Source organism: Tinamus guttatus, unplaced genomic scaffold, assembly GCF_059628265.1.
Source record: "Tinamus guttatus ecotype Peru unplaced genomic scaffold, ASM5962826v1 Tinamus_guttatus_pri_ptg000048l, whole genome shotgun sequence".
NCBI classification, from domain to species: domain Eukaryota; kingdom Metazoa; phylum Chordata; class Aves; order Tinamiformes; family Tinamidae; genus Tinamus; species Tinamus guttatus.
Genome location: NW_028288582.1, coordinates 13,606,492 through 13,667,439, shown reverse-complemented (window position 1 = coordinate 13,667,439; position 60,948 = coordinate 13,606,492). Strand labels below are relative to the sequence as shown.

The 60,948-nt window shown below is 41.1% G+C and overlaps 1 protein-coding gene across 2 annotated transcripts; it reads left to right on the top strand.

The window, feature by feature from the left end:
• The first annotated feature begins 1,055 nt into the window (after nt 1-1,055).
• KCNK13 (potassium two pore domain channel subfamily K member 13) lies at nt 1,056-46,199 on the top strand. Of its 2 annotated transcripts, XM_088539739.1 has the most exons (5): nt 1,056-1,401; nt 11,677-11,709; nt 15,740-15,747; nt 19,070-19,085; nt 45,303-46,199. In XM_088539739.1, exons 1-5 carry the CDS (start codon nt 1,056-1,058, stop codon nt 46,193-46,195), a joined length of 1,296 nt encoding a protein of 431 aa, XP_088395865.1. In that variant the 3' UTR covers nt 46,196-46,199. The 2 variants fall into 2 exon arrangements, with proteins under 2 accessions (XP_088395865.1, XP_010220815.2); XM_010222513.2 differs by lacking the exons at nt 11,677-11,709; nt 15,740-15,747; nt 19,070-19,085 and having other exon boundaries at nt 1,056-1,395.
• The last annotated feature ends 14,749 nt before the right edge of the window (nt 46,200-60,948 follow it).

The window sequence follows — 60,948 nt, the reverse complement described above, 5'->3', positions numbered from 1 at the left end:
CTCTGTGGGAATCCTCAGTCTGTGGCAAGGGCTTCAGCAGTATCCAACACACAAATACATTTTGGGTGCTGAGATGATGGATGAGTTTCATATCTAGTGTGTGATTATCTGCCACTAAGATTTGTAAATATTAGTTGCTACTGGGCTTTAAGTGCAACATAATTCATGCAAAATGAAAGCACTGGGTGTTGTAGTAAGGCTTGATTAAGCTACTCTTAAAGATAAAATTCATTTGATTTGCATTTCACTGAAAAAAAAAAAAAGCATTTATAAACTGACAGAGTTTACAGAGCTGAATTTAACCCTTAATGATTTTAAATCAGAATTCAACACTGTATGAAGTGCTGGATATTGCTGAGTTTTTGCTTTCTCTAGTAACTGTTATTTTTCTGGGAGGCTTGGAGCGAGCACGTTGCCACTGGAGATAATTGCGTGTAATCCTGCACTTGGAGAACCGCACCTGTCTCCCGACCCCCCTTTCCCTTTGATTGTTCGCCGCTGGAGAAGGGAAGATTGAACGACTTGTTGAGGAAACACTTTGCAGGGGGACCTGTAGCGAAGGGGGTGCCCTCTTTTGGCAAAAGCGCGAACACGTCGGCGCTTTGACTCACCCCCGGCTTCGCGGGGCGCCTCCGCCAGCGCCGGGGCGCGCAGGGGAGGCGCGGGCGGCGCAGGGCGCCCCTGGCCAGGGGGCGCCGGGGCGCGCAGGGGAGGCGCGGGCGGCGCAGGGAGCCCCTGGCAGGGGGCGCGGGGGAAGCCCCGAGGAGAGGGGCGCGGCGGGACGCGCGCAGGGAGCGCGGCGTGAGGCGCGGGCGGCGCCGGGGCCCGCGCGGCAGGTGCAGGCGCGGGGGCTGCCCCGGCCCGGAGCAGGCGGAGCGGGGGACTCCCCCGGACGGCGGCAGGGGCGGCCCCGGCGGGCGGCACCGACGCGGTTCTGCCGCCCGGGGCCGCCGTGCCCGGGGGCGCCGACCCCGCGGCCCCGCGCTCGCCGGGCGGCGGCGCCGTCGCGATGCCCGGTGCTGGCGGCGCCCCGACGTAGCGGCGCAGCGCGGAGGATGGCGCGTCGCGGCGGCGGCTGCTGCTCGAGCGCGGCGCCGCTGAACGCGGACAACGCGCGGTTCCTGCTGCTCGCGCTGCTCATCGCGCTCTACATGCTGTGCGGCGCCGCCGTCTTCTCGGCCATCGAGCTGCCCTCGGAGCGCGCGGCCAAGGCGCGCTGGGCGGAGCGGCTCGAGAGCTTCGCCCGCCGCCACAACGTGAGCCGCGCCGAGCTGCGCCGCTTCCTGCGCGCCTACGAGGAGGCCAGCGGCGCCGGCATCCGCGTCGACGACGTCCGCCCCCGCTGGGACTTCACGGGCGCCTTCTACTTCGTGGGCACCGTGGTGTCAACCATAGGTGAGTGCCCGCGGCAGGGGCGCCGCAGCCCCCGGGACCGGCTGGTGAGCACGGCCAGCTGTGGGATACCTGCGGGATGTAGTGGCCGCAGGCAGCACAGCCTGGGCACTCAGATCTCACAGGCTCCCCTGAGAGCGAGAAGTGGATGTTGGCAGGTTTCTCTGGTGTGAGTTCAGAGGGGAGCTTCCCGGTGATGCCATCCCAGCTTTTCCCCCACAGGGACTCCTAATGCAGACTTCTGTCATGTCTAGCTGCAAAATAGAGCATCTGAAATTGGCTTTGCACAGGTGGGTTTCAGGCCACTCAGCTCTTGGCTGCTCCCTGGTTTCTTAAGCAGAATCAACAAGTTGGCGGCATATTGCACATCCAGATAAACCAGGTGCACGCAGGTCAGAGGAGCCGCCGGGGAAGGTGATGCTGTGGAGGTGTCTGGAAGGGCAGAGCATAGGGCGTCGGGATGCGAGAGCAGCACCAGGCACTGACACGAGCGCCCAGGCAGCCCGTGGGTGCAGCAAGAAGGCCAGTGCTGCGGGTTACTGCCCACAGCCGAAAGCCCCGAAGGAGCCGAGCTGCTGCGGTCAAAGATGAGCAGTCTCGGGTGCATTTACCACTGGGACAAATGGGGCCACTAAGTCTTAGTAACGGTGTCTGCAGCTCAAGTTGGTTCTCTCTGCACGTGTAGAGGTGTGCAGTGGGTTGGCTGTTAAATTAATAACAGTAAACCTCCATTAACACTTCCTCCCTGAACGGCAGTTTTGAAGCATCTTGCTTTACACTGGGCGCTTGAGACTTTGCGCTGACCTTCTGTTTAAGGGTATTTGATGCTCTCAGGGGTTTTGCTGAATCTTTCTCTGGTTGAAAAATTGCTGTTGTTGTGCAAGGTGTAGGTGCAGGCTGGTTTTGGCATGCCCCAGAGCATCAGGGTTTGGGGGCTTGCATCCTTAGACTTTGAGTCGGTAGGACTGAAGAGCTGCTGTAAAATGTTCTGCCTAACTGGTGCTTTAAAATAATTTGTAGTATTGTTAAGCCCATTTTTGAGGACAGCTGCAGTTTGCAATCTGTTGTGACATCTCCTTTAAGGTGTGCATTTTTTGCATGACAAATACAGTGTTGATCCTAACCCTTCCTACTGCCGTGAAGTCATAGAAAACAGGGCTGGGAAAAGACTACAAAAGTTTCCTTGGTCCTGTGTGTTGCATGTTAGTATCAATTATATGCCTTTTTTTTCCTCCCCAAACCTGCACGGTTGGAGATTTCACAGATTCCACAAGAAATCCAGTCTTGTGCCTTATTATCCTCAGTGGTAAAAAAGGGGTTTTTCCTGATATCTGCCTGACTGCAATTCAGTTGCTGTCACTATTTTTGTCTTACTATCCTTCAGGCACAGAGAATAGTGGCTTTGCAACAGCCTCCAAGGTATTCAAAGACTATTATCATGTGTCTTCTTTGAGTTCAAAAAGCCTCATTACTGTAAACCCTCCTTGCAGTGTTAAAGTCACATTTTGCATGTAATAACTATTGGCAGCCATTCTCAGTGTTAATATTTATTTTATCTTATTCAAATGAGGTTGTTAAGGGAGAAGAGCAATTACATTATCAGCTGAGACTGCCTGCGAGCACAAACATCCACTCATCCGCTCGCACTTTCAGGTAATTTGCCTGGTCTACTGATTCCTGTAGATCAGAGCTCCATCAACGTTTCTGTAGAGAGCATCTCAATTTTAAGACAGTTATATACTTTCCTACAGCAAAGTAAAATGTGATATCTTCACTTAGATGGATTTCTCCAGGAATGGGTGCTTTTATTGCACACTGATGTTATCAGCTAACCTGCTGAGTTTGGCACTAAGTGCTGGTGTAGATGCTATTGATTTAGAAGGTGAATTATTATAGTGTCAGGTCTCTACTGTTTCTCTTTTAAACTCTATGTAGTGTTATGTTGTTCAGTTTTCTGTAGAACAAATTGTTTTGCTGCTCAAGTTAATGTATTTCTTCGGTAACAAATAAGGCAGACCTGGCCACTTCGATGTACTGCTGAAGCATTATCTGTAGCATCAGCTGCCTACCTGTGCTTTAGCTATGAAGAAATATTTTTGGCTTTGAGAAGAAAGAAGACAGTTTTGCAATATCTAGGAGACTGGGTATGTAAGAGTGGATGCACACTCTGGATCTGCGATAGACACCTGAGTGTCTGCTGCTCCAGCTGAAGTAGGTGCTGACACTGTCCTTGCGTGACGCGGAGGGTTGTCATGCATGTTTGCAGGGTCTAGATCCTCCTCTGCCCTTTGCTGCTGCTGAGGGGAAAAAAACAAACAGTTCCTGAATTCAGTTGTACTGAATGGAGGACTTATTTACATACAGCTCAGTTTCCCTTTGAATAATATTGCTTAGTTAAATGTGAAGGACTGTTTTCCTACAAACACACCCATCCCAGCCAGTATCTTGATCTTTTGATTACAAGGTGAAATTTTAACAGTAAATGATATAAAAATGTATCTTGCCCTAAAGGCTGTGAATATTTCCAAGGATGGAGACTCCAGCTGTAACCAAGACTCAGTAATCCCTGGTGGGAAGATTAACTAAACTCACAGGAGCTATCTTTTATATATATATATTTATTATCTTTTTTTTTTTTTTTTTGGATATAGATTCATTCGTTCAGTTTCTGGCATTTTCTAATCTCACATTCTGGTGGTCTCTTATTTCTTGGTGAGCTGCCCCTTTGGGAGAAGTTGGGCATTTGCAGGAAGCGTGTTCTACTGCTTAGAAAACCAAAGGAAGCCGGTGTTTGGAGTGTTGCTCCTACTTCTGATCCTTGTTCATTAATAAAACTCAAGCATCCTCCCTCTGCTTCACCCTGTCCAGCCTAGAAAAGAATAAAACTGCTCTTTGACTCCGAGAGAGGCTAAGCTGCATTTTATGCCCATAAACTGTGTTGTGGTTCTTCTTCCTGAATAACAGGTGTTCAATCATCAACTTTGGAAGGCATCATCAGACCTTGAATCCTGTCCTGAACACAAGACCCTACATATTTTCTTTTCAAGAGTTCAGCTGTGTTCGCTCTTTTTCTTAAAAAGTGCTTTTTGTCATCTTGCCCTACTCATCAGCAGAAGCCCAACAGATTGTGCCAGGCTGTTCAAGATTCTCTTTCAGTTAAAAAATTAGAAATTTAAATTATAGGCCAAACAAGCTCTGATAAAGGGCAGCATATTTAGGTTTTCCCTTCTTTCTTCTAATGTAGAGTGGCCTGAAGGATAGGAATATCCCAAATATCAGAGTAGGTCATGACTGCTTGAGTTACTGTGACACCCTCCTCTCCTTCCTTCTGAATCTACAGCATCCTGTATCATTGCACTTGTGCCCTGAAAAAGTGGGAGACAGCTTGCTGAATGCCAGGTCTGATTGCTCCTCTCCTCATGGCATGCTTTTCAAGTAGTAATTAGTTTTCAAGATACCCAAGTATGGTAGGTATTTGAAGATCTGATACTTTTAATACAGAAACCCAGGAATTCTGATTACTGGAAATAGTATAAAAGAAAGGGCTTCCCAAAAATGTCATTGCAGTAATTAGCACTGTGTCAGTAACTGTATGGTGATAATTTAGAAGTGAAAAGCGGGTCTGGTCAAGCAAACAAAATTGAGCAAGGAGCTGAAATTGAAAAGGGAACATTTTGCTTAGGAAATATTTTAGATATATGCAAGAAAGAAAAATGCAGAAACTTGCACTGATTGCTTTGCAGGCTGGTTTTTTTTAGAAGCTGTGGAGAAAATTCTGTTGACCTTTACGGTGTTAATAGAGCAGAACCTTTTTTTTTTTTTTTCTTTAAATAAGTTTCAATTACAGAAAAGACTTTAATTAAAGATAGAAAAAATCTTACTCAATATATGTATTAAAATTTGAGCTGCAAAAGAAAGAGGAACAACACAGCTTGCTCAGTGCCAACAAAAGGAAACAGCAGCCAGAAAACATGAAATCAGAAGCACAGGAAAACAAGCTTTATTTGACATGTAAGGAACTGGCAGAGAAAAAAAGGGGAAGAATCATTCCTCTTTCATTTTGATACTTTCCGAGAAGAAAGTTTTTTTTGGCATATCAAAAAATAATCACCTAGCTTTTGTCTTTTATTAACTACAGGTAGTCCTTAAAAATGGATTCTATTTGATAGTGCTGGGGGTTTTGGAGACCTACAGCCTCTGGAAAGGACTGAGGGACCCATCCCCTTGCACAGGGCTTGGAAGAGGAGTGGAAAAGGCACTTCCCATCCCCATCCATCCTCTCTTGATGTCCTGCATCACAAATAGGAGCACTTAGGCTGAGCCTTTGGGGACACTGCAGGTAGAGGCTAGCGAGGAATCATCAACTCAGCTCTAACTTTTAGTTATTACCAGCCTAGGAGTGCATCTGGTTATAAAGCTAGAGTATTTCCAATGTTGGAAGGATTTTTTTACCCAACTAAGTGAACAGTTCACTATATTTCTTACTGAAAGGCTCCGGGAATAACTGAGAGATTCGCATGAGGCAAAGATGATGAGAAAAAGGGGAGATGGAAAACATCAGTGACAGTGACAGAATGACCACTAGTCTCTGCTATATGCAGAACAAAGTAGAATTCTTCAAGCAAAGCGGACCTTATAATAGAAGTGAAATAGGAAATTAAATCAAACTTTTTTTTTTTTTTTTTGAGTGCTGTTTACAAGGAAAATCTCAAAAATGCAGGAATGATAGTCTGGCTTGTTTTTTCTTGGTCTGTGGTTGAATCATAAAGTTAAACCTCATGGTTGTAACCCACAAGGTAGGGGGAAAGATCAGGTCAGGTCATCCGGGTAAGCTTCATTACTTCAGTTATTGTCAGAGTCTTCAAGAGTCCTTCAAATAACGCACACTTAAACAAGATATCTAAAATAGGTCAAATGAATTAGCAGCTCCTGGTGTGTCTTTTTTTTCTTCCCCAATTAGAGAGAAAAAAGAAAAAAATAAAAATAAAAACAGCTGAATGCCAAGTGCAAATGCAGATATTTATACTTTTGGCATTGAAAGGTAGGTGAAATAAATCCCATTTTAGCAATCTCAACGTGGGCACCCAGGAAGAAGCAGACCAAAATAATATTCAGTGGAAACACTGAATATTTCTGTGCTCTTGCATGAGGTCAGTAAGTAGCTAAAAGTTCTGCTGAATAGGTAGAGGGAGTAGTTTTATCATTCATCCCCTCCTCAGAAGATTGGGATGAGACTTTTTGTGAACAACTGGCACAATCCTCCAGAGCGTAGGAGTTGACCATAACAGGAGATTTATCTACTTACAGGTTTATATACTTGGAGATGAATAGAGTGCAACTTCTCTGTCAAGCTTTTGAGACATAGAACTAATAAAGGGGAAACCCATCTAGATTTGATTCCAGGCCAACTGAAATGTAAAAACAGAAAGAAACTGCTGTGACCACAAAGTGGCTAAGTTCATTCTTCTTTGGAAGAGAAGGAGGAAGAAGAGAAAACCAGGAGGCTTCAAGAACACAACTTTTAATGAACTCTCAGAGACCTAGACTAAAGAAAAATAAAAAAAAAAGAGTTAAGGAGGGTTAGCAGTTTCTCAGGTGAAAGATGCAAATGATGCAAGCTCAAGGGATCCAAGTGTAGAGGGAGGACAGAAGACCAAGATGGCTGAATTTTAGGTTAGTTATTAAAGAAAGAGTATTGAATATGGGCAGAAGGTCAGATCAGGAAAGAAAAATAAAAGGAATAATATACAAATACAGAGACAGAATAGAAAATGCAGCTTTCAAAATGTGATGCCAATGGCAAGAGATATCAAGGGTGATGTGAAATCACTAATAAGTACAATACTGATCAGAAAGGCAGAGGAAAGAATTGCTCTGCTGCACAAAAAAAGGAGCAAGAGCTCTCAACCGAATCCAGGAGGTTGAAATGTTTCATGTCTTTTCTGCATCGCTCTACTAGAAAGTCAAATCTGAATAGGTGCATGGTACAATTAACAGTTATGCTGAGGGGAGAATAAAAGAATGGGTTGGACTACTTAAGTATGTCGGATGTTTTCAAATCAGCACAGCTTTATCCCAGAATGTTGGAGGAAGTTAATAAGCAATAGAGAACCCTTTGGGAACTTACATTAGAGGCTGCAAATCTGGACAGTTTATAATGGCAAACGATTTGCTGGTCTTTGAAGGGAGGATAGTGATGGGAAGGAATTATAATAATAAATTATAGTCCTTAAAGCTAATAAGGTTAACCTTAATTCACTTAAAAATATGGACAATCATATAAAGTATTTGTAAGCATCAATATGGAAACGAGGAGAAAAGCCGTGACCAGCATGAAATTGCCAAAAGTCAACCTTGCCAAATCTGTCTGCTCTGTTCTACGACAAGGGGAAGAGCCCTGTAAATTTGAAAGAGGCAGCTGATATTGACTGTCCTGACTTTTGACATTGTCTTATATTTTACAAGCAACCTAAGAAATGTGATCTTGAAAGTAACTATGGAACCCGTTGGAAATTGTGTTCCTTGAATAGTTATCATGGGTCATTGTCTGACTAGAAGGACAGAAAATGGGGCTCTACAGGAGTCTGCCTATGGTTATGTGTGTTTCATTTTGTTTTTAAGAAGAAAAGAAACAAAAGAAATGTTTCACTGAGATGTATAAGACAGATTATAGTCCAAGTGTAATATTTCTGCCATAGTCAGTATGGAAAAGCATTGTTGGGAATACAGTGTTCGGGTTTGGACTGCTGCACTTCTAGAAATAGGGAATCTAAGGAAGTAAATGTATGATTAGACATCTGGAAAACATAAATTATGCAAAAATTGGAAGAAGCCAAGGAACCTGCATAGTTGGTAGAAGGGAATGGTGAAGAAAGACATAATATACGAAAATCTAATACAAGGAGATGTTGTTATTCTCTGAGTGCATGGCAGATCGAAGGGAGGTTAATGGGCTGCAGCTGTAACAAAGAAGATTCAGGCTATGCAGTAGGAAAAGTCTCCTAACACTAAGTGAAGCCAAGAAGTTGTTTAATAACCTCCCTCCCTCAGATGCCTTGGAGACTCCACCATCACAGGTTTTTAAAAACAGGTTGACCAAAATCTCTCAAAAATGACTTTGAAGTCTTGAATTCTGTCATTGGCCTGGAGAATGGGTAAGGGGATCTTTTATGCCTCTTAAAAAGCTATTTCTCTCTGGTTGTATGGTAATACATCCTGTTATCTCCCAAAAATGAAGAGTTGGGTGCTCACTGCAGCACATACAGAATTTTGCTCTGTGAAAATTTTCACTTGTATTTTTAGAATGAAGCTAAGGCATTTTGCCACAAGTTTACAGGCAACTCACAGGCTTTGTGTTTTTATATATATATATATATAATTTTGTTTTAAGCTTTCTGGAAATCAAACCAACATTTTAACATTAGAATGAAGTAGGCTTTGACATGTGCAATTATGCTATCTTGCTAAGTGTACATCTCCAGTTAACTTTAGAATAGCGTAAAAATAGAATTGATCATGCACTGAGAAACCTTTAATTAGAGTGGTAAAATCAGATAATGCAATGTCTTTACTGCTGTTAGAATGAAAATAACTGAATTGAAAAAGATTAATCAAAACCACAAAATAATCAGATACTTACTTTGAATAACTTGTTCCTGTAAGTACTAAGCACTTTGCTGGAAATCTCTATTTTGGCAGCTGTTATTTATTGTACCTCCTTCTCTTTGTGTTGCATAGACTAATAGGACATAGAGATGAAGAGTGGGAGGAAGGTTCTGTTATTCGAGAGATGAAGAACTGAGACTGTGAAATTCCATTTAATCTGAGCAGTGGTTGTGCTCTGTTGTGCCCTTCAGAGACTTAATCTCTTTCAGAAGAGGGCACTTGGAGGAAAAACCTGTAGTTCACTTCTGGAAGTTGTGTTGGAGGCTTTTGCTGCAGAAAGACAGGCATGGTGGAAATGGGCAGAGGGCTGGGGGTGCCCTGGGCTTGTCTGCTGCTGGTGGTGGGACATGGTCCGTGTCACTCTTGAGACACCTCTCCCATCAGATACCCACAGGCAATAAATCTCAAACATTTGAAATTATAGGAAGGCCAGAAGGATTTGGCTGGCCACGTCACTTATTCAGAAGTGATTTAACACCATTGCACTTTCTGAAAGTCAGTGTACCTGACTCCCAAGCCAGAGCCCTTTTGCACAGCTGCTGCTGCTGATGGGACATATATAGCCTTCCCAGTGGCATGCAGCAGTGAGCTTGGTAGGAAGTCTGTTTGTCCAAGGAGAGTGTTGTGAACTCACTAGGGGTGAAAGCACCCCCAAATGTTTCTGTTTTAGCCCAAGATACCCAAGTTTAGCCCAAGTTAAAACTGAAAAAAAAAATCACTCCATATAGTAGCAGTATTCTTGGAACTATTATTGCATTATTTTAGATTGCCAGGAACATATTAGGGTTTTAAGGATGGGATTTTTACAGCGTTCAGGAGGCTGAGGTATCCCCCTGCTTTCACACTGCCATCTCTGATGGCAGATTAGAGCTGGTGAAAGTGTTTCAGCTTTCTTGGTTTGTGGAAAATTCTCTATATCAGAAGGTAATTTTGATGGCAAATATAGAGGAGGCTTCTTTCATACAAATTTTGAATTTGAGGCAGTTTTGTTCTCACCTCCAGGTTGTTAATTAGATCCTACATTGTTTCTATCTGCACAGAAGAAGTTATAAGTGTTTTGAGAGTGACAGTCCTGTTGAAAGTTCGTTAATCTTCAGTCATTAGAAAACTATGAAGTGGAAGGTACTTATTGTGCCTGTTTAAGATGGCAACATTGTCAAAAAAGAAAAAATGTCAAAGTATCAAGAGGTGGTAAAATTTAAATGTAATAAAGATGTAAACTAAAAAAGATTTTCTCTGTTAAGCCTGTATTTGTGTCCATTTTGCAGTAGTTACTCGGAACTTCACAGCAAGAGCTGTGATGCCTTCCTGCTAAAAAAGGTACATCTGCACCCCCCATAACATATACAGTGCATGTACAGCCCATGCACACACCTGAGCGTGGCGTGTGGCACATAGGCATGATAGCAAATTCCTCCTCGTTGAGCATATGTGTGTGGTTACTTATAGTTGTGTGCAAACCTCTCTTCTAGACAGGTCTTTTAAAGCCAGTTAATGTAGAGCCCTCATGCTCCACGAATTGCTTTGAAAATAAGGAAATTCTGTAATTCCATTAGAAGCAAAACCTGATTTTTAATTATTTTTTGAGATTCTCTCTATAAAAATATAAATGGGATAGAGCTGTTCGTGTAGAGCTTTCTCTTTAAATGCAGCTTTTATATTGCAAACTTAATTACATTTTCTTGATGCTTTACACTTTTTTGTTCCTTTCACATTCCTCCTACATCACATTCCTTTTCCATTCTGTACATGCTGTGCAGTGGTTCTGTGGTGCTGCTTATTCTCAGAAAAAATGCTCTGTAATGGCCAATTTTTCTCTTTTTAGAAGTAGGAGTTACTTTCATTACACAGGACACCCTTTCTTCTTTCATCATACAGGAATTTTCATCTGCCCATAGAGCTAGAGTCTCCGTTATCTGTCTCAGGCTGCATTATGCCAAACTAAGCAGGTATGAGGCTGGTGTATCATTCAAGGAGAAATCATTTTAGACCATCCAGTGTCCCTCACACTGAGCCATATTGGCTGTTTCTTCCTCTGAAATGCTATTTCACCCCAGATTTCAGCATAGCTGTGCTGCAGGAGGCATTGCCTTTCACAGGAGCTGCAGACCAAGCTCCCGTAACATCAAGACTTCTCCTGCCCTCTGGGTGAATGTAAGATTTTAGCCTTTCCCTTTTCTTTTAGCCTTTCTTATTGCATCCCAGCCTTTTCTTATGGCACTGCTGCTGTAGTGCTTTGCAGGTGACAAGACACTGGTATAAACTCTAAAGAACATTTTGGAAAGGAATGTGTTTCAGAATTTAGTAGTGTTACCAATATTGCAGAGAAATACAACACTACTGTTAAGGGTCAGGTTTTGATATCCTTAAATGTACTTTCAAGCATCCCTAGATTTGTTTCTTTTCACTTATTATTATGCCAAAAAAATCAGAAGAATAGGCAGTAGTATGTAATAGGTTCGTCAAAACTAGATATAATATATTTTGCAATTTCTGCGGTGAGAACTGGGTTATTGTTTTGCAAGTTGCCCTTTCAAAAAGGGAAATGCTCCTGTTCTCAGTGCTTTTTTTCTCTGCCAGTCCCTTCAAAAGAATTATCTGCTCTTCAGAGACCTGCAGGGAAAGGGGAGACAGTGGCTGGTATTTGCTTTGGTCTGAGGCACCGAGGTTGGTGTTCAAGCACACCCTGAAGCTGGATGAGGGCATGGCAGGGCAAGTGTGTTAAATGTCACTGATATCTGCATCCTTTGGGGGCATCCTTACTCAGGAGGTCTCTTGTGCAATAGTAGCTGAAAATCAAAAGTGCCTCAATCCAGCGGGATTGAGGATGCTCCCCCATCAGGAGAAACCTGCGTGGAGGCAGAGCCTCCCTCTGACCACCTGCTGCATCCTTTGCACCTGCTAGAACAAATCAAGTGCTGGCCAGAGTAAATAACCCAAAACAGTGCTTCCTCGTCTATGTTTTCTCTCGAGCAATGCATTATATCAGCAGCACATCATATTTTCCATGACAGAAGATGTTGCACAAGAAGGAAGTCATAGGGAGTCGCCCAAATCTAGCATGAAAACAACAGATCAGAAGCGTGTAAAAAGATTGGCTCTGCTTCTGCTCCATGTATTTGCTGCTAGAACTGTAAGTTACGACTGGCTCAGTCCCAGCTCCCCTCGGGTTAAGGGTAAAGCATCGGCCAGCACTTGCAGTCCTCAAAAATCCTTGAGGTTATGAGTAATAATGAAAAAAAATGGTGAGAAATCCATTTAAATGTGAGCTCGAGGTGTTTTAGGGTTGCTAGAGAAGCAGTGCCTGATTGGCGTGGTGAAAAATCAAAGCAAGGAGTTTGGGTCAGAGCAAGAAGCCCGGAGCACTGTGTCCTGCCGCGGGCGAGCGCCCGCCGTGCGGCGCTGAGGCGGGAGGCTGCGACGCAGCTGCCCTGCCCGCCTGTGCCCCTCGGACAGAGCGGGTGACAGAGCGGGAGGCCAACGCAGCTGGGGAAGAAAGGGATAAACGTGAAGGGATGTGAGTTTACAGGAAAACTAAAAAGTCACTCACAGTAGGGGGGACTCCATTGAGATGAAACATTAAAACCACATCAGTTATTTCCCTTTCAACTAAAATAGCATCTCATTTCCAAACACAGTGCCCTTTTTCTCCCCTAGCATTTTGACTGTCATCCTCTCAATCTCCAAGCCACAGAACCACAGAGGGTGGCGCCTGAGGCTGTGGGGAGGCAGGTGCTCCCAGCAAGGCCGCACATGGAAACCTGCTCCAGCTCAGTATCAGCTCCTGACCAGCCAGGATGACCATTCCTCTTTACCTGAGCTCTGGTAAATACAGACATTTGGTTGTAATCTCACCTGCCCGCTAGTGCTGATTGAGGCAGGTCATTGGCATCTGTGAGTCTGCAGTGCTGTTCTTCAGTGTTAGAGAATAATCTGGAATTATAGTTCCAAAACGAAAAGCATTTCTTAGCAGACCTGTTTACAAAGCAGATATTCTGCTTTACTAGAAAGGAGATGGTTAGTAAAAGGCAATAAGTCCTCTATCAGTTGATCGCAGGAACTGTCCCAGGACACAGCTTTAATGCTCAGCTGGATTTCCAGAGGACAGGATGCAATAAAAGAGAACCAAGAAGGCAGTTTAAAGGAGTTAAGGGAACCAGGTGAACTAGAACTGGTTCAGCCTTGGGATTTCCATTATTCCAAAACTTCCTGCAATTCACCTGCATTTTTTTTTTCTTCTGCAGAAGTATATCTTTTTTCTTCTTTTTGTCTTTGAAAATAACACAAAGCAGCCAGCTACGCAATGTCAGGGATTCTGCACACTGCCAAGTGCGACAGAGACTCCCCTTGCAGGATCTAAAGGGGAGACTCTGGTTTCTGGGAAGTCTGTGGCACTGGGGCAAGCAGAGCCCTCTCCCAGAGCAAGGGCAGTGCCAGTGGGGCACGAAGCTCTGCGGAGGGCCCGGGCAGGGCTGTCTGCAGCCACAGAGGTGAAAACTAGGGCTGTCTAGCAGACCTCGAAGCAGGCAGGGCAGCAGATGGCTTTGCAATTGTCACAATCCCATCTGTGTCTTGGGAAGAAAGTATGCCAAAACCAAATGTTCCTATGAAGTGCTTGGTTTGGATGTCTTGGCATTTCCCTGAGGAAAAAAAAAAAAGTGTTTTGTTAGAAAATTCCTAGTTAATTCTACTTCGTAGAAACAATTAGGATGTAAGTCATTTTCTTTGTTTGTTCCCTTATTGTTTGTTTTTTTTTTTCCTTAAGATATTCTATTTTTAAAATAAGAAATAAATCTGGCATCTGGCAACAAGAGCTTTTTTTCCTGTCAAGTAACTATTACAGGACTTGGGAAAGGTCAGCTTGTTCTGCCCCCTGAAGTTAAGCTATGGTGGCAGATAGGATTTTCCTTGAATCCAGAGAAAACAAACACACTCTTTTGTTCTACAGAGGGTGTTGGAAACCTCTGCCCTAGCCACAGGCCAAATCCAAATTCTCCATGACAAAAGACCCTTCGGTGCTGAAGTCTATGAAAGCAAATGGGCCCTTTCCCACCATTTCTGAGCCTTGTGTCCTTGCAGTGCTTGGGCTCAGTGAACAGGTAACTTAAGTCAGGATTTAGACTCAGTTTAATTAGCTCAGGAGGAATTGCCATTGGCATTTTCAGGAATTATATATATATATATATATGTGTGTGTGTATGTATATAAAATATATATATATAAATGTATTTTTCCCTAGATTATTTATCTGAAGCTGGTAGTTGGTATTTATCTGAAGCTAGGTATTTATCTAGAAGCAGGTTCAGATTATTTATCTGAACCTGTATGATTCCAGACAGGCGTACATACTTTGTACTTTGCCATGGCAATGGGTATGTCTAGGAGCCTGGTTTGATTTTTCATATTCTTTTTTACTCTACAGTGCTATGGTAGTAATGATGTGTTTGTAAATGCGAAGAAAAAAAAAAGTATGCTCATGCGTGTTCAATTATCCTCCTTGACTTGTTTTTATTTTGTGTTGTTGATGGCTACGCAAATCCCGGCTGTGGCTCCTGGGGCCAGCGTTCTGTGACTCAGGTGTGCAGGTAGCTCCCTTTCGTGGCCCTGCCTGGGCTCTGGCCGCAGCAAAGCAGCAGCACTGGAAGTGTTTTGTAGGCTGCCCTGGGAAGAAGCCCACCCTGTGAGATGAGAGTTGCGCAAACATTTCAGCTAATCCTATTTAACTGTCACTTTAATGAAATGTTAAAATGGAGTAAGTTTACTGATTAACTCACCATGCAGCAAAGAGTTTAAGATTACAGCATTGTTAATGGGCAAGACAAGAAAATTGAGTAGATATGAAAGCCTTTTATATGCTTTGTATTGGATGTAAATTAATTGGCTATCATTATTTCACTAATTGGGAGGTGATGAAAGGACCAATCGGTAGAAGCAAAAGCACCAATGACATCAAATACAACTTTTTATGTATAGAACATCAGCTATTTCAAAAGAAAGGGCAGAACTGTGCCATCTTCAAATGGGACCATTCATTTACCACTGAGGTCGTTGCCCTTTCATAATGGGTCCAAAGAAGTAACTCTGCAAGATCACACACAACTAAGCAATCTAAGGAAAAGAAGTACTCAGCAGAGCAGCTGCAAAGCTAAACATTGAAAAATTAATGCTATAGGATGAGTCATGTACTATCATGTACTGGTTTGGTTGATAAGCTACGGCTGATATCTGATGACCACAGTCCATCAGACACTGCTACAAATAGTTTAATTCATACTTTTTTCACTTTATAGAAAGCTGTTTTTGTCAACTATATACTTTCCACTGTGTGCGCTGTTCTCCTCTCACTCGCTACAGACTTTGTCAATTGTATCTTGTCCAATAATCAGAATCAGAGATTTTTAAAAATAGCTATTACACCTCTCTGAAGCTTCTCTGCCACTTCCTTAGCAAGGGGAATATCTCCTTGGTAGCTCTCCTTGTGCACGCACCTTCTCACTCTGTTATATCTTTGCTGCACGGTGGCCCAGGTTGTCTAAGGGGGCAAAGAAGGCTCTGTCACAGCCTTGTCTTCAGATGGGTGGTTTGGGTACCGTTCTGGGGAAGGGAAGCAATGTCTGAAGCCTCTCTGTGGCTGAGCATGATTTAGAATTGAAGTTTCTCACTTCCAGGTGGGTCCTTCAAGCACAGCCTGTTGTGTCCTGTGTTAAAAGGTGCCACCACAAATGAGGCTGAACACTGCTCACAGTTGCCAGTGCCTGGCAAGGTCAGAAAATATTTGTCAAAAAACTTAGAGTTTAGACATCTCTCTGCATGACTTTGATACATGGTAAAATTAACATTGTCAGGTTAAGCGACTGTTGAGTATGCGTCACCACTTGTGTGGGTGCTTAAGGCACTTTGTGAAGGAACAACAAGGCTTTGGGAATTTCAAAAATCAAGTATCTACAAAGTGGAAAGAGTCTGAATAGTGCTTTTGACTCTTCTGTGGCAAAAATGTGGCTAAAATAGGTGGTGCTCCAGGCAGGTGTCAGAGACAGTCCAGATGTTTGCAGATGCTTAACCTTACACATCCTCAGGAATCTCCCAGAGGTAGCAGAAACTACTCACTGTTTTATTCTGTCCAGCTAATATGTGTAAACATGTTTCTTATAAATGAGTTTTAAATTTACCTTCTGCAACTGCACATAAAACATCTAAATAATGTGTTTGATTTTTTTCTTGCCTTTTTTAGTTTAATTCCTCACAGGATAGCATAGCATAGCTAATTTCCTTTGTGCCAGCAGTTCTTACAGTAAAATGAGAAAGAGCAAGTGAAGGCTTCTGCAAAATGACAATTAAAAAGTCAGAAGGAAAAGATGGCCTCTGGTTTTAAAATTGGATAGATTTCAATATTTTCGTGTGCATTTAAATTTATATTTTAAAAATCTTAAAGATGTTTTGACAAAAATATATAGCCCTGAAATTCTGGTGCGTAAAATGAAAGAAAAAATCTGCTGCAGTTTTGTAAGTACTTGCGGTTGAGTAAATCCTCCTGCTGTTGATCTGAGCACTGTAAAATCTGCCAAAACTTCTCAAAACAGCACCATGGGAACCTCTGGAATCCTCAAAGGGCCCCATGATTGCTCTCTAAATACTCACAAATTAGTAATAAAAAACAACAACCCTGCCACATTTTAGAGATCATCTCCATTAAATGTTTCTGGATTGTAATGGATACTAGTTTAGTTTCACTAAATTAAGAGCATTTTGTTGGGTAAACAATTATTGTCCCCTTTGACATAACACAATGAACCGTGGCAATAATGGTTTCATGGTTGTTAGTCAACCGTACACTGAAGTGTGAACACTGAAACGCGTGGCTTTTTGCTCTTGAATCGCCACAGAGCCCCAAGGGCCCCAACTCGCAGCCCGGAGCTGCCTGAAGCGCCGCTGTGCGTGGGAACCGCGCAAATCCGCGAGCCCGGAGCTGGGATACAGCCCTGGGCTTCAGTAAAAATCACTTCTTTTTTAGTGCACCTGCATTTAGAAACCTTCAGCTTATAAAATTGCTTCCTTTCCGAGAGGAACTGCCCAGATTATTCAGATGCCCTTACTTGAATACATCTGCTGTATGCCACAGAATGCCTTGCATTCATATATACATCTACACAGGTGAACTTTCGCATTAAGGGAGAGAAGCAAGCCAAACCCGCAAGTTTCCCCCAAATTTATCAGTTTTTAATATGGGATTTTCATGTTTTCAGACTGATAGAAACCATGCAAAAACTGCTGATTTCTGCTGATTTCTGCATTTCATAGGCAACCAAAAGACATCCAGTTACTCCTTTACTGAACCTTCCAATTTGTCTGTCTTGCCAAGATTCCACAGGAGACTAATAGTGACTGTGAAGTCTTATTTATTCATTTATTTATTTATATTAGTATTTTTATTTTAACTCGGGTTCCTTTGGTCTGTGTTCCTGCTCCATGAACCAACCAACTCTTCAGTAGCCCCAGCTGTCCCCGTGTATCTTGCAGTCCCCTTCGCTTGCCAAAGGCCAGCACATGCTATGTCTTAACACCAGTTGCGTTGCTAAATGGCTGACCAATATGTATATGGTGACTGCTGTCAAAGAAAGTGTAAAGAAGCTTTTTTCAGACTGCCTTTGTTTCAGCACAGTGTGGGCTACAGTCTCTTTGGTACCCAACCTCTTTTTGTCAGAAGAGCTATAGGAGCATAATTATCTTCTAGCTCTGTTTCAAATTTAGCTGAGACTGATCAGCAGCTCCAAAAATTATTCAAGCTGGGTGCAACTGACAGATCAGAGATGGGGGCAGGTGGGTGCATAGTGCTATTTTGTTGTGAAACCCAACTAAAAATATGCATGTGCTTATGTTTTCAGTTGCTAACACTGCTGGACTTCCCCACTTGAAACTATTTTTTAGATTTATGAAGGCCTTGAGTTGCACAACACATCCGTGGGTGTAATCATTTTGCTATTAATTCATGGCTCAGCGTGGTAGGAATGCCTTTGTATTCACATAGTCTGTGTCTACATACTTAGGTGCTACAGAAGTAGATGTCTTTCATAGCAGAATTAGCAGCATACAAAGTAGCATAATCTTGGCCTAACAAATATTTTGCTTTGTAAATCACCTCTTAATAAACTAGAATGTAAAAAAAAAAAAATAGGAGGAAGTACACAGGCTGTGGGAGTTTCTATACACAAACAGATTAAAAATTAAACTGCTTTTGAGCAAAAAATGAAGATGATTAAGACAAAGCTTCAATCTTTTATTAAAATGAGTAAGAAAAAGCTTTACTTTCATTTTTCAAATACTGTCATCTGAAATCATTACTGCTACTATACCTAAACTGTTTGTTTTTTTCTTTTATTGAGGAAGAATTCTATTTCTCCTATTTGCTAGAGTACTATGAGAAAACTTGCTGGGTAAAAATGGAATAACTGTTTTTTTTCCCCTGGTTAAGTGCAGTGAATCATCTTTGATTCTTGCACATTTCTCATTAACACATTAAATGAGAAAAAAAGAGCCTAAAGGATCTTCCTCAGCATCCATAAGGTGAGATTTACTGGTCAAAACAGCCTTTGAGTAAGATGAAAGGCACCAAGAGAACTCTGTAGGGATTTTATTTTCCTTCCACCAGTACAATCATAGACTTGCAGATTATTAGAGTCCTCAGTGCCCACTAGGGAGAATCCAAGACAAATTATCAGCCTTGAAAGGCAAAGAATGGAAGCTGCTGATTGATTCACCTAGATATTTGCATCCTCAAAATAACAGACCATCATTCATAACCAGCACATAGTACCATCTAGGAAGAATCATAACACAGGCAAAGAAAGCCTATTTCCTGATAAAGTTTGTTGGTTACTGGAAATTATTATTGCTAATGCCATACTACGCGCATGGAAATGTGACTTTATCAGTACTTAAAGCTCTCAGTTACCTCAGGTTTCCATATTGAAGTACAAATCATCCTGAGATGTTACTACTGTCTTCACTTCAGAAGCCATATAACAATGAAGGTAGGACCTCCACACATTAGGAAAAAAACAGTCTTTGCATATTCATTTTGCAATGCTAGCGTATGTGTCACACTGGCGTATGAAAGTCACTGTTCCATTGAACTCAGTTCTTCACTTGAAGAGGTGCTGCCACTAACCTTTGCTGAGAGCTGAATGTGCCCTGAGCCACAGGCATGCTCTTAGGTTAAAGCTTGATGGAAATTACCCATGCCCAGAAAGTCTTGAATTTGGAAACTCAACCATGCTTTTATTTCTTGGTAATCAAGTAATAATATGGTAAAGAACAATGGAAAAAGGAAAAACATCCCAGTTTCCTACCTTCACAAATTTGCAGTGTCTTTTTTTGCAGTATATATTTTTTTTATTTCAAATTCTACAATATTTGATTTATTCTTTGAGAAGAGATGCTTTGTTCATATGAATAAATGTGTGTCTGGAAGGAAAGAAATGTCCTTGAGGAGAGGAATGGATGATTTCAGGTTTTCGTGATGATGCATCCTTCATTATCATCTGTTTCATGAGGATGCTTCATTCATGATGATCTTAATCTGTGTGCTAGCTTTCATGATTTGTATTTACTCCTGCAATATCACAGGATTGGTTCTGTGCAATGAAATGGGAAATGCACCCAAAAAATCATCAGGCTACATTTGGCAGGTAGTGCTAAAAGGTATGACTTGATTGAGATATTTCAAGTGAGTCTCCTTGACAAGATGTTTGAAGTAGAAAATTAGAATAGAATTGTCCTTGTAGACTATGTGGATGTGGTTGTCTCAGTGCAAGAAACTAGACACTGAAATTAGTTTTCACACATAGACAGATGTGGCAGCCAAAGTGTTATCACCAGATGCTTACAGATAGTCTTGAACATTAAAATTGAAGTGGATTACTGATATGATCTGAGTTTCAGATACCTTAAAGTTCCCATTTATGTAACATCAGGGATGAAAGAGTGAAAGTGAGATCTGTACCTCAGCAGATAGCATATGGAAAGAGAGATGTGGGAAAATATACTGGTTAGGACTGCAGAGCTTCCCCCTATGCCTGTTAAATGCTGTGGGGTCTGACATCTCGCCTGCACGGCAGCCGTGCACAGGGAGAAGCCCATGGTGTCTCAGCAGAAGAAGAAATGCTTGATCCTTCTCGTCTTATGTAAGCACTGCTCATCCTCCCTTGTAGGAATATTCAAAATAAAGAGTACATTAGCAAAATGATCCTGAAATTACAAATTATGAGATGGCCAAAATATTCAGCAGTTATATCTTGGTAATACCAGTGAAACAAAATGTTTAATGCCTAGTTTGGCTAGCATGGTATGCCAAAGGGTTCGACGCACTGAAGAGAAGCAAGCACCAAGTCCATTGTCAGTGGGAGGTAAAGCTGAGTCGGCAAAAGGAGGCGCCTTAGACATTTAAGCAGACATAGCACCATATTTCACTAGAAGTGAAAAACAGGAACCATTCTCAGATACTTGTTTTTTTCTCCATCTCTCATAAAACTGAAGGAAGTCATTTTCTTCATGATCTTCATATGGCCAACCATCCCCTGAGTTATATTAGCAGCCTTCTGAATTGAGGAGTTTGTCTCCTGGAGGGCCCTGGCAAAACCGCCTCGTGCCTTGTCCACCGAGGCCCAGTATGTAATATAGATAAAAACAAAAATATGCATTTTTGCCTCGAATTTGGCAAACATTTAACAAAATACATATATCTAAATGTTATAACATGTTATATTTATATGTAATATTATTGTATATGTTTATACACATATATTGTGCATATATCTCTCTATAGGGAAAGTGTTTATGACGTATTCATGAAACCGAACCTTCATGTTTTATGAGGATCTTGCAAGGGTAAAGAAAAAAAGAAATCGGGAGAAAAATGCTCCCATTTCTGGGGCTCATTTACATGATCCCTCTTCCCATGCAGTGCTGGAGGCATTTGCTTTACAGCATGCCCTTATGTGGCAGGAGCATGGAGCACATGGGCCGTTCGGGGCTACTTTTTGCCAGGACTTGAGCATTTATTTCCTCGTGCAGAGACTTGATTGCTTTCCTTGTGTGAAATGTCCGCTTACACGCTTGGAACGTAAATGCAATAGATGCAATAGACGGACATTTAAAGAGCAAATAGTTACTCGCTAAAAACCATCGAGAGGAAGAAGCCCCAGGAGGAGAGTTTTGCTGCGGCTTCCCTGGACAAGGAGGGCTGGCAACGAGCGGCTGGATGCGCTTCATGAGGAAAGTGTTAGGCAACCATTAGGTAGCACCACAGCCGCGTTGTATGAGTGAAGAGCTGGAGTGATCCAGAATATGGAGATAAAGATGCCAAAACATTGCTAACAACTGCGCAGAAAGACCGATGGGAAGCAGGATGCTGAGGGCCATCGTGTCAGGGCCTGTGGCAAATGTAAGAGCCCTCGAGGTGGCCAACTCCTGTTTATGAAAATAAAACATTCTTAACTCCTTCATGATAATTATAGAAAATAAAGCAGTACCCAGCTAGTTCAGGACATGTCGTATAGGACACAAGAGTGCCACTTGGTGTTTTTTCCAGATCTGGATTTTTGATTTGGAAAAAAAAATCCCCTTGGAATAGAAAGAAAGTAGGTAAAAAGTACATTTTCCCAGTAATAACCAAAATATCAAAAAATGAGCTGTTTCAATAACAAAACAATTTCAGGAATGTTACTGAATTGATTAATAAGGCATTTAAAATGAATTAGTGTTTGCCCATTGATTGAATGGCATGGCATTGAGTTACAACTGTTAAGAAGTAACAGCTGCTTGTTACTCATTTTAGATAGCCATGTTTTTGGAGAATGTTTCACAAAAATGCTTAGGAAGTGGTCTTTTCAAAAATAAGAATTTTCTGCAGAAAAAAAAAGCTATTGCTAGATGTTTTGAAGAAAATATATCTCAGCCAGGGATAAGAAGGAGTATCTCTGAGAATTAGAGAAGTGAGATGGGCATCTTGACTTTTGTTTTTACTTTCCCTTTTTGTTTGTATTGGCTTTTGCATCTCTAAACTTATCTTTTCCTGGTAGTTCTTGCTTGGACACACTTTTGTATTTTTAATTTTAGATAATTTTAGATAATTTCATTAAAATATTTTACCAGGTTCTCATCCCCTGTAATGATGTCAGGAAAAGACAGGATCTTTAAGTCTGGATCCCTGTGTTGACAGGAACTGAGGTTCCTGTCATGTTTTTTTCTATAAGCACCAGATGTTTTCTTCTTTCCTCTTTTCTTTTTTTAAATATGAAATAGAGCATCACAGAAATACATTTTAAGATAGATGTATATATGCTGATATACTGCCAGTAAATGGAAATGAAATACAGTAATTTTATTTCCTCTAAACTGACAAACCTGGGAAAGGAAAGAAATGAGAGGCAAAAAGACCAGAAGAGAACGATGTATGAGGAAGGGACTCCTGGATTTGTCACGACCCAAATTTCTTTCTGTAACAAGGTAATAGGCTTTTTCAGGGAGATGCCAGAAGTCATCATTTTAGCATCCATTTTGACATTACCTCACAGGGATTTTCATGCACATCCTGCATAAACCAAGTATAGATGGAATTACTATAAAATGAGTACAAGCTGGTTGCAAATTGCATTCAGACAGTACTTAATGCAATTAATATGTGTAAATATACAAAATGACGTATCTAAGGCTGAGTAGCCTGGTGCCAACACTATTGCATATTTTTACCGGAAGTCTTCCTGTGAAGAAGGAGCGATCTTACTGAAATCACAGTTGTCATAATCATAGAATGCTTAAGGTTGGAAGGGACCTCTAGAGGTCATCTGGTCCAACCCCTCTGCACACGCAGGGTCACCTAGAGCACGTGGCACAGGACTGCGTCCAAGCGGCTTTTGAAGATCTCCAGAGAAGGAGACTCCACAACCTCTCTGGGCAGCCTGTTCCAGTGCTCTGTCACCCTCACTGTTAAGAAATTTTTCCTTAAGTCCCTGTGGAACTTTTGGTGCTTCAGTTTGTGGCCGTTTCCTCTAGTTCTGTCGGTGGCCACCACTGAAAAGAGACCAGCCCCATTCTCCTCACTGCCTCCCTTGAGGTACTTATAGACACTGATCAGGTCCTCTCTCAGCCTTCTCTTCTCCAGGCTGAACAAGCCCAGCTCTCTCAGTCTTTCCTCACAAGAAATAATGATATAATGCCAAGAAGGGCATTGAATGATAGGGTTAAAATTCAAGTCGGAGGAAAGATCTGCAAAAATGGGATGAAATCTAGTAGATGGAAGAGCAAAATGGTGCCCTGAAGCATTCTCAGCTATGCTGGACAGCATTAACAGAATGACTGTTATTTATTTTAATGATATTGTTCCATGATATGTTACTGTTATTTCTGCTGGTCATTTTGGTTGTTACTTATATTGCAATAGAACTCTTGCACCCAGAAGAACTCACCTCTGGGTCGTACCTGTGATTTACCTAACAATATTTTTATTCATCACTACTTGAGGATGTATTTCTATTTAAACAAGTATCCTCTTCTTCTTGGGTTAGATGAAGGCATGCACAAGAACACTTCAATTAATTTCTTTATAACATTCAGTATATTTTTTCACTCTGTCATAATGTATCTTTCCTTTGAATTTAAAAGCCAAAGCCTATTCAGTCTCTCTTCATTCAACACTCACATTTTTCCTGTACTTTTCATCATTACTGTTATTTACCCGATTTCCTCTTTCCCTGACACTGATAGCAGCCTTCAGCTGAAGATAATAACTGTGAGAAGATCACACCACTGATCCAGAGTATCATCTGCACCATGTTGCACTCTCTGACCTGAATAGATATATGTGCTTAACTTAAATTATATGCATAGTATCTTAGCTGATGTATTTTAGAACTATTTAAGTTCTTGCATTTGTTGGCTATTTTGACTGTTACTGAGCTATGTGTTTTTTGTGTTTTTTTTTTAAATGATAAAATAGTGTGCCTACCCTCTGGTCAAAAATCAGTGCCTATCTAGGTGTCATCTGTTCGGGATTGGAGATGCTACCTACAAAGTTTCTGGAGGAATTGGTGCCATCTTCTATGCTGAAACTCTCATGAAAGCCTCAGCGCTCTGGCTGATACGGAAGAGCATGGATTGGCAATGTTTTTCGGCAGGAAAGGCCCAGAAGTGGGTGTAGAAGTGATCCATATGTGAAAAAGGGCTTTTAAGTATCTTTGACTTAGTCTGCACCTACATAACTGGGGGATAACAGTGTGTGCCCTTAGAGCACATCAATATTCAGCTTGAATAATGTGAACGCTTCCACCCTTGCCATAGTAACAGCACAACTGAGAGTGGTAAAATTAACTTAGTCTATGTATATTTTGAATTACTGCCATTTTAGCACTTGGCCTGGCTTTTAACTTTGGCTATGGCCAGACCGTACAGTGAAATCAGAAATGCCACAGGCTATAAATTAGCACTTAATACAGGTTGTAGGGCATACATATGAATGGTGGTTTAAAGTCAATGCCTAGAAATAGAGTTTTGATTCAGAGCATGTCTGCACCTAAGAAAAATGGGGGAAAAGTGCAGTTCAGTCTGAAATACAGGCCATCTTGAGTTTAGGATAATTTAAGGCTAACTGTGCATTTTATCACCAGGACAGTCACCACAGACATGGCGGGATCTGCATTCAGCCTCGTCTCCTCAGCACTAGTTGAAGCTGCTCGGAGGTAACTCTGCTACTCGCTGATTTTTCCAGTGCCAGCAGCATCGAAAATTGAGTTTTCGAGCAAATGGCAGTATTGTCTGCAAACAGTAAGAGTCTCCCAATAAAGATGACTGTTCTAGGTACAAATATATCACAGATCCTAGTAATTTTGAAGGAACTGTGAGAAATCTGACCTTTATGTGAATCAGCCTATTATTTTTCAATAAAACCTCCCTCTTCTAAGAAATTCATCTTTCCAGCAAATATTTCCTTAAAGAAAAAAAAATCCCTTCCTTATTCCCCCTATCCATACTAAAAGCAATAAATCCTGTACTCATAAGAAATGCCTTGGCAGCAAGGAGAACGCACAGTTTTTGTCAAGGCAGGTTATGCAGTTCTGTTGTACTTTGAGAAACCAGACAACTCCTGTAGTCAGGAGTATGGAGTTGTGTGGAGGTGTCAGGGCTCCGGGGAATGAAAGGAAAGGTACCTTCCTCCCTGTTCTGCAGATTTTCTCAGCCAAGATATCTTCTAGGAGGCTGTGGGCACTCTGGCCCTTGGCAGGAGGTAGCGCAGGAGGTGACCCTGGGCTAACCCACCACGTAGAGATGCTCTCCCCAGAATATCTGCCCCCAGCCAAGGCGGTCTGTGCCCAGGAGTGTGGACCCGCAGCTCCATCCAGGGCAAGCAGGCTGAGCTTTCTGGACCTGTTCTGTGTTTTCTTCTATTTCGTGTGTCATTTTGACAAAATAAAAGAAGCTTCAAGGAGACACACACAAACTTTCAGTGGCTGAAGGAATGGATAGATGAGGGAGGTAAAGAAGGCAAATATTAATAACATGATAAGAGGCAGTTAAGGAACAGCCTGCAGATGTTTGATAATACAGAATAAACTAGTAGTAATCTACAAATATTTGAAAAATGTAGCTATGTGGGAAGAAGGAAATTACTTAGCATAATAAAAAGAGTATGGTAAACAGCAATGCATTAAAATCAAGCAAGGAATTATTTAGAATGAGTATCACGAGAAGCAGTGTTGGAAACCAAGTAATATTAGCCATTAGCTGTCAAACGAAGTTTTGAGTCAGTAATGGTCTGCAAGCTCTTTGGTGCTGTTTTATTTGTTTCAGTCTGTTAAGCTGTGCTATAGACAGTTAAATTCCCTTTGGTTCTTTCGTCTTACCTCCTTCCAAGTTTGTTCTCTGTGATTGAAAGTGCAAAGGGAATTGATGCACAGAGAGGTGTGGATCTTGTGGATCTTGCATAGGAGCAGATTTTACAACCTGTTACGAGTCCATGAAGAATATTTTATTATAAATTATGGTAATGCTTCTACATTATATGTTTTAATCAGCTCAGTAACTTCCGTGGATTAAAATTCTTGATTTAGAAAGTGTCTAGGTTTAAATTGTGCTATACCGTTTAACTTCATTTTAATACAAAATGTGTGCCCAACAATTAGGTTTCAGAATACTGAATCTTTTCATTTTTTCTATGTAAAATAAAGTTAATATGGCTGAAGTATATGGCTGAACATAGCTAATTACTCATCAACTATGCTATCAAAGCGACTTGGGGACTCTGGTGTTTTTTGCTCCCAATATTAGTCATCGCTACCAGATAATATTTATTTTGTTCCTCATAGATTCTGAGTTATTTGTGCAAAGTTTTACATCTGTTGTTTACAGCACATTTATATGTCACTGAATTTGCTTTCTTATTGTCTGACTCATCGTTGTGTTGCTCCAGTTTGAATAGATATTTTTGTAGTAGAGTTACAAAGGCATATAAATGCAGTAACATGGCACTAAACTAAACTCTGACTAGTGTAAAATTTTCCCATATGAATATTTGTACATGAGAGTATCCACAAATACAAAGAGAGGATTTTTCAAGAGTTTTTTGTTTTGTTTTGTTTTCATAAGGTCATTATGAAAGATAATTATGTCATTATGCTCTGGGGTCTAAACCGATCTCTGGCTGGCCTAGATAGGAGGAGACTTCCCGCGAACAAGTCCTCACAGGGTTTCCCTTTCTGAAGGCTGACATTTGTTCTCTGTTTTCGGGGGAGAGGATACCCAGTTTAGACGTGTCGATGTTGTGATGCCACAACCGTTTCCACGGGGTGGTGTGACAGCAGTGAAGTGGATGCAGTTTTAAATAATGGTCTCTCTCATATTTAATGCCATTCACCATCTCTTCCAGCTTGTGACTTAGCACAGAGCTCCCAACCCTGTGATTATAGATCCCCCAGTTGATTATAGAGATGGCTTGTGTAGCAGAAAGGGAAGCAAGAGCCTTGATGGGGTTTTGCTCCCTCCAGGCCTGCTCTTCGTTCCCCTTCTTTAGATTGCCCTTTCTTAGCATCCAGGAGCAGGGGCTGGAGCAGGAGCCCCAGCGCTGGCTCAGGAGCACGGGAGCGCTCCGGCTGCGTCCGAGCCGCTCCGGAGAAATCCTGCCCAACCGGCGCTTGTGGCCTTGGTCACCTCGGCCTTCTCTAACAGAGAGTTACGTCTTTTCTGACAACTGGAGTTGGCACAGGGTTTATGCAGCAGCACTCATGGCTGGGGAGTCTTACACCCAGCATTTGTGAGGGAAGATTTTTCGCCTGCTGAAGTTTTCATTGCTTTTCCGTGGAAAAAATAATTACTAAATGCTATCAAGAATATCACTATAACTGAAAGTAAACTACTATGAAATATTTTCTCTTAACTTGAACAGTGGCATAGCTTTAAAAAGTCTTTTGACTTTCAAAATAAACTGCATTTCAGATCTGAAGAACAAGAGAATAGACTTGGAAAATGTTCAAACTTTTGTATTTATCATGTTTTCTGAATTTCATGTTATAGGGCAAAAAAAAAGATGACTCATCCTATATTTCTCTGCATTCTAGGTATCAAAGTACATAAGAAGATGCTCTGTGGAAGGTGTTTGTCCCCAGAGACAGCCTAAATCTTAGGAAGGAAGTCAGTTAAATGTTTTCTTCATGGTCCTTAATCATCATTCCATATGCTGATGAACACATATTGTGGGAAACATGGTGACTATTTAGTGGAAATATTACATGATCATTCCCCCATAGTGTTTGCAGTCAAAATATCATGATATTATATATTGTTGCATGAGACTTTGTCCATGTATATCAAAGGCAGAACTCACACTTCACTAAGTGGAAAATAGCAAAAAAGGGATGGGGGCACAAGTGGCAGTTACTGAAATGCTTTGCCAGTGTTTTTTCACTCACATTCAGTATTGCGTGGCTATATTATTAACATTGAGGAAGACATAGAAATGCTTGATGAAATTTCAAGTTGTTTTTGAATCTGAATAATAAAGGCAAAATTTATCTCTGATTGAACCAATGGTGATGTACAGAAGATTTCATCAGGATCAATTTAACCCACTTTAAAAAAAAAAGAAAAAAAGCACAGAACATCAGGTTGCTGGATCACTGAAAGGAAATTCCCAACCTACCCATCACAACTGGAAATGCACTGAAAATCATTAATGGGACTGAATAGCCATTTATCACATGCCCCCCCATCTTTCAATTTGTTGTGACTTAAAGGCAGCAGGTTCTCACCATGGGCTAATCACAATATCTCCAGTCATTCACCTGTTGATGAGAAACTCAAGGGGAAGACTGTGTATTGGAGGAAAAGCTTCCCTGCCCACATTACACGCTCTATTATTATCTGAATGTGTCATCAATAACTGTTTTCCTTTTAAAAAAGTTGACATTATTGTCTCCTGTCACCACGTTACTTTTGTCAAGATGTAAGCCCACACCATCTGTGCACATTTTCCAGCAAGACTTTAGATTCTACCTGTCTTGCTAAAAGGAAGCAGCTTTTCATAACAATTCAGTATTGTTCATTGACGTTCAGTTTCAGCCTGGAAGGCAGAAAAACATTGTCAGAAAAAAGAGGGCTTTTAGGCTGCGAGAACTTAAAATAGTAATAAGCAGTGTCCATTGGTGTTGTGTTTAGTTTTCTGTGAGGAGCAATCATGGCAGTTTCTTGAATCCTGTTATTTTGAATTCTCTAAACCCATCTTGTACAAATGAAATTGTTCACACGTCTTGCAGTGTGAAACTCTAGATTTCTCTGTTGTTGTGCTTTAATTTCAATCAGTGCTTTCCTCAGTACTTTCTCATGTTGAGGTAGGAAAGTATTTCATAAACACAGTATATGGGAATGTGTTGCACATATACTTTAAAGCGTTTTTTTTTTTCCCTGTACTGTATATCCTGTATACAGCCATAATCCGTTCTTGCAGTGTTCCAGCTATTTTATATGCACATAAATCAAAGGGAAGGTAAGCCTTAAGAGCAGGAGAGTCTTGATTCCCAGTGAAGTGTGTATCAAATGTGAGAAGAGAAAAAGATAGAGGCAGGAAAGCTGGATGTTGTCCTTAGGTAGAATCGTGTCTATTGAGACTTGTTGGAGTTTTTCCTGAGGCAGTAGCAGACTTTTTACTATCCCTGTTTAGTGAGGCAAGAGAATAATTAGAGACTTGAAGATGTCAAAGTTGCTAACATGACTTACTTATATTAAATAATGTAAATTAAATCATGTATTAAATTTGTGCTTGCATAAAATCGTCCTTCATTGAAAAAAAACTGCAATGAGTGTAAATTGGGAATGCATATTTCTCTGTAGAGTTTGGCAATATCCTCTGGGAAAGTGAAGAAGGAAATAAATGATATGAAATTAGAAAGCTCTTTGGGAATGTCAGGGTAGGTTCTTTTATATCTTTGCAATTGATTTCTTGCCTTAGAAAAAAGTGTCATGACAGATGAATCTCAAAGTACATGATAGCGTTTAGCTGAATGAGATCCCAGTAGACCTTAGTCTGATTTGAGTTACCGTTAAAAAGTAAGTTGCTGCATTTGGAGAGGAGAAGAAAAGATTGAGTCAAACCAGGCAAACTGCTTTCGTATAGAAATAAATGGGTATTGTCTAATCTGCACAACTCTGTGTCCTGAAGGAGGACCCTGGTGATGCCATGTTGTAGTTCATCCTTCTTCTTCTGAGCTGACAGCAGCTGTGTCAAGGAAGGAAAATCAGAAGGTAGAAGCAAAGTAACACTCCCTGTGGCTCATAGGAAGGGAGAGGAGGTGTGAAACTGTAAAGGAAGAAACACAAATGACCTGATTGTCCAGTCGGCCTTTGAGGTGCAAGGTGCCCTGCAGCCCGCTGGTCCTCACCGCAGGAGGGACAGGGGTGGCAGGGGAAGGCGACCTGGGGCAGCAGAGGAAAAGCGGCTCCTTCACGTGTTTCCAGCAGCAGCGTGAACAGATGTGGTATCCCGCTTTCCCTCTGCTTTCCGGCTGGTGCTGGTGCTTTCCAAAACCAGGGCATGGTAGTGTGTGTGAGTGGAGTTGTCTGTCCTTAGATGCCATTGTAAAGCAACTGGAGGTGAAAGGCAGATCTTTAACTCAGTGGATAGTAGCTGTTTCTGCTCCTTTATGTGTTAATGACAAGAACTAATTTTCTTTTTTTCTGCTGGAGGGTCGCACAGAGGGGTACCTGTGTTTTTCCTGAACATGTGGGAACGCTGCAACCCTAGTGTTGGGCATTGCTCTTCAGAGGCACTGGTAGCCTCCAGTCTCTGCCATGTGCAACCCCCAGCACCACCTCTCTTCTCCCCCTACCTGCTTCCTTGGGTGCTGTGCAGTTCAGCAGATCAAGAAGCTAATCTAGTTAAAAATAACTTGACAAAAGGGTTATTTTTAATCCAGCTGTGGATCAAATGAATCCTGCACGCATCAGCCATTGCCTGAAAGTATAAATGATTTGGTAAATGATTCCCAGTGCCAGCACGGTCCTGCCTGTGGCTCAGGGGCCTTGCAGGCTCTCCAGCCTCAGTCTGGGGGTGGCTGCACTCAGATGTAAGGTGTCTGCATCAGGTCTTTGGCTTCACAGCCAAACTCCATCTGCATCTACAACTCTGAGCAGTGGCGCGGCTCAAAACTTGATGAGGCTGCGTCAGGGTCGTCAGGCCTGTCCCTGGTCAGTGGTAATCATGCCTCCTTTTTCTTGTTTTGTGGTTGTTACACTGAATTTATCTTCATAGGTAATAATTTGCTGAAGGAGATTATTTCTGTTCTTACAGCTATGGCTATTCTCATGTCCAAATACCAATTTGGAAAGAAATGTTTGTGGCAGACTTCTAGCAAGTATGACAAAATAGAAATATCTTACAGCCTTTCTGACTGAAAGTGAGTTTCTGTTTTTTTTGTGTATAGCCTATGGTTTGGAGATGCTAGGAAAATACCTAGTATGTGTGTTAATCCTAGATGAGAAGCTTATGGAAATTATAGTGGGAGTCTAGATTTTCCATAGCCAGTGCAGTGAGGACAAAAGTTCAAATGCTCATGGATACCTTCCTACTCAAAGCAGTTAACAGAGGTTGTAAGTTTTTAAATTAATCCAGTCCATGAAATTGTATGCCTGATCCAACTTGCAGAGGTTCAGTACGGGCAGTGTCATGCTGTTCCCCTCGCTCCAGAGAGACCATTGCTGCAATGAAGGGTTGTGTAAGATGAGGAGTCAGAAGTCATTAAATGACTTAAAATAATCTTCCAAGGAAAAATATTAAAATGATTTTAAAAGCATTTCCCCTTTACCAGTCAATATCACATGGTAAAAGATGTGATCCTTTAGCAGCACGCTTTAGCATGTGCCTACCGTTACAGCATTGGAATAAATCCATAACTTCTTCACACCTGCTGACAAAATTGAATTTATGACTGAGCTGATTTATTGCCCTCACACTGCAGAATCTAAAAATACTCACTTCATCATATTCAAAACAGAAATAATTAGAGGACATCATCATAGTCACAATTTACTAAACCTGAGTAGATCAAATAAAGCAACAGTCATTTGCAAAATGAAAGACATAACCATCCCTGAAAGGATGAGGTCTGATTTTTACCATTTGCTTTTTATGGGGCTATAGAAAAGGAGGCAGGGTTTTGTATTTTGTATTTTGTCATGTACCAAAGTAATAAAATACTGTAGACAGCCATGCTTCAAAATTAACCCGCGGTGAGCAAAGTCTCTGAAAGCAAGCAGCTACTGCTCCTGCTGCCAAACAGCAGGACACTGCAAAGCAAGTGATATGTCTGCCTGAATTATCAGAGGTCTCCTTAAAGTCCATTGCTGCAAGGTAGAAATAGAAAAGTCTTGAACTCACGTTGTGGAGGTTCTGTGGCAAGGCAAGGATGCAAAGCACTGAACCCGCTTCCTTTCGAGCTCCAAAATCTTTGTGGTGGCAGGAGATGGAGGAGGTCATCTCCACAGCACTGTATTTTCCTAAGGGAGCTCTGAACAAAAACTGGAACCCATGTAGCCATCATCATCTGCTGTTGGCAGGAAATACGTACCTTCATGGTATATGGAGATACTACAGTGCTTTGTGGTTCAAACTATGTACTTTTTCAGCCTTAGAATCTTGTATTCACATTTAAACTGACATGTGGTAAGTCCTCTCTTGCTGATGTCCCTTGATAATTTTCTGAAAACCAATTAGTTCTCACATTAAGACTTGTTTGGGAGGGGGCCTGCAAAATTTAATCCTGTATGTCATGTTATTCAGGCCCAAATCCCTGCTTTTGGTGTTTTTTTTTTTTTTTTCCAATGTGTCAGTATATTGTTCTTGATCTCCGTGAAATGCTGGAAGCTGGCTGATTAATTAGATGTTTCTAAGATATTTTCATAGTTAGGCTACTCCTTAGGCTATATGTTTTATTAAGTAATTAAACTAGCTGAAAAGGATTTTCTGAGTATAAATTAATTCTGTTGTTAAGGAGCACAATAGAAAAGTGACATCTGACCTAAAACTAAGGCAAGCAAAGTTGGCGAGGCAGAGAGCCCTGCTGCCGGCTTTGCCGTGGAGCTGGAGTCACGTGCACGTCCCGGGTGGGTGCGCAGGAGCGCGGGGCCCTCCGAGATCGTTCGTACCCACGTGAGCACCGAGCAGCGCCCCGGCAGCCCGGCGCTGTGTCCAGCTGGCCCGAGCACCAGGCACCTCGCGCTCCCGCAGCATCCCCGGCCGCTGGACATGGCTGTTAGGAGTCGCGTTCTGACCCGTTCATTTCGCTGTTTGCTCGTGGATCCACGGCATGTGAATTTGCCCTGTGCTTTTTTGATCTTGCTGACACTGTCTGCCTCTACAGTCTCCTTTGGAAACAAATTCTAGATGTTCAATGCCCTCTGCATAAAAAATAATACTATTTTTTAAGATTTAAATTTTAAAGATTTTAAGATTAAAAGTTTGTGCTTTAAGATTTAAGCCAATTTCTTACTTGTTCCATTTAGTGATATCCTATTTCTGGTATTTCAGAATCTGGAGAATAACCGTGCTCTATTCAGTTCACCTGATGCATGGATTTTGCAAACCTCAATCATATCCATCCTCAGTATATTACCCTTTAAACTGAGAAGTCTTTTTGTTTTTCTTTATAAGGAAGCTTCTCCATTCTCTTAATCATTTTACTCATCCTTCTTTGTACCTTGATTAACTCCACTATAATCTCTTTGAAGTGCAGAGACCAAACTGAATGCTGTTCAAGATGGCTACACCAACATTTTTATGTAAGGACCAAATGATGACCTCATTTTTATTTTCAGTGACCTTCCTGATGATACTCGTTTTTCTGGCTTCTTTTTTGAGTGCTGCTGCACATTGAGCCAGTAATTTCAGAGAACTGTCAATGGTGACTCCAAGATCTACAGAATCTCTCTTTTACATTTTTGCTAGCAGGGAGCTAGTGCACAGAATGATAAAAAGAAAAATAAAAGAAGTAACCAGGCTTCACTTTGATGGTTCTGATACTGAACTGTGAATACCTGATAAAAAGAAGTGGTATAGGAAGAAGAGGAAAGTTGGTTCTGTGAAGTAACTGTCAGGGACAGAATGTTTCTGATGCCACTTCAGATACCTAAAGTAAAGAGTTAGAGTACGAACAGAGAAATTTTCAGGTAGCTGTTTGATGGTTTTTATTCTTTTTTTGTTGTTGTATTTTTTTCCAGTCCTGTCATCAGGTGTGGAAACTTGTGCTTTTTTAGACTAGTTGTGACTTACTCCTTGCTCTAATCTTGGCTTGCACTGAAGTCCATGAAGATTTGGCAGCCACATGACTTGCTGCTTTCCATGAAATCTGGCTACGTATGCGCAGGTATATCCGATGGCTCCTTACGTTCAAGATGTGTTCAGGGGATGTCAGCAGCCTGATGCATTGCTCACAGCGCAGTAAAGGTCAGTTAAATGCTGGTAACACAAGGGGCTAAATTAATCTAGAGAAGCCTCCTTTGACAGGTACTACCAGTGTCGTTTTGGCTGGCAGCAGTGCCTTGTCATCTCTGTGCCAATAGCCAGCAGCACATTTACAGATGAAACCTGATTCCAACAATTGCACATTACGAGGCAGGAAAAGGAATCCAGAGCCATTATCTAAGCAAAACTTCTGCAATTTGATTACCAAGCGTTGGCCACATGCTGCTTGGGAAGAGCGCGCAGGTTTGCCTGCAGCAGTGGCTCCCTAAATCATTGGTGCCCTGTGCTGGTCCTGCCTGTGCTGCAGCCAGCGGATCAAGTGCCACAGAGCACTCTAGGGACAGAAACATCCAGGCTGCGCATCCCAAAATGCTCAGAATCTCTTTCCTGAAATGCATTTCACATACCTATGTACCATTATGGCTTTGGTCCTTAGTAAGTATTTAAGATTTGCTTTACAATCAATATAACTTGACTGCAGCCCATAGTTTTTTTGCATACAGCCAGTTTCAGGGTGTTTTTCACTATACAGGAGTTTTACTGCAGCAAGTAAGCTCCCAGCTGTGTTAATTTCCAGGGAGTGTTAATTAAGAGTTTATATTTCTTTTACTGAGAAAAATCATCAAGCAGCCTCCTGTGTCTTCTCACCAGATTGCTGTGCTTGGGCCAATTTACTGGGCACTGTGCTTTGGCTTCCTGCATTTAAGACTTTTTTTGCTCTCTCTCTAACACATATCCAAGAAAAAACAGCTTTTTTTTTTTTTTTTTTTTTTTTTTCATGGTTCTCACAGTTCAGCTATTGTGGCTTTCAGGGCAGGTGCTGATTCACCAGGATATCCTGTCAGTTTAAGCACTCCATGCCCAGTGCATGGGTCCAGGGCATCAAACTGATTCTCCTCTGACTCTCAACCCTTCTGGAAATCTTCAATCAATATCCAGAATTTGGTTACTGAAGTTATTTTGGGAATTTCACATAAATAGCAGCAGGAAAAAACCCAATTCCTAGACAAGATAAATTGTTGGCGAAAGTTTTATTCATTTTACATCTTTAAAATCATTTTATTCATTCATTTTAGCATGTCATGTTTCTATCTGCCGAGATAGTTTCATTATAACTAGGTTGCTGCCAGTGAACCTCAGGGCTCACTCCTATTCCTGCAAAAACAATGTAATTCCATTGATCTTAATAGCTTTGTGTCTAATTTGTAGCATATGATTTGTATCAAGGCCAAAGTCTGACTGTCCGATGACTCTGCGTCTGATACGCAGTCATGTACAACCAGTCAGGAAATCTGATAAGAATTGCACTAATTACTGCTTGATCAGATGGATTTTCTTGCCCACTAAAAATAAAAATAATGAGCAATAAGATTCAAACAGTTGACATGATTGTAAGAACCATATTTTTCAGTTTCTTAACTAATTAGATCCAGTTCAATTAACTCCTTTTGACTTCCATCATAGTAAAAGAGAAGGGAATTTCATGAAACAATGGGGGAGAGGGAGACAAGGACAATTTATGTGGAAGTGCTTTATTATTAAAGTGATTGCAAATAGGAAAGGAGCAACTCTTAATCATTCTAGATTCTCCTTGGTGTTCAGATTAACACAGGGCCAATATCTGCTAATGTCAAAGCTTCTTGTTAAATTGAAAGTGTCAACAACCTTTTTTCTCTCTTACCTCATTCCAGTCGGTTTCGGGGGAAGGGTTTGCACAAGGATATAGTGTTATTGATCTGTGCTGTGTTTTTCCACTTAATTCACTTATCTTTTCAATGACATTGCAATTTCTATTAAATTAAGTCTGGGATACATGTGCCTATTGTAATATATCCTTTTGTAGACTGTAAGAACTTGCTGGGTGTAAGAACAAGTTATGCACAGTGGTAAGAAACCAGGTAGGAATTCCAAGTGTGTTCTTCTTTATACAATCTTTTGGGTAAGGCATATTTAATAAGGATTAGGTCTGATTTACAAGAGAAGAGGAAATTATTTATTTGCATTGTAAGAAATGACATAAGAAGGTAGCAGTAGGTTGCTCACACAAGTGCTGTGCTCCAAAGCAGCAGTTTTTAAACAGAAGGACCAGTTATCTTGCTCAGGAGGTGGACGGTATGTGAATGCCCAGAAACCAGAGCATAAGGAAAAGTTTCCTTCCCAAAAGTTTTGCAAAATGTTGCGGATTAGCAGGGGGAGCCCGTCGGGTCTGGTGCTTTGCTGCGCACAGCCTCTCTGCTGCTGCCTGAACCCCACAGGGCGCTGGGGCAGCTACATGAAAAGCAGAAGCTGTGATTCATATTTCTTCTTTACATTTATCAACAGCTGGCAGCCTGATTTCCAAGCCAGGAAGCATCCACGGTAAAGAAACAGGCACAAACATGCTGAAAAAGGAAAGTGCTTGAGCTAAGGATGCTCAATGGCAGGCAGCTGTGGTGGCAGGTCCTCAAATACAAAATACAGTTGGAAGTTTTAAGTGTCATATCTTTTGCCTAAATACGTTCCATCCTTAGGTCTGGAAGGCAATAGTTGTGGCAAAAAACAAGTTCTTCGAAGCCTTTTTGGAAGAAGGCACATGTCAAAAACTTTAAACATAGAAGGGACATTTTTAATAATTTATTGAACAATTTGTTAAAAGCTTTTTGGGCCAGTGATCAGGGGATCAAAACAGAGATTTGCATCTAGGATGCTAAGATGCAAAGCTTTTATAAAGAAGCATTTTTACAGTTGGAGTTTGTAAAAACTTTGATATAAAGTCTGCCAAACCACTTTCCACACATACACTGACATTGTCTTGAAATTGTCTGCAAGCATGGAAATCTGTTTGTGAAAACAGATTGTCCTGTCTGGTACCCACACAGAAGAGCAGAGCATTTGAGTCTTCTTCCTGTAATCAGGGTTGCAAAATACTTCATGAAGTATTTTATATTGTCCCAGCTAACTTGCTCCTTCAGCATTTCTCTGGTAGTATATATGCAAACCGTACTATAGTCCTCTACAACAGAATGGGCTATTTGGGCCTTATTTTTATTTTTTTCAGGAGTCTGGCAGTTACTGCCTACCTTTTCTTTTGAAACAGGGTTAATTTTTCTCTATTTACATCATTCCACATTATGAATGTTGAGAATTTTTTCAAAACATAACATAAAAGCTTAACCTTTTCTCATTCAGTTAAAACTTGCCCTTTGGAGAATATATTTCAATATCTGTTAAGAAAGTTCATGTGACTCTGAAACCATTAATTTTTTCGTCTCCTGGCTGAATACTGAAAAAAAAAAAAATGAGTATTTTATCCCATGCAGTTCACAGGCCTGGTTTTCAGATGAAAACTGGCCTCTAATGGAAGTCAAGCAAGCACCTTCCCTTCAGCTGCTTCACTGGCAGCCTTTTTAGTTTAAGAGAGATTCTCTTATGACATGGGCTTTTTCGCCTCCTATTCAGAGTGTGCATTATATTCTTACCAAAGCACTCTTTCCTTTTCAAGTTTGACAACCTGTTTTGGATATGGCTGTCACTAAGATCTCTTAGGGAGGCTGTACAGATTTCTTGTAGCCTGGAAAAGATTTGATAAATACTTTTTCAGTTCTTCCAGATGTGTTTTCACCTTAGCTAGCCGAGGTGTTGGTCACCTGTGCTGCTGAGAAGTCACATTATTTAATTCCATGCTTCTTTTCTGAAGTATAAAGAACTATTCAGCTGCAGAATAACAACTGTGAATGATAAGGTCAAAAACATTTAAATCTACCACTATTTACTCAGAACAGGTGACATTTTCAAAATTGCTAGAAAGAGCCAGGACTTTGCTCTTTTATGATAACTTTTTCTGAAGGGTTTTAAAATGAACCATGTACTTTGTATTAAGAGATATTCATGCATTTTTTCCTTCTCTGGCTGAATACTTTATGAGTTAAATATATGATAATTCAGATAATTCACAGAGACCAGGAAATAGCGCCAGATTAGATCTTTCAGGCTTTCAAAGTTACTTCATGTGCTGCAGGGTAATCTGTTTAATGTTTTTAACTCTTTAAGAGTTCAGGGTAATCTCTTTAATGTTCAGGCAGAACTGAAGTTTTTACTCTTCCAATTTTCACCATTATGATTGCAGCCTGAGACTGTTAACTATTCAAGTAATCACTCAGAGAGGGGTTCAGTTTCCCCTCGTGATCATAAATATCAAACAGGAATCCAATTTGTCAGGCCACGTAGCTGTGTAGCATGTGAGCAGAGGTGAAGGCTCCTCTAAAAGCTTTATGTTTCCAAAGATGGTGCTGTGCTCTGTCATGCTCTTCTCACAAACAAAAACTGTTAATTTAGGTAACAAACTTGCAGAGAAGAAACTCATATACTGGAGAAAAAGCAAAATAAATGGCCTTCTCAAAGACTATTATTAGGTATCTTTAACCATTGATCAAAAGTTTTTTCTTCTAATAAGATTCACTTCTCTTTTTTTTTTACTAATTTTTTTTTAAATGAACGCCTCTCTTTCTTGCAGACATTACTGAAGTATGATTTTGATTCCATGAACGTGTAAACAACAGTCTGGAGAGCCTGACATTTCCTATGCCCTCTAGATAATTTCACATCCAACTGGACATGGCCCTGAGCAGCCTTCTCTCTGGTTCAAGATGGGGGGCTGGACCAGAGGTTCTCCAGAAGTTTCTGTGTAGCTCCTGAACACCCTCCAACATCTTGTTATAATCTCATTCAATTCTACCATCCCCTGTATGCTTGTGTTGTTTCTGTGTAGTTGCTTGCATGGTTAAGGCACCTGACCCTGGAAATTCCCTGGCCATTTTTACAGGAAGGTTCAGACTTGTAAAATCATGGAAGTAGGATGAGCCACTGGACTAGCGTTTGTCATTCAGATATATAGCACTAGTCCTGTCACTAAAGACAAACACTGGCCTTATGAAAAGCCAGACGTAATAGAAAGTCATACACTTGTTTATTATTATGCACATGGAAACCAGCACTCTGTTTTGGCAATGGCTTATTTTTTTCTCCAAATTCAAATTCGCTGTGTTCTCTGTCACTATTGATAACATTTCTCTGATTTTTTTTCTATATAGAGCTCCAAGTATGTCTTGACATTTTTATGCCTGCTGGCAACAGACGAATCTTTTCTAGGTGCTATGTTCTTTGGATTAGCCTGTATTGTTTCATAAACTCACCTTTTATTCCCCAGTGTCCAACTCTCAGTCCCCTCAGCATAAGTTCTTGCTTTTAAAATGTCAGAAAAGGGTAGGAAATAGCCTTTGCTCCCTTCATATCTCCTAGCTTTTGAGATACCTTACAAAGACTAACAGATAAGAAAATCAAAGTTGGTCAAACAGGAGTTCAAGATCTGTGTCATATGCTATAAGTGTGTTCACAGAATTGTCACCTCTACGCTTCCACCTCTCCAGTGGTAAATATTCACTGTTGGTTTTGACAACATTAACTATCAGCATTGTCTACCAGCTTTCAAAGTTTTAATGGCAATTTCTGTTTCCTCTTTATTTCAAAAATCTTCTGGAAGTGGTGCCATCAACCTTTTCTATATGGTGTGAGCTCTTAGCCCGTGTTTTTTATTTGAAGTGTTTGAAGCACCTGCTGTGGAATGGGGATTTTTTTTGTCCTTTTTTTTTTTTTTTTTCTCTGCTCCTTTGACATGCCCTTTGGTTTGATGTGTCCATTAGTCAAACCTAAATACCTGGGTGGGGTTTGCTGTTGCCTTGAGGCAGTCCTGCTGAGAGCCCTGGTGTACTGCTGTCTCCCACGCTCTCTCTGGGGTGTGAGCACAAAGCTCTTGCTTGCTTAGGAGAGCGTAATCACACATGCACACATACTATTTATTTTGGTTAGTTACCAAAAATTGTCTTTGTCTGTGGCCAGCTTCCTGCCAGCCTGTACTGAAGGAGATTTTTATTCCTCTCTTTTCTTTTTTGAGCTTATTTGTGCTTAAAACAGAGGCCTTTCTTTCTTACCAGGACTGCAAGTGGCCTTGTTGCATACATAAAATTGATGTTATTTTATTGGTACGTAAAGGTATGGAAGAGCATTATTTTACGAAATCCATTTCACTCTAAAATACCATCAATATAGTTTCCTCACGGTCATTTTATCAAGAGGATAAAAACACATACCGCGAATTTCCACTTGTTTTTTTCCACAGTGGGAAACAAAAGCAAAAAATCTCTCTTGATTTCCGTAGATTTACCCTGTACTGAGTAGAAGCACTAGGGCTGTACCCCAGAGAAAAGCCGTATTAATGTCTTGGATTGTAAAAGCAAATCCATAAGCAACACAAGTATGTAGCTTTCTTACAGTACTAGATGAAAAACTCTTTCCAGGAAACATATATTTTTTCTGCAAGAGAAATAAGTTACCTTATATATACATGCCAAGAACACAATTCACAACAAGCAGATTTAAACTAATTCCTGAAAAGCCCTGAGATGCACTCAAATTTGTAATACTTAGAAATAATGCAAGCTTAATTCAAGTGCTTTAAATTGATTCTGGATTAAATGTTAAAGCCAGGATTTCATATGGCTGGGTGCAGGGCCTGTCTTGTTGGATCGCTGTGGTGCTCACGGACACACACACACAGGGCTGAGGAGCCAAGAACTGCTTAGAAATTGTAAAGGAAAGCAGGAGATAATGCATACAATATTTATGCACAGTACATATGATGGCAATGGAGCTGTGATAAGCTTGTGCATATCCTGCTAAAAACCTGCCACAAACCTTAAATAAAATATAAGTTTATTTGTATAAAACCGGGGTGGCGTAGTTCCCATAAATTCTTTATGCCAAATGCTTGTAAGAATAAAAATTACGGAGGCACTTCTTCCCAAGAAGTGTTCTTGTTGCTACAGTGTTCCACTCTCTGCCTACTTCCCTTTCTGGGAAAGCGCTGGAGCAGCTAACTATAACACTGATAGCACAGAACTCACACATTCAAAAAAAGAAAAAACAAGAAAAAAAAGGAAACCTCTTAGAAAAGGGATATATTTTGCAGAACAGTAGAAACACCTGATATTCATGATCTCAAAATAACTGTAAAATCTATGTCTGTCCTAATATTCTTACAAACACGTTATATTCAGTGTTCCACACAAATACAATACCAGGTTGTATTAATCAATGGATTGTGGAACACAGGCAAATCAGGATCATTCTGATTTCAAAATAAAACTCTGAAATTCTACCCAGAAAGTCCTGTTCATCACTGGAAACCTCTGTGCTGGTAGAGCTAGTATTTGTCATGCATGTCGATCAGTATCAATGATACAGTGTCATATTCACAGAGCTATCTAACAAATCAGTTGACATACTTTTTAGTAGCTTGAAAACATTCAATTTTTGTAACTCAAATGATCTGATTCCAGTTTGTTAAATGTGATCTTAACTGTTTCATGTTTTGCCCTGAAATAACTGTTTTTCAAAAATGTCACCTTACTTTCAAAGAAAGTTCAGTGCTATTCACTTGTACCATTCAAAAATAAGTGTTTCTCACTAAGAGGATTTTTTCCCTGCAGTTGTTTCCTGTTTTTATTTCTTCATCACAAGAAGTAATCTTGCATGTTCAAATAATCTCCAAGTGTCAGACACTGTTTTTATTTCCTCTTTCATGTGATTTCATAATTTCATTCTGTTCATTTGCTTCTCTGGCTGCTGTTTAACTTCTTGCTCTTTCACTGTCATACTGTATGGATCATATTGCCATTCTAACTGCTCACAAAGCCATCTCCTTGCTGTATTTGACTGTTGGCTTCTCATCTACTTCCCAGATTTGAGTATATTTCAAATCACCAGGCTGAGGTTTTTCACATAGATCTTATAAAGGAATTCAGAGCAATTCCTTGAAATTGCTGCTGAACTAAGTGTTGTTTATAATCTAAAATGAGTCTGGGTGCAAGGAAAATAAAATGTGGCAAAGGAAATGCCAATTTTTAAAAAGGGCTGCAAATCTGTTTCTGGGTAATACCACAGGTTAGTAGGTCTGTCTTCCATACAGAGACATTAGGAAACTGAGCAAGAATAGGATTAGTAGGAACTTTGATAAAGATCATAGAGCTTTTGCAGAGAGAAATCATTGCAGTCTCATAAAAATGACAGCATACTTACTGAGACTTTCAAAAGGCTTTTTCACAAATGCCGTCATCAAAAGCTCTAAAGAAATAAAACTGTAATAGGATAAAAGTTATGTTCTTGTCATAACTGTTTAAAAGATGGCAGAAAAAGCCTAGGTGTCAGTATTCATCTTTCAAAGTGGGAGGACATTCAATAGGGTTCACTGAGGCTCTGTGCTGAGACCTGTGCAGCTCAACATCATCATAAATAACAATAAAAAGGAGATTAATAGAGAGATAATAACATTTACATTGAATGGAGGAGTCTTCAGGATTGTCAAATAGAAACCTGGCTATAAAGAATTGCAGAAAAGTCTTGTAATATTGAATAATTAGGTAGTAAGATAATAGATGGAATTCAATGGTGACAAATGCAAAATAATGCACATAGAAAAAAAAAACAGACCTAATTACACTCACACATTGCCAAGCTCAAAATTGCTATCCAGTAGCTAACAAACATTGGGCACAGGATCTAAGATGAACTGTGATAAATCTCTGAAAATGTCAGCTCAGTGGTCAGTAGCAATTAAAATGACAAACAGTTATTGTTATGAAATTGAGGGTAAAGCAGAACACATCAACATGCCCTCTGCAAATTCATCGAGCTTCTGCATTGCAAATACAGTTTGTCATTCTCATCCTGCTCCTTCATCACTGAAGATAATAAAATGAGAAAAGACTCAGGAAAGGAAGTAGAGGTGGTCAGAAGTATGTTTTAGCAGATTAACAACTACAGGCTAAATGTTCTAGGACTCTTCAGGCTGGGAAAGAAACAAGAAGGAAATGAGAGAAGTCTATGACACTGGAAGATGAAAGGAGTGAATATCATGGCAACTTACAGTGCAGCAGGTAGGAAGCATGAATGAACTGTCAGGTAGCAGGTCTGAAGAAACAAACAGGACTTCTTTTCCACAAAGTATAATTAAATTAAAGTATAATATGAGGAACGTACTGCCTGGGACTTAGTGGAGACCCAACCTATACATAGTTTGGAAAGTAACTTGACAAGATTGATGGCAGAAATAATGACCTGCTGCCCAGAAAACCCCTAAGCTGCTGATTTTTGGAGGCTGGGAGGGCACTGGAACAGTATGTGGAATAAGATGGCCCTGGCTGCGATGGCAGCGCAGGCCCCGCTGCTGCTCAGCGCGTGGATGCTGCACAGCTTGCTGCAACGCAGCTGAAAGCAAGCGTGCGGCTCCTGAGCTCATCATGGCCCAGTACGGGGAAATACAAGTCATTTCAAGACTTTTTCTGCGATTAAAGCTTACTCCTCATTTTTGGAAGACGATCTCAAAAGGAAAATTGTTAAATTAATATCTTTATTCTATCATACTTTGAGGTTTTCCATTTCAGTGCTTCTTTAGGAATGTTAGTATTGATTGCTACATACTGAGTTTTATAAAGAGAAAACAAAAAAAAAATCCATTTTCTCCACAAAATCTGCCTGTGCTGAGCTGACAAGGAAGACATTCAGGGCTCACTACCTCTCTGGTGGGATATTCTGCATTTCTTAGCAGTTGTTCTTCAGCCTTGTCTAGTGGGGTTTTGCCCCTGCAAATCTTAAAAACCCAGAGCCACAAAGGCGGTGAGCTCTGGCGCTGGCCGTGAGCAGCCCGAGGGGCAGCATAGACCTCCCTCTGTGCTGGGCACGAGCACGGGATCCACAGTTTTGCTGTCACTTTGTTTCTCCTTTGCGGGATGGCAGCACCGTGTGCCAGCGCCCCTTCCTTCCTCCCTGGCGCAGCTCCCCTCCTCTGCCCCGCTCCAGGTCCTTCTCCTTTCCAAGGCACAGAGCTCCCGGGAGGCCGCTCGTCCCCTCCGCTCTTGGCCTTTATGTGTCTGCCCATGCATGACTTGCATATAGGAGAGACAGTGCAGAAAATCAGTCAGCATCAGAATGAGGATTGTAAGGGATCCCGCTGGTAGTGAGGAGGTGGGAGGTGGAACACGACACAGGTGAGGCCCGCGCCAGCAGCGCTGAGGCGAGGGCTCGCGCCAGCTGAGCAGGCCCTGCTCACAGCGCGTCTTCTAATGAAGGGAAAATGAGGGTGATTTGGCTCTGTTGGAAACATGATGGTCTCTTCACAGAGCATTTGTCTGTCTTCCAGGCAGGAGTATATCACGCACTCAGTACAATTTCCCTCATTTGCCGTAGCCTACTTATTTCAAAGTTAATATATCTCTGTTACAAAGACAGGGAAACTAGCAACTATGTGTGTTTTCTGAGGTTTTCTGAGCATGATTGTTTTGGCTTAATTGATCAGTTATTTAATCCCTTATTAATATTCTTCTGGCCCCGTTCAAACAGCAGCAAACATATTAATCAGGCACATTACTCTCATTTGTTTGGCTGTATTCTGGACATGCTTGTTTGCTTTTCGATCTTTAGTCATACCTTATTAAAGCAATATGGTCTTATCAGTAGCTTTAACCAAAACAAAATTAGTATGTGCAGGCTTTAGGAAGGGTAGGAGATGATGGAGAACTGAAGCATCTCTGACCTCAGAAATGCCACCACAAGGAATGAGACCAGAGGTGGCAGCATTCAAGCTCAGATACAGTTTTGAGCTGCGGAGCAGGACATGGAGAAATAAGAAAGAAGGCAGCCTGCAGCAATGGGTCAAATAATGACCGAATAGGTCAATAATGACCCCCAACAGAGGGAGTTTTGTAAAGACCTGGTGGGGATGGACCTGCCTGTTCATGAAGTAAGAACCACCCCTGGATAAGACCTATGATACAGAGCTAGGAGAATAAGGAGTTAGTGCAATAATCTTGAAGCCTAGAAATGAAGCAAGGCACAAAGAACAGAGCAAGGCTGTGAAGTAGACCAGAATTAAAGCCTTCAGTAAAGTATGTTTTCTTTACAAGGAGTTTTCTTTTGCTTTCTGTTTTATGCTGATTTTGGAGGAAGTGCTGCATGAATTTCCTTCCCCGGATTTCCAGGCCTAGGAAAAAGTGAGACATAAGTAGCTAAACGTTTCTAAGAGTGTCCTCATTTTTTTCCAGAGCTGAGCTATCCCATAGAGATTCACTATCATTTCTTCCATTTTGCATATGACAAGCCTTTGACGCAATAACTAGTGGTTTCTCTTTTTTTTTTTCACTTATTCTGTTGTGTCTTCCAGGGTTTGGCATGACCACCCCAGCCACCGTTGGAGGCAAAATTTTTCTCATCTTTTACGGCCTTATAGGATGTGCGGGGACCATTTTATTCTTTAACCTGTTCCTGGAGCGGCTGATCACGGTCATAGCATATGTCATGAAGTCCTGCCACGAGAGACAGCTGAGGAGGAAGGGAGTCCTTCCTCACGACGGCCGGCGGGGCTCGGCGGGCTCCGAGGCGGACAGCCTGGCGGGCTGGAAGCCCTCCGTGTACTACGTCATGCTCATTCTGTGCATAGCCTCGCTCATCATCTCCTGCTGTGCCTCTGCTATGTACACGCCGATTGAAGGGTGGAGTTACTTCGACTCACTTTATTTTTGCTTTGTGGCCTTCAGCACCATTGGGTTTGGTGATCTGGTCAGTAGCCAGAATGTCCGGTACGAAAGCCAAGGTCTTTACCGCTTTGCCAATTTTGTCTTCATACTCATGGGGGTTTGCTGTATCTATTCTTTATTTAACGTGATCTCTATTGTCATCAAACAGTCTATAAACTGGATATTAAAGAAGCTTGACTGCAGGTGCTGCCATAGATGCCAAAGCAAATTATTTAGGTCACGGAGGAACGTGGTAATGCCAGGAAATGTGCGCAGCCGGAGAAACATCTCCATCGAGACCGATGTTATCAATGAGAGCGACACAGACGGACGCCGGCTGTCAGGCGAGATGATCTCAATGAAAGACTTTTTGGCCTCCAACAAAGTTTCACTGGCCATCATGCAGAAACAGCTGTCAGAAAGTGCCAATGGCTACCCAAGGCAAATGAGCTGCAATTCAAAGCAAAACGGATTCTCTGGTGGTGTTGGAGCCCTAGCAATTATGAATAACAGACTGGCAGAGACAAGTGTGGATAGGTAAAACTAATGATAGTAACTATGAAACCGTCTCTAACAAGCATAGAAATAACATGCAGCAAGTGGAAACAGCTTGGGCAGAGTGCCCCCGGGAGGGGAAGAGTGACTTGGCCAGCATTCCTTCTGCACACAGATCTCCCAGTCTTTCTTGGGCTGTTGGTTAATATCTTTGTTCTTTGAATTGCAGCAATCTCAGCCTTCCTTCTTCTCCTCCCTCCTGTAGTCTCCCAAGCAGACTACAGCAGGAGGAATTTCATTTGGCCTTTGCATCAATTTTCCATGCTCTGTTTTCCTCTGTCAATGTGAAATACAGGCTTCAGGATAAGAAGTAAGTGATATTGGAAGAAATCAAGAGTGTCCACTGAACACATTCTTAATTAATTCAAAGATTGTTTTGACCTTTTGGTCTTACTCTCTTCAGACCTTTTTTCTGAATGTAGCTTATCTGAGACCAAAAGAGGAATCACTATAAGCCTTTTTCTGTGATAATGCAGATCTAGTTTAATGGAACAGAAAAACAAACTATTTTCTTTTAAATCTCACTTCTTAAAATGTATTCCTGTTGTGAAACGGCTGTGCTTGAAAAGCCAAATCTTGCTGCTACTAATCTTTGTATAAATCTGGAGTAATTCTATTAAAGTTGGTAGAACTACTCTGGAACTATTTTGATATAAATGAGAGGAGTGTTTGGCTCTTAGAATTTAATTTATTCTTGACATTAAAAGGACGCTGTCAAAAGTGATAGAATCAAAATGCATCCTACTTTTGTTTTCTCCTGTCTGTTTTCAAAACACACATGATTTTTTTCTACTACTTTTTTCCTCTAGAATTGAATCACTCCAGTTTTCTGTTTCAAAAAGATGAAATTAAATCGAAAATCACCAAACTGACAAGTTGTGTGAACAATTGCACAATAACAACTGAGGAGCTTTCCAAATCTGTGTTCATATTATGCTCTCTTGTGACTGTAGCAATTGAGCATCCATATTATGTAACACAACTAATAACTGTGTTTACGCGACAGGTTTTATCATGCAATTACGCCATGCCAACTTTCCAGTGTATTATTATAAGCGACTAAGACCACAAAATCATTTTGGCAGCGTTTTTTTTACTTTTTATGTGATTTTGTTATTTCTACCCTGTTTTTCTGTCATTCAGTGATGATAATGACAGGGTCTGGATTAGGGAAATAGAAAATATATAATTCCTCATTTTTCTTAATGAAATGCTATGAGTGTTCATTATAAGTAGAAAGGGGACTTCAAGGAGAATTATCAAAACAATGAGAAGAATATGAAAACAGGAAACTAGATGATTTTTAATGACAGTAAAATCATGCTTTATGTGAGGTAGATGGAAACATAAGGGGTTAAATTAATAAAAAGTTTAGTGAGAATTTAAGGAAGCCTGGGCTGAATTCCTGGTTTTCCTCTAGTCCTACAGTGCATTAAAGCCAAACAGTATATGAGGCTGCAAATTATCTGATTCAGTCACAAAGGACCTGATCCAGTTCTCCCTGAAGAGAATAGCAGGTGAGTGAGGATTAAATGTTTTCTCACTTCTGATAAGTAGAAAACCTTCTAGAATACTGCAGTTTTAGGGAATGTATTACACCATTGTGCACTTCTCAATTTCCCTTATAAGGAACAATGCAAATAGCCTCTTCAGTTTAATTTGTGCTATATCCTTTTTCTTACTCTCGGATAAAAACTCCTGTGTTTAGGGTTCCTAATAATATAGGATAATATTTAATACCTATTTTAAACACTATTTGTACTTAAAAATAAAAATGTACCTCATAGAATCCTTTCATATAACGGAATAGAATCTACAAGTTGGATTAAATAATTCTACTTAACTGTTGAAAAGAATTGCAAGCTCTATCTGACACTTTACAGATAAAAAGTCCTAATTAATAGTCAAATCCTTCTGTCCATAGTTACACGGACAGCTTCAAAATGAAGCCAATAGTTCAGATTCTGATATCACTCGTCTGTGCAGCAGCAAAATATCCCTGAGGGGATCCCTCCACATTTGCATTCACATAAAATCAGCATCAGCTCTCAAACGCTAACTTTGGTGAGTAAAGCAGCCTGGTTTGTTTCTGGTATTCTTAAATAGTAGCAAAAAAAATGCCACTGAGATATTTTACAAGATATTATGATACCCAAACTCCATTATATTGGTATGGTTTTTTTTTTCTTACAATAACTTCATTTCATCCTTACTGAATGTTAAAATACTTGGATATAAGAAGTGAATAGTACCACTCTGTAGCCTTCTTCCTGTATTTGCTCACTGCCTGTAACCCTAATATTTCACTGTAATTGAACTAATCCTCATGTTGCCAACATTAGAAATAGTCTAGGACTTGACTCTCTGTTTCATCAGGGCAGATTGCCCCTCATCCTGGGCAGAATGTGAGGCTTAAAAAGTGAGGCTTACTTTGCCGTTTACATTAGTTAGTAACTCTGAGTTTCAAGTACCAGTCTTTGCTGAGCAGTGAAGACCAGAGAAGTTATCCAAAAATACTTTCTTTTCCAGGTAAGTAAGGCAATGCCACATTATAATCTTAAATATTTAACCAAATCATGCAAGTTTAATTAGTCTATTTATTACGTAGCTCTGTGGCATCATTAATGAAGGTTCTGGCTTCCATCGAGATTTTGCACCCAAACTCTTTCATACCTACTTAGTCTTCAAAATCTGGTTTTGGAAGTCTAAACACAGCACAAAGGAGACAGTTGAAATATGATTTGAGGTGACAATTTTATCAAAACTGTGAGAAAGAAATAGAAAAACATATATACACTGATGGAAACTGATAGAACATTATAATCTATAAAGTCAATTCAGCAGAGGTTATTTAGCTTTTAGAATAGGACATATCCAAGTATCAGATCATCAAGGGGTCTTTGGGTTGTTTCCACTGCTCCCAAGATATGATCCAACAACATTCCGCCTTTCTGGTCTTTGTGATACTAACCTGTGCTTATTCATCACCACAGAGGCTTATCACCTATTTTCAGTAGCAAAAGTAGGTGAGAGCAACAACTGACACATAGTCTAAAAAAAAGGATTTATCCAGCTGGAGATTTTCCATGTGCACTAGCTCTGCCTTCCTTCACTCATCCTGGCCTCTCACTCTCCCAAGCATTGGCTTCTCCATGACCCAAGCCTGCACCATGCAAGGCATTCTGCATGCTTTTGTGGTCCAATTGCATGACCACTGAAGATAAAAATGGAATAAATGCCCTAATTTTGTCTAATCATTTCTATTCAGATTTGAACTGCTATTCCAGAAATGAAGGACTGTGCGACCTTGCACCAGAAGGTGATATTATCCCCAAAACGCATCCGCCTTGCTACCTGGAGTCCCACCTCTACAAGCCATGCTGACTGTTGAATGGGGTAGCTTTACCCACAAAGCTAAAAGAATTCTCACGGAAAATATTTGAGGGGTTGAAAATAAATCAGTAGGACTGGAAAGGGAAAACTCTCTCTCTAGTCCAGTGATACTACCGTAATAGTTTTTCTTAAAAAAAAAAAAATGGCCAGGGAAATCCCAAAGAGCTCAGTTCATAATATAGCAGCACATTACTAAGGTCTTAGAATAGGGGAGATACGAGCATATACGTGCCAAAATAAACCAGAATTTATCATAGGAGTGCCAAATGCCCACTCTGCGTGAAAAACAGTACACAGCAAAGTTCAACAGGCATGAACACATTTCTTGTAAATGCCTCTTTCAAGTCATGGCAAGGAATTAAATGAAACACTATCAAATTAAAGCCAGGGATGTATTTTTCAGAACCATCTAATCTGAGTTTTTATTCTGTATTGCTTAGATTGCACTGGAATCATTATTTGACAATATAGTTATTGTATTTTAAAATATTTAATGCTAAACAAAGTATGACCACATAAATGAACTAAAGATCGTTTTTTAGGTATTTTCAGTTAGTCTTAGCTTATGAAAAATCTATGTACAAAATTCTTTGCTGGATAGTGAGGTGTCAAAGGCATTACATTAATTTGTCTCTTCCAAGGACATGGTTCTGTGTTTACAGGGATAGGAATAGTCTTTTCAAAGGCATCTAAGTTCTCCTGAAAGTCAGCTCACTTCCTACCACACATTGATTTGCAGTAGAAGGTGGGTACCTAATTCCCTTAGGTAATTGCAGAAGAACAGCCAAGTTTTATATTTTGGATTTAAGCTGACCCGTCAGTGTCTCTTGAAAAGTTCAAGCACTTGGAACAGGATTTCAGTGCTTAATAGCTAAAGTCATTTGTTTAAAAGCCTTTTATGGTGAAAGCTTTGCATCAACTAAATAGCACAAGCAACGTTTACAATTTCTTTCTTTCATTTAATACTGCCCTCCACCTGTTTTAATTATATTTTACACATTTAGAAATTGAATAGTGATAGAAGGTTGGGCTGGGCACAAAAAGCAAACTGGCTACTTTTCCCAGATAGAATTAATCAAGGTCATGCTGGGGAAAGAGCTCTCTGATTAGCAATATATGGGAATAAGTTTCAGTGGAAGGTGGAGGGTTGTCTGTGCAGCCGCTCTGCAGGGCCGGGGCAGAGGGACCCTCGCTGTGTCCTGCCCCTGCCTCCTGTGTGTGGAGGGCAGCACAGTGCGGCGCAGCTGCCAAAAGGGCTGAAATTGCAGCCGGTCCAGTTTCCATCTTTTGTTATTTTGATTTAATTAACCAACATTTGGCGGATGCGATAATTTCTTGGACTCCTTTAAGAAGGATTAAAATTCTTTTGTATAATTCCATGTGAGGTTGTGGAAAATCACGCAGTGAAGGCTTTCCACTTGGCAGAAAAATACTGCTAAACATACCAGTGTTACCTATCAAATTGAAAATTTTGAATTTTCACAGGAGTGTTTTGCTTAATCTGGAAAATAAGAATGCTCTCACTTGTGTCTTCCCTGTTTTCAATATATCTCTTGGCAGCAATGTGTCGCCACACACTTATAACAGTGTGTGCTTACTGTCTAAAAGAACACATTTCACTTGGAAAATTAAGGCAATTGCTTCTCTAGGTGGACCAACCCAGTCTATCAGCTTCAGTAGAAATACGGTGTGAACAACAAGAATGTCACTTCAGGTCCAAATAGTCAGAAGCTTTTTGTTACAGCCCATGTTTATAGAGTGATTCATTCCAAACCAGAGGAAAAACCTGTCATGGCAGACATTAAAAAGTGCTTGTAAACTAAGAAGAATCCTGTGGAATATATACACCACTTATTTTTTTTTCTACAGTTTTGTTCTAATATTTTCATCCAGTTTTCATTTGAAATTATTTGTGATTACATAGAAGAACCCATGAATTTGCAAAGATTTTGAGGGACGTACGATGGGGATTTGTTCAAAATGCAGTATCCTTTTTCTCTGCTCAGTCAACCTCACTTTTTATAGAGGGAAATTTTTAGTAAGGGCAGAGTTAGTGGGGTTGCCTTCCTGTGTGTGCCAGTGCCTGGATTCCTAACAGATTTCCCATTGGGTGCCCATACATAGGCTCTTAGTGGCAAGGTGGCCTAGTTTTCAAACTCTGTCTTTTGAAACACCTTCTAAACTATCCCTGCTTTCAGAGCAATGGAAGACTGCCAGCATTAGTTCTGTTTGTGTCTTAGGTGAGGCTACTCGGCATTGCTCATTGTTGCCTTTAAGGAAGGAAAAAAAAAAAGATGCGCAGCATTTAAAATGAAAAAGCCTTCTTTACCTTAATAGAAAATGTTCCTGCTTGGTGCTGCTCAAATCTTTTCCTCTCTTCTAACTCAAAGTTTGCATGAGAGTTCAATTTCTCCAGCTCACAGAAGAGCTTTGGTCTTATTAGTGAATAATTACAGTTCAAATTAAATAATTTTAAATTGTATTTGTTCTTCTGTTCCAAATGCTGGAAATGACTTGATGCTACTTTACGAGATCTGTTTAAGTTGAAAAGGCTGGAACCACCACTGCACAGATGGAATTGTGCTGGAAGTGGAAGTTTCCCTGGCACTGAATGCAGTTCTGCAAGGGATGGTTTTGCTCCGTGCTGCCAGCCTGTGGGAGCCTCTTCTTTCCCTCAACTTTCTTCACTCAGTCTACACATGCCAGACCCTCTTGCCTGCTTTTATTCTTTCCATGCATTTTAGTCTCACTTCATCAAACCTTTAGCCAAAGATACCGTAGGATATTCCCTTTCTAGAACACTGCACTTTAATGTGGAATCTTCGTCGAAAGAAAAGAGATTCTTGCAAAACAAACATCCCTTTATTCAGTACGGATTCAGGTCTATACCTCATCCATTCCATTTGCTAATACAAATTAACTTTTTCATTCTGACATTCACTGAGAAAAGGAAGCAAGTTATTAGGAAGCTGGAATAAGATTTTCACATGCAGGTGCTTGGATCGCAGACATTCATTTTCTTCACCCAGATGGTGGCAGTTTTCCCCAAGTCATGTGTCTGCTGTCAGGATCTGTCTCGTGTTGCCAGTCTGAATCCTTACACTCTTTCCTCTCTTCCCAAGTCTCTTTTAAATCAAAACTAAAGCATATAGAAGACATCAGGACTCAGAGTAGGAGACTGTTGGCTCTTGCAGAGCCACCTTCTGCAGGCCGCTGTGGAAGGACAGGTGGGAGAGCTTCACTGAGCCGGAGCTGGCAAAGCAGCATGGAGGGATTTTGAGAGGGGCAACGTCCCTGTCACCACCACTGTTTCTGCTGAGCCAGGTTCAGCTCCAACACAGATGGCAATTCTGGTTCAGTGCCAGACCAAACGCAGCAAATCTGGGGAGGCAGCTCAAGCCCTCAAACTCGCAGAGGACGGAGAGCAGCACATGTGTCTTGGGTCCTTGGTTGGTGGAGTGGGTAGTCTGCCTCTTGCTGTACCAATTTACACTTAGCGTCTGATTTACACAGGTACTTCTGTAAGCTCAACATGCCTTCAGCAGAGGCTGCTGAGTTCATTCAGACTCTTGCAGTCAGTATTTGTTGTTTTTGGTTTACTACATTTTTAATAAATGAAAATGTCTGGGCTGCTCTGTCAGCCACATGATGCTATCTCATGAGCTTCTCTGCTGTGATCTCACCAACATCTGAGTAGAATTTCTCCCATCAATACCAGTGGCAATAATAAGACATTCATAAAATGCTTTTGCCTGATGCCTTCTGGAAACAAAGTAAATGGGATCAAGCCGTACACATGGGCCTATGAGCCTCTGTCCTCCCCAGTAACTTGTAAACAGTGACCATTTTCCACCAAAATTGCCAAAGGGAGAGGTCTTAAACAAAATCAACTTCCTATACTCTGTCCTTTTAGAGTAACTTGTAAAATAACTGCTTTCCAAAAGCTACTGAAGCAGGTGAAACTACTTCAAAGGTCACCCAGCAGAATTCAATCTGAAAAATAAAAATATACTTTGGCAATACATGATAGAGTTGTTTTTTTTTGTTTGGGTTTTTTTTTTTCCCCCACACCACACATCTTTATTCTAAAGAATAAAATCCGTAGAATGAAACTCATACATTAGCACAAAAAATCTTTCTATTGGAAGTTCAATTTTAGTTTAAGTTTGTACATCAAATCCCATTTTAGGTGAGATTGTCTGACGTTTTTAACATGATTAGCTGAAAGTACTGAAACATGGAACAACTGTTCTGTGACAAAAATGTTTTTCAAGAACCATTTTCCCTTCATATGTGAGGCTGTTGATTTCCATTTTGAAGCACTGTAAATCTATTAACCTTGTAGATCTGTAGTGAATGTGATGAATGGGAGGCAATTCATTACTCATTCGTTTAAGGCACCTCAGCTCCTAGTCCTCTAGAAAATGCTAGACTGCGAAGAAAAAAATGTGTAAAAAATAGTTTGCCTTCCTTTTAGAGAAAGGGTACTCATATCCCTTAAAGGACTCCCTTTTAAAGAAGTTATCTTTGCAGTGAAGACTGGCTTTATGAAGACTTGCTAAAAGGAATTTGTGCTGATCTTTCTCAGAACCATGGAGAGTTACACATTAAATATAGGAAACAGAATTATATTGTAGGAATTAGCACAATACTGTGGACTCATGGGCTCTTGATTTTGATGAATTTTGAATGGACTCCTGGGAGGAGTCATGTTGTGGCTGTTTGTCAGTGGTAATAACCGAAATAAGCTCAGACCTGAGTGAGGAAGCGAATACAATATGAATTAAGAATAAAAAGAAATAGCAAAGACAATATAGAAGAGGATCTCAGACAGCAAAGTTATGAGATCTCAGAAAACATCATCCTTATTTTCTTGCTACCATTAGGAAGTGACACTGGATGTAGATGAGGACTGGATGAAGGTTGGGACTTGTAGTCCAGGAAAGTGCTGGTCTCTTTTCATGTGGTCAAGAGGGAAAGGTTGTTTTTCCAAGAAGTTGTCCTGAATGTGTTAGCAAAGGTGCCTGCTGCAAACAGCATCTTGGTAATCTTATTGCGATGGTGAACTATAGCAGAGGGAACACGTAATAACGAATGCATGTTTGGGTTATTATTACAGAAACAGAATATCAAAAGAAAGAGAAGGACATAAATTTCTTAACACATCAGGTTATTCCTAAGCAGTAAAATTTTCAAAACATCCGTGTGATTTAGAACCATGTGTCTCAATATAATGGCTATTTTCAGTCAGACTCTCCTGCCAGTAGGCAGCTTTGAAACAGTGACGGTGTCTGGGTGCCTCACAGATGCAGAGTCTCGGGGCACCCTTTGTAAGCCCTCCTGTATCCGTGCGCAAGATCCTGGTTTCTTTCCATGTTTTTATTGTCCCATGTCCTGCTTTGCATCTGCTCCCTGGCCAGCATGTCCAAGGCAGGAGGCAGTGGGACAGGCTGCCAGCAGCCCCAGTGACAACCTGTCCCCTGTCTCCCAGTGACACCTCTCTCCCTAGTCACTTATCCTCACGAAGTCTGCAGAAATTTAATGACTTTCAGATTTCTACCCCAGCTGCAGATGTGATTGGAAGTGGCCAAGAGGTGCAAATGTTATTTGTCAGGAAGGCTGACAAACTGACAGATAAATAGGTGAAAAGGTAGCTAGTGAAACTATACAGTTTTATTGACCACAGTACTAGAAGCTTGCTTGCTTCTCAAGGTAGCTGCAATGCACAAGGTGGCTTCTGAATAATATTTATATAGGCAAATAAAAAAGCTATTGCCTGTATCTGCAAAGGCAGCTGAATGATGACATTTGCTCATGGTGCAGAGTAAATGAAAAACAAGCAGGACATGAAGCCATATTAAGAATCTGTGCTATTGCACTATATAGGTCGGATATATGTCCTCATCCTTATATTTGTAATAATAAGAGTAATTTTGCCTCTGAATCCACATTCCTCTGGGCAGATAATGTTAAGCAAATTAGTGTTCTCCTACAATACACAAATTTTTGCACATAACTTAAACAAAAATTTTATGCTTTTCTCTTTAGGAGATGACATTAAAGACTTATAACCAGACCAATAAACCCCTACAGTTCTCCTGCATCCTGGTTCCCATGTTACTAAACTGCTGAGGAAACACATGAGCAAAGTAAATTTACTTTGGAAATACACTTATTTTACTCTGGTAAAGTGAGTATAGATTCGTTGTCACAGTGAAGTATTTATTGAAACAGCAGAATGTATGTCCATATACTGCAGCCGAATGTACGTCCATATACTGCAGCCATATCATGCATTTAAAGATCTTCTTCTTTACTAAAGAATGTCCAAGAAAGCAGCAGATTAGTGACAATTTTATGCAAATGACCACATCCCTTTGTCATGTCCCACATCAGCTTTGGTAAATGCCGGGAACCTGTAAGGGAGAAGTAGTTACATAAAGGGAGATTTTTCAGGTGGGTGTAAATTGACAACATTCCATTAACTCAGATTTACACCAGGGAAGGATTTGATCTTTCCTGTTAATTTAATGTAGTCATTTTTCAGAAGATTTCTGCCATGCCCACATTTCTGAATCTTGCAGCAGTTAGCTATTACAGTGACGCTAGAGGTACAATGCAGACATACATTTACATTAAAAGACTTGTAAGTTAATAAATATCATCATGCTTTATATATATATATACGTATGAATCATTTAGACTACATTTTAAGTGTTGTATTCCTTCATCATATTCTATTTTAACATCTATTTACTTTTTGCAGTGAGTGGCAACTGGCACATAAGCTTGGTATGGAGGATGGGGATAATATTCCATGGAGATAGGCAACTGCCTAAGTGATCATAAGATACCACGTAACATGCACATGTTATCATATTTTGAATATGATATCATATCAGATATGATATCTATGGGATCATATCATAGTCTTCTGAAGTGATTTTTCCACCATTTTATGAATTACCTGTTCATTAGCTGGCACTTTTTCATTGAGAGATGTTCAATTGTTGACCTGCTATTAGACAGATTGGTGCATTAAGTTGAAAAGCAATAAGAAAGTATAAAATTTGACTCTATAAAAGAACTATTGTCACCACATTTGGCTCTCAAACAGGAAAAGCTAAGAGAGTATCTGATAGCATGCAATTCATTTATTTTCATGGCCAGAAATGGTTTGTAGGTTATTTAAAAATTAAGATACTGATATTTTTCTATTCAATAAAAGATGGCAATCCTATGTGCACAAGAGTTTGTTTCTTTGTTTCTCAAATAACACTGACCAAAGTGACTACTTGCTTCACCTTACAAACAAGTGGACATTAGGAAAGAGGGTTTTTTCTTTCAAAAGGCCAGTTTGGGATTTGGATAAGGGCAAGAGGAACAGCACTCTTACAAGGCACAGAAAGTTGGGAGTGAAGAGGGAAGTTTGCACCTCGCAATGCAAACATCAATGTGCTATGGGCCTTGCTGCTGCCATGGGCCTCGCTGCCCCCATGGGCCTTGCTGTTCCACAGCTGCCAGTGGTACCAGGGCAGCCATAGGGAGCCAGGGAAGCCCTGATGGATGCAGAGGATGACACCCAGCTGATAAATGCTGCTCACCTTGGGGAAGCACTGCGACCAGGCTATAGTGGCCATGGTCACAGGCATGGCAGGGAGAGACCTGTGAATCCCTGCGGCACCTTGCGAGAGCCATGACCAAGACCTGTCCTGGCAGATGGAGGAGCAACACGGTAAGTGCCGAGGAGCTGCGAGGGGAAGGCAGAGGCTTCCCCTGCTGCGGGGCGCCGTGCTGGAGCTGCTGACACAGGGCTGTCTGGGAGAGGAGGCCTCAGGCCGGAGGGCAGCGTGCCATGCAGGGCTGTGCCGTGCTGTGCTGAGGTACCCGGGCAACGGTGCGCAGTTTAATGCTGTGTAATTTAATTTTCCTGACAGTGACTCAGGCCATTTTGTGCAACAGGGCGTCTAATCCGGTCAATCAGGACGTTAACAGCTTGTCAAATTGTGCTCCGGGTTCAGACAACAAGTGGCGGAATGAGGTGGTTGGCCCTGCGGATGCCCCTGTGGAGTCCGGTGCGTGCTATGCGTAGGCAGGCAGGTCACAGAAGTTCACTGTCTAAAACGGAGATGAGTTTTTATCTTTTTTTCTGTCCTGTTCTTCGGAAGCTATTCCTGCGGCTGCGTTTGTGATCCTGGCAGACACGGGATCACGCTCAGCTCCCACGTGGGGAATGAGAAATGCGCTGCCTCAGTCCGTGGCCCGGGGCTCCTAGTCTACAAATTCCTGAGGGCTTTTCTCGTTGCCATGTTTCGTATAAGATAACAAATGTTGCAGGAAAATGCATTAGCTTTGTGTGAGTGCAGGGCAAATTACCTAACAGACATCGCATTGGGAAACAACGATGAGAGCTCGTTTTAATTCTAAAGAGGAGGCTCCTACATCCTAGCTAAGCATTCCCATCACTGGCTTGTGATCTGTTTCCTCTGTAGTATATTCTCATGGAAAAATTTTATTACGAGTCATGGCCATTTGTGAGCTGGGAACCTGGGGGCCAGAACTGCAGGACAGAAAACCTCAGTCCGTCGCCCGGACTCAGTGTTTTTCACACCTACACTGTCTTCACCTTCCTCCCACACTGCAGATGAGCTATTGCAGTTTATCTTTGCAGCCAAGGCATTACTCACTGAATTTTTGGCCAAGCGGGTGTTCGTTCAAAGGCATTAAATTCTATGGGATCTATTTTAAAGTGTAGCTGAGGTTCTGCTGTCTGAGAAAAGACAAGCACCATTTTCAGCTCAACGGTCACCCACTGCCATTGACATGATGGAGCAGGCATGATAAATGCTCACCAAGGAGCCGCACATATAAATGTCAGCATGAATCTGATTGTTCTTTATTCATTGGCTATCAATATCTTGGAACTTTATCTTTTTAATTTCCTTTCCCTGGTCCTCATTTCCAATTCAGTTGATACCAACCAACAAGTAACCTACGAGGAATCTGTTGTGCTTCCCACTGAACAGTGGGGTTGTTTGATGTTAATAACTTAGAGTACGTGACTAATCGTTACCTAGTGTTATCCTTGGTTTACATCAATACCAAGGAGTCTAGAAGAGCTTTAGGGCCTCTGTGAGTATCAAAAGCTAATGATCTGCCCCTTTCCTTTTTAGGGGATGTTCAGATCATCCGTTTAGGATCTTCCAATGACCCCTGTCAAATCTGATGGAAGTTGGAGTGGGAATAAAAGCCTCTCTGAAAGATTAGAGTAGAAAGTTTGGGACAAGGCTTTTACACTAGCAAAATAATAGAAGAAGCTGAGCAGTAGCTTTTGTATTCTGAATTTAACTCTAACTTGGCTTTCTTTCAGGCATAAGAACCTTTTTTTTTGTTGTTTGATTCATTCTGGATTCTAAGCATTTCAGTCCTCGAGTGAAATGACCAGAAGTTTTTTCCATTTTTTTTTCCAATTAAGTGTTACTTCTGATGTTTATTGGGTAACTGCTTCTCTTAGAGCTTCTTAGTACCATTGAAGCAGTGCAAGAGATTTTAGCCAGTGTATGAATTGCTGTATATTTTCTGCTTTGTGCCTAGTTACTCTAATGACTTCTGAAAGTCGTGTTTAGACTCTAAGAAGTAGCCAAGGAGAATAAATTAATTTTGGACAATGCATCTTGAACCCACAGTGAGAGCAGCTGGGGGAAGAATATAATCCTTTGCCGTGTAAAGTTCCAGTCTGGGGCCCTCCTGCTAATCTTGTCCTTTTCTATTTTTAAGCTTCCCAGAATTTACTGGGAATTTACTGACTACTTCCTGATTGCTCAGGCTTTCATTGTATGGCAGTGCCACTGGCAATTTAAAACTGCTTGTTGCTGATGAAAATAAATGTAAGGGGGCTCATTTACCTCTCTTGACCATTATTTTGGATCTGGATGTCAGAAGGTCTGCTCAGAGGGAGTCTGCATATGCAGATTGCTAGAAATCTGTGGGCAATCCTGGAAATCTGCTGCTTAGCATGCTTGCAAGTTTCCTCTGCATGTATAGCCCTCCTTATCCTTTCCCTGAATAGAGCAGATGCAACCCCCTTGTGAGTTAATCATCCAATATTGAGAGGCAAAATGAGTTTTCCTGTCTTCCTCTACTACATTCTTCTACTTCTAGATTAAAATGTCTGATTGAAATTGAGATGATTGTAGGTTCGGTTTCTTTCTGATAGCCAGTTTAAAAAGCATTTGTGATAGGGCAGATGACCCCCAAAACAGCAAAGAAACATCCTGCTCCTCCATTCTTTGTCTGAAGACAATACAGGACACTTCGCAGGACAGTTCATTCTGTCTTCTCTGGTAACAAAAGGAAGAAGTGATGTTTAATCGTATGCTCATCTATCAAGTCTTTTGTCTTAGGCAAGAATCCAGCATTTTTATTTGGAGCTGCACACTTTATAGGTGAGGATGTGTATGCAGTCTTAGCAGATGCTCTCCTCCATCCTCCTCCCATAAGGCCTCTCCAACAGGCAAGGACCTCGGATTTTCAAGGGGTTGGCCTCCTTAACGTAAATCCTCGCGCTCTTAGAGTCTGTCTGCAAGCAGCGGACAGAACATGCTCCCAAATGCATCTCTAGCTCCCTGCTGCAGGAAGCACGGGGTTCTGGAGCCCTTGACGCTGTGGTGGGAGGTCTGGGCAATGTCACCTCCTCTGCAGTCACCCAGGATGGCAGGTCTAGCTCCCCAGCACCCAGAAACTGGGCGCGAGTTTTCACTTGGGCTTCTCTCTGTAGAGAGTCAACGGTTGTCAAAGCACTAAATGTTTTCATTTGCCATATAAGAAATAGTAGCTGTGAAAATAGGAACACTGGGGAGATCCACAGTCTGTTCAGAAAAGAAGCCTCAGGCACAACTGCAGTGGAGGTGCAGCTGAGTAAAGATCTAGAGGAAACTAGAGGAAATGGCCGGAAACTGAAACATCAAAAATTCCATAGGAACTTAAGGAAAAATTTCTTAACAGTGAGGGTGACAGAGCACTGGAACAGGCTGCCCAGAGAGGTTGTGGAGTCTCCTTCTCTGGAGATCTTCAAAACCCGCTTGGATGCAGTCCTGTGCCACGTGCTTTAGGTGTCCCTGCGTATGCAGGGGGGTTGGACTAGATGACCTCTAGAGGTCCCTTCCAACCCTAAGCATTCTATGATTCTATGATTCTATGATTCTATGATCTGGCGGTCAGCGTCATTGTGAGCCGAGAGCCAGAGCAAAGAGTGCCTAGGGATTCTGCCCATGCAATTCCATACCCCCAGCCAATCTGGTACTGTCTTTTAAAGGTTTTGTTTTCATTTCAGATAGCTAATTTGAA

Coding starts and splice junctions, on each gene's coding strand:
- KCNK13 (XM_088539739.1), top strand. CDS start 1,056: ATGGCGCGTCGCGGCGGCGGCTGCTGCTCGAGCGCGGCGCCGCTGAAC. Junction 1,402..11,676: donor GGTGTCAACCATAGGTGAGT/GCCCGCGGCAGG, acceptor AGAGACCTGCAG/GGAAAGGGGAGACAGTGGCT.